The following is a 72089-nucleotide window of genomic DNA, read 5'->3' as shown; positions in this document are numbered from 1 at the left end:
TTCTGTATGCTCAAGTCCCTTACATAATATGAGGTAGTATTTGCTATCATATGGAATATAAGGCCACCAAAAGACAATGGGGACCTCTTTACTATTTTTAATGTTCATAATATATTGATAAGGATGCCTTACAGTACAGACAAATGTATTTTAATGTACACTTAAATAGCTGGACTATCTATCATGAGGTTTTGGAATTCTACACAGATCAATACTGCCTCTAGATATGTTTAATTCAGATTGGAACTATTTTGTGTGTATGACTGCCTTTGCTTGTTTTATTTTTTCAAATTATAAATAAGGCTGGAGAGATAAAGCTGTTGAGTTTGCCCAGGTGCAGTGGCTCAGGCCTGTAATACCAGCACTTTGGGAGGCCGAGGCAGGTGGATCACTTGAGGTCAGTAGTTCGAGACCAGCCTGGCCAATATAGCGAAACTCTGTCTCTACTAAAAATACAAAAATGAACTGGGCATGGTGACGCATGCTGTAATCCCAACTACTCAGGAGGCTGAGGCAGGAGAATCACTTGAACCCTGGAGGCAGAGGTTGCAGTAAACAAGATTGCACCACTGTACTCCAGCCTGGGCCACAGAGTGAGACTCCATCTAAAAAAAAAAAAAAAAAAAAAAAAAAGGAAGAAGAAGAAAGAAAAAGCAGTTGAGTTTGATTGTTTTAAGGGTTTTATTCCACTTGTTTCATCATCGGATATGCTGGTTTCAAGATAGCTTGCTCTCTGTGGAATTTTCTGCTTGTACACAACACAGTTAAATTCCCTTAATGTGTTGATTCTGATAGAAGCAAGATTTTGGTCGGTGCCTACTATTGCCTGTTCAAATCTTGTCTACCATTGATAGTATGGACAAGTATAACATATTTGGGATGCAGTATTTTGGGAAAGAGGGTAATCTATTTCATCTTTGGTAATCAGATTTTAGAGAGATAAGTTTCTCACCTGCAGTATTTAGCAGCCTGGTTCAAGCCATACAGTTTCTTGAGATGTGTCAGTTCCCCAAAGCTATAGTTGCTGACACATCAGTCTTGCGATGGTGGGTCTTTCTCAAGGTAGTTTCTATGAGCTTCAAAGTGGGCATGTATAAAACCAGTTCTCATTCTGAAAATATGTATTTGATTTAGAAAGTTACTATTGTCCTGAAGTCACAGAAGCTGCTATTGACAGAGTAGAGGGGCTTCAAGGTATCAACAGGTTTTCATGAATATTTATATCAAATCAGAAAACCTTGAGGGCTCAAAGGCCATGACCATTTCATCATGCTCTTTTACACACATAATTTCTATACTTCATGGCCCAGAATAAAGGTCAATTTGTTTTTGCATAAAAGACTCCCTTGATAATCCCCATCAGAATTCATTAACACTTCCTCTACAATTCAATCTCTCTATCCTATTTTATACTGCTACCATAATAATTATCATATTCTTACCATTATAATTATTTGGCATATTGACCTCCTTTTCCCATCCCATTAGGCATATAGTAGGGATTTACTTAACAATCAACACCCACAAATCATGACTTTCCCTCTTCTACTAGTATTGCCATCTGTTTGCAAACTGGAAAGGCCAGAATTATTGTTTATATGTAATACACACCTGAAAATTAAATTAAATGGTTGTAACATAATTGTAATGTATAAAAATGCCATTAATTCTATGGACCCATATTATGTATTTAGTAGGTGCTATTCAATAAAATGCCAACAATCTTCTGGGTACTTGATAAAATGAATCGCTCTTGCTTTTGACAATCTTTGGCTTTGAATATATACAGTAGAAATTTTCTAATCCTAGTTGGTGTTCACTCAATAATTTAGAAAGAAATAAACCTACTCTTCTGAAGTTAATATATTCAAGTATCACAGATTTCTTTATAAATCATAAGTAACATAATTAGCAAAGAGAATAAGATTAGCTATCTATATTCAGGCTATAGGCAAGAGTTAGGTTTAACCTACCACTGCCTAATGAAATATATAAGAAACAGACCAAATCCCCCCATTCCCAAATATTATATAATTGACATTTCTATAATTTTCAATACATGAGACTGACATCCTGTGGCTATATATTATGTGTAATTAAGAAACCATGCTTGCAAATGACCCTGTGCTTGCTGCCAATGAGCATGCTGCAGTGCGGGTCATCTGTGCTCTGTATGAGTAAGGAGCCCTGGTAATAAAACCGGGGGGGCGAGATTAAACAGCACATTCAAACTCGTTTTTTGACCATGTCAAACCATCAGGTAGAAAAACAGAATGGCTATAATACATCTAAAAATAGTAAACATCGAAAGTGTAAAAATGTATTAAAAGGAAATTCAATCTGTAAAAATGGAAAGTAATGCATCTGTGAAAATTAGCTATTTAATCAATAAAGTCTGGAACACTGCTATCCTAACAGCAATAAAGAACAGAAAACTCATGAAGCGTTTACAATGTTATATACGACACTACTCTGGGCTACATATAACACCACCTTCTTCAGGAAGTTCGATGTGTGTTATTGCCAAGATTTTATTAAACTATAAAGACTCTCTGGCATAAGTATGAAATGTTAGCATGTTAGATTGAAAGAGATTAACTGATTTAACTATGCTTGTAGATTGGAAACACCTGACTGTCTACTGGTTTTCTCCCCTTTGAACTAAACTAATGCTTTATAACAATTTTCATTCTGGAGTACAAATATTTAATATAAAATAGATTGCTTATCACATATATATATATAAAGATGAAGATAACTATGAAGTAAATATTTTTAAAAAACAATTTTGTTACATTCTTTTCTTTTTTATTACATTACTTACAATGATTTTCTTTGTCTATTCCTTTTAAGTCTTTTATACTTTTAAGTATATATTGTTAGACTGAAAGCTGTAGATGTGAATACCTGTATTTATACGTTTATATTGATCCATCTTATAGCGAGAGGTAAAGAAAATGAGAGGCAGTAATTTGTTCCTAATGTAATCAGATGCATCTTTTGTGGTATAACTATAGACTTTAAATGTATACTGTCGAAGCCAGAAAAAACATGAGGGATATTCCAGCACACTAATGAAACATATGGCTCATAGTTTAGTGGTATAGAAAGTAGATTTTTGTTGTTTTTATTTAATTATCTTTCCTTCACTTTGAATATCTAGTTTTTATTTCCATTTTACTGAGTGAATTTATGTAAGATTTTTCAAGTCTCTTTTTTTTTAAAAAAAGAACATAGTTTGTAAAAATAATATGAATACTAAAATATAATAAAATGCAAATTATTGGTCGGGCAGAGTGGCTTATGCCTGTAATTCCAGCACTTTAGATGGCCAAGGTGGGTGCATCACTTGAGGATAGAAGTTTGAGACCAGCCTGGCCGATACAGCAAAACCTCATCTCTACTAAAAATACAAAAATTAGACTATCATGGCATGTGTCTGTAATCCCAGCTACTCGGTTGGCTGAGGCAGAAGAATCACTTGAACCCAGGAGCCGGAGGCTGTAGTGACTAGATATCATGCCATCGCAATCCAGCCTTGGTAATAGAGTGAGAGTCTGTCTCAAAAAAGAAAAGAAAGAAAGAAAGAAAAGAAAGAAAAGAAAGAAAAGAAAGAAAGAAAGAAGGAAAGAAAGAAGGAAAGAAAGAAAGAAAGAAAGAAAGAAAGAAAGAAAGAAAGAAAGAAAGAAAGAAAGAAAAAGAAAGAAAGAAAGAAAGAGAAAGAAAGAAAGAAAGAAAGAAAGGAAGGAAGGAAGGAAGGAAGGAAGGGAAGGAAGGGAAGGAAGGGAAGGAAGGGAAGGAAGGGAAGGAAAGGAAGGAAAGAAAGGAAAGAAAGGAAAGAAAAAGAAAGAAAGAAAGAAAGAAAGAAAGAAAGAAAGAAGAAAGAAAAGAAAGAAAGAAAGAAAGAAAGAAAGAAAGAAAGAAAGAAAGAAAAAGAAAGAAAGAAAGAAGAGAGAGAGAGGAAGGAAGGAAGGAAGGAAGGAAGGAAGGAAGGAAGGAAGGAAGGAAGGAAGGAAGGAAGAAGAAGGAAGGAAGGAGAGGAAAAAAGAAAGAAAAAGAAGAAAGAAAGAAAGAAAGAAAGAAAGAAGAAAGAAAGAAAGAAAGAAAGAAGAAAGAAGAAGGAAGGAAGGAAGGAAGGAAGGAAGGAAGGAAGGAAGGAAGGAAGGAAGGAAGGAAGGAAGGAAGGAAGGAAGGAAGGGAAAAGAAAAAGTGAAGTAAACACTAATGCATGTTTATGTATGCGTGATATACATAAAATTTCCACAGGAGCAAGGACAAGATTTGATTTTCTCTTCACCATATGCTTAATCATAATGCAGGATAGGCAGTCACTACATGCTATTTAATAAAAGATTAGATGAATAAATGAATGGATGTATCTATGTCATTTTTTAAATGTTTTCCTTTTTCTTATTTTTCTTTTCAGAGTTGCCATTTTTAGCAACATCTTTCATGGAAAACCAAATTTCTGACCAATCAGGTTTTTTAAATTTTATTTTTTTCAACTTTATTGAGGCATAACTGACAAATAGAAACTATGTATTAAAAGTGTACAATGTGATGTTTTGATATAACTATCCATTGTGAAACAATAATCACAAGCAAGCTAATATATCATAATATATTCATATTCTCACATTGTTATCTGTTTCTGTGCTTATATGATGAGAATACTTAAGATCTACTCTCTTAGAAAATTTCAAGTATACAATACATTATTAACTATAGTCACTATGTTGTACGTTAGGCTTCCAGAACTTGTTCATCTTATAGTGGCAAGTTTTCACCTGTTGACAAAGTTCTACACTTTTCCCATCCACGACACCTGGTAACCATTATTCTACTCTGTTTCTATGAGTTTGACTCCTTTAGAGTTCAAATACAAGTAAGTTTATGCAGTATTTGTCTTTCTGTGTCTGGTTTATTTTACTTAACATACTGTCTTCCAAATTCATTTATATTGTTCCAAATAGGATTTCCTTTCTCTTGAGATGGAATAATATTCCATTATCTGTATGGTAACTATTCCAAGTAATTTTAAAGACGATTTGTAAAAATGTAAAGAGATTTTAATTAAAACTGCATTAAAGCTGTAAATAAATTAGATAAAATTCCCATCTTTAAAATATTACCATGAATTTTAGAAAATGACTGCCTTTCCTTTTTTTCAGATATTTAATAAATGTTTTTAATAAACACAATAAAATTTTTAAAATTATATTTATTTCTATAACTTTAATTTCTTACTCAATTATCTAATAGTTGTCATACTTTATTGGAAAATTATTGATAATTTGTGGGTATCAAGGTATTTGTTTATATGCTGATTTTTATTTTAGGTTTGTTGACCCTTAAATTTACTAAGTCAACAAAAGTAACAACTGTAATATTGATAAATTTAAATATTTAAATTTTAAAAAATATTTTATGGGCTACTACAATCATTAACATTTGTAAGACAGTGTAAAATAATTACATGATAACAAAATTTACCATCTCATTTTTATTCTGATTTTATTAAGAGAGTTTCTAGAACTTAAGTTTTAATTATCAGGTTATTTATTAAAGATTTAATATTAAAATAATATAGACTCTGACTTTTATTGCTGCTTTATAATTAATTTTATTTATAACATATTATATTTTAACCAAATTGTATTTTGGCATTGTTTAAATTTTTTTCCAAGCAGTTTTATTCACAGTGAGCTTTAACATAAAATTTTGTGTATATGATTTTTAAAATGTCAGCAGTAATAAAAGTCTGTTTTGACTAGTAGTTATTTAAAAAATTAGTTAAAAACTGATTACATGTTTTCCAGTCACACTAGACTCTGTCAGTTCCATCACTGAAAGCATGAAGATATACTCCATTTCAGGACTTCAAAATTTTGTGTCTGCTGATATGTGTTCCCCTAATGCTTCTTCAAATCCTGAATTATTTCACAATTTTTAAAATTTGATGGCTTTCTTCATTCTTAAAGATAATGTCACTCTCTAAGACAGAAATTCCACTTTGCTTGCTCCATCATTATTTTTCGTAGCATGCTGCATGATTATATATATATATAAAACAGCATATAACATAAGTCACAATATTTAAAATATATTTATTTTCTACATTTATTACTTTCGGCATGTGTTAAAGTTAACTGAAGTAAGGATTTAGATTCAACGATTGCAGTGTTTTCATACAGAAGATACTTAAAGGATGATGCATAAAAAGCTAGTATATTGTTACCATATATATCTTCAAGATATCAGAACCTTGTTGCAATTGAAGCCAGATCAATTTTGATGGGAAAATTAACTAACAGAAGTAAAAAACATATATAAAGTATATAAGTATATCCGACCTCTCATAGTCTAAGGTTAAAAATTACACAGAAGGATCTTAGCAAAAGTAAATTTTAACTGAAACCTCAGAGTTTTCCCCAAAATAAGGTCACATGTAAAGATGAGTTGATAATGCAAAATCACACCCCACAATTGAAAGACCATCATTGACAATCATAGTTAAAAAAAAAAAAAAAAAAAAAAGATCAGATTTAGATCCACAAGAAATTTATATAAAGAACATAAACCAAAAATCAAATTCTAAGGTTTCCCATTTATCTAAATGAACCCCTCCTCTCAGCCAAGGGCATTCCAGAATGAACCTGAAAACCCAGTCCAGGCTATGATAGAAGAAGGGGTTGAACATGCTTCCTTATACCTTCCAGCGTTAACATCAACCCGGACTTTAAGTCTGATTATAAACATTGATCTTAATGCATAGCATTAAGATCTATTCTCTCTGAATCCTGCTATTTGGAAGCTTCTGTTGCATAATAAAACCTTGGTCTCCACAACTCCTTATTATAATCCAGGCACTCCTTACTACTAATAATAACTCTTTCAGTCAATTGCCAGTCAGAAAAATACTTAATTCTATCTATGACCTAGAGGGCCCTCCAACCCTGCTTCAAGATGTCCTGCACTTCCAGCTCATATCAATATAACTCTTACATGTATTGTTTGATGTATTTTGTCTCCCTAAATTGTATAAAAACAAGCTGTACCTCAACCCCCTTGGGCACAAGTCATGAGGACCTCCTGAGGCTGTGTCACAGAGGCATCCTTGACATTAGCAAAATAAACTTTCTAAATTGATTGAGACCTGTCTCAGATACATTTGGGTTCATAATGATTATAAGAAAATGTATACCATGCATGGTTTAACTCCAAGAAGGAAGAGAAGGAACTATCATGAATTTAATTCAATCAGGAAGAAAACATAGTGATAGTGAAAAGGAAGTAGGAAATTTTAGTCCCACTACATCTGAAGAAATTTTCATTCAGTAAATTGTCAGTGAATTAATTTCTAAAGAATATTTTCCAGAACAAAGAAAATAAACTACCCCCAAAAGATCTCATATACAATTAAAAATAAATCAGTTGAGGTGTGTGACTATAGTAATGTAAATATCATTATCTTTTCAGTTAATGCATTCAGTAGCAATGATCTTTGTATTTCTGAGGTGGCAAGAAGATATTATTTTTATTTAAATGTAAATCAAACATACCCAAAATTTCCAACACTAAACAGATTATTCTATTTCCCTGAGTATTTATATGTTATTCATAAATGTTTAACTTTTTTTTTTCTTTTTTAGTTCTTACACATAAGAGCTGTTGGCCATAAGCAGTGGCTCGTGCTGGTAATCCCAGCACTTATTGGGTGGCCGAGGCGGGCAGATCAGTTGAGGTCAATAGTTCAAGACCAGCCTGGCCAACATGGTGAAACCACATCTCTACTAAAAATACAAAAATTAGCCAGGTGTGGTGGCACATGCCTGTGATCCCAGCTACTCAGGAGGCTGAGTCAGGAGCATCGCTTGAACCCGACAGGCGGAGGTTGCAGTGAGCTGAGATTGTGTCATTCACTTCAGTAGGGGTGACAAGAACAAGACTTTGTCTCAAAAAAAAAAAAAAAAAAACAAAAAAAAACAGGAAGAAGAAGAAGAAAGAATAAAGCTGCTATAAACTGAATTTTGTTACCCCTAATTAGCCCCCTAATGAAGCACCAATACCCAGTGTCTCAGAATGTGATTATATTTGGAGATCGGGCCTTTATAAAAGTCATCACCTTAAAATGAGGCCTTTAAGGTGAGCCTTAATCTATTCTGACTAGTATCCGTAAAAGAAGAGATCAGGTCCTAGAGAGAAACATCAGAAATCTATGAGCATAGAGGAAAGACCATCTGGAAGCCAAGGAACAAGGTCAGAAGAAGTCAAACTCGCCAATGTAGGTTGGACTTGTGGTCTCCAGAACTGTGAGAAAATAAATTTCTGTGATTTAAGCCATGCTGTCGGTGGTATTTTGTCACAACAGCTCTTGCAAACAAATACAACAATATATACTCTTGATGGATGAAAGCCTAAGGTCCACTGAACTTTACTATTTTTGGACAATATAAGAGATTTAGAACATTATTATTTGGCTACCCTTCTCCCAATAAATACGGTATTTTATAGTATATTCTATGTGTGTGCAAGTGTGCGTGTGTGTGTGTGTTGATTAATTTTATTTGTCAATTTATCTAGGCAATGGTGCCTAGTTTGTTAAAAACTTAGTCTAGATGTTGCTGTGAAGGTATTTTGTAGATGTGATTAATGTTTATAATCAGTTGACTTCAAATAATGCTGATTACTCTGCATAATGTGAAAAAGTTTTTTTCCAATCAGTTGAAGGCCTTAAGAACAGAGACTGAAATTCTTTTTTTAACACATCAATCAAACTGATGACTTTGAAGTCCATTATGCGGATCTCCTATAGGTCTTTCTAGTATATATTTTGTCCTCATTTTCAAACTTTATATTCACGTTTTCCAGCTATATTTCAATTAGATTAATAAAAATAATTTGTTATAAAATGCATAAATCTTAAGCATAAAATTCAATGACATTATCAAATGCACATGCCTATAATCTTAACACAAAAAGCCAGATTCCCAAAATGTTTCCTCATAACCTCTTCCAATAAAGTCCCACTTCACATAGATAATCAGTGATAAAGAAATTGTTATAATTTTGTAATGATATATTTGACTTACTTATTCTTGATCTTATATAAATGGATTCATAATGTCTAAACATTTTTGTGTTGTTTATTTTGTTCAATCTCCTGATTTTGGAAGTTAGTATTTTTGAGTGTATCAGTAGTTTTTTTTTTTATTAATACATAGTATCACATTATAAACATAGCACTTCTGCCTATGATTGAATCATTGATATCAGACTCATAATCTTATCATAGACCAATATAAAACATTATCTCTCATTGGACAACAGGCAGCACAAAACAATGGTCATTACACCAAGAAAAGCACACAAATTAAATCTTAGACTTGTCTGACTTTGTGACCATGATAGAAGAATACTTTTTAGACAGTGGAAGAAAGACATGCAACCAAAGAAGTGTGTAACAGTCTCACTGAACACAGGTTGCAGACATATGAATTTCCTTTTGCTTAAAGTAGTGAAAATCTGCAGGACTGAATACCATTCAGGAGAAGTTTTCTAAGTTTGTGAGGAGTTTCACAACATATCCACGGCAGAAGGCTACATGCATACGCATAAAGTGAAACTCTTGATATTCTCAAGAGAGCAGGTGCTGCAGAACTGAGAGGTGAACAGGGATACCAGAGATCAAGAGGGACAAAAAAATAAGAGTTCTGGCTCAGCAAATTAGGAAACACATCACTAAACACTGGGCATTTAAATAAGACCCCAAAGAGATCATGTATTAGGAGAAATGCATGCTAAATAGAACATTCTCTAAAACTAAAAGCTAAAATTGGGTCTTTTTAACAAGGAAAAGGCCTGAGCATGACAAAAGTAATAGAATCTATCTACAATTTAATTGCCTGTGAGAAAAAAATGTATGACTCTTAAAAAAGAGAAAATTTTAACAGTGAATAGAAAAATAATACTGACATTTCACCATATCATCCACAACACCCCACTTAAAATAAATACGACAATACTAGACTTATGAAGAAACAAAGACATGTGATCTGTAAGCAAGAAAAACAGTAATTAGAAACAGGTCACAAGATATCTTAAATGTTGGATTTATTAGATTAAGATTTTGAGATATCTTTAAAAAACATGTTCAAGAATTTCAATGAAAAGTGAACCATAATCAATAAAGAAATAGAGACTCTTGGAAGAGAAATTCAAATTAAAACAGAGAAGCAAATGGAAATTCTACTACAGATAAGTACACGAATTGAAACTTAAAATGAACTTAATGGATTTAACAGCAGATATAAAACTGCAAAAGAAACGATCAATGATAACACTGAGGTCAGATGTTTCACGGAAACATCTTACAAATAGAAAAATTGCTTTCCCTCTATATGAAATAAACAACATTGAAGAACAAAACAACATACATAAACATATGAAATTGGCAAGAATTGAGAAATCTGTACTCCTGGGTACTTGTCATATACTTGGGGAATACCTGTCAGAACAATAGCTTTTTTACAATATCCTACCCCAGGATCCATACAATATATCAACAATTTATTTGACTTGCAAGTTAATTAAAATTAAAATAGCAATTGTAGAAATAAAGAACAAGAAATCTAAAACTACTGGCCTTTAGTAAATAATAAATGTAAAAAATATTGAGGCAGGGGAATTATGTAATTTCTAAAAATCCAAGTAATCTTTAATCAAGTATTTGACATATAGCTGAAGGTCCAGAAAAAAAAAGGAAACTATATTTCCACAGGCTTGAGTATTTCTTCCAAATCCCACATCCATTTAAGTTGGCAGGGCATATCAGTGGTTTATTTGGACACATGTCCACATTTGTAAATGAGCATCTTCATTTCTGTATTTTGGCATAGGGCCATGTAAATGATTATACTGGTATATATTTAATGTAGTAGATATAAAACATGGCACAAAGTAGAAGTACCAATTTTAGAAAACCATAAAAGTCATCAGATAACTTCTCAAACGTCTTCAATGTAAGTAGCCTGCAAGCCATGAGTTGCTGGATACAGCATCTCCATTAACATGGTCATTTGAGTAACTTTCCATCCTCCTCACATGTCACGTTCATCCTATCCCTGTAGATCAAGCTTGTCTAACCCACATCCCAGGATGGCTTTGAATGTGGCCAGATACAAATTTGCCAGCATTCTTAAAACACTGATTTTTCTGCAATTTTTTAAAGCTCATTATCTATCGTTAGTGTATTTTATGTGTGGCCCAAGACAATTCTTTTTTTCCAGTATGACTCAGGGAAGTCAAAAGAATGGATACCCCTGCTGTAGATCCTGTCTCCGCAAAAGGAGTGATGCACAGCACAGACTCAGATGTGGGTTCCCTGGGGGTCTATTCTGTCACCCTCTTCACATCACTCCAGGAGATGGAGTCCTGGTGAAACATGCTAGAGAAAAGGCACACAAGCTTCTCTTACATCCTTCATGAAAGATGATGATAATTTTCTTACAGGGAATATTAAGGTATTTTTACTGTCATTTTAAACTAAAAAGGAAAGTAGAGCTAATATACATAATCAGTAAAATCGTTAAGTAGGCAAATTTTATTTCTCCAAATCCTACATCTTCTTTGATGACAAGCTTCTTTCTTTTTCTTCTGTCACTTCTCTCCCCAGACTGTCTCTGGCCACAGTTAAGTCCAATTTATTCATTCACATGGGGTTAAATCCCAACTGAGCAGTTCATACTCAGAATATTCCCTTTGCTTTCTCACTCTCATCAAAATGCACCCACATTATTAGTGGTCTATTAGCCAAAGCCCAAACTTTAAATTTCCAAGATCACAGCTGGCTAAACAATACAATTGGTGTCAATATGCCAGTGGTTAGAGGCAGAAATGGAGCTTGCAAGGGAACTTCAGAAGTAATTCAATCCTTCACGTAAAAGTGGAATCTTCTATGTAATTTCACCATCACCATCTCAGATTTTGTCAGACCCTCTTTCCAGAGATCAAAATTCACTTCATTTGGAGGTAACACACCTAATTCCAACCTTCCTCTACTGGTCTCAATCTTGGAGTGACACAAAGTCAGTTATCTTCATATCCAGATGCAAGCTTGACCCTTCGCCCAACTTGGTGCCCTAGGATGCTGACTGTCATGGATCACAAGAGATTCCCCTGTTCTAGGCTTCTAGTTGGGTTTTGAAAATGGGAGGCATCAGAGGAGATCAGACAGTAGAAGAGCGAGGTCAGGCCATGCATTCCTGCAGCGCTGCCTCGAAGGTGACTGTCAGAGCGTGGTGATGTCTCTCCATTCAGATGGGCCTCTCCCTACAGTGTTCTTTTTCTGGTTCCTTCAGGCCCAGGGGTGGTGACAACAGCCTGTTATCATTATCCTCAGAGTAGCATACCAATCCTCATTCTCCTTGGTTTGTTTTCTTTAAAACAAGCTTTTTGAGATGTTTATATAATACAATTCACCCATTCAAAGGATACAATTCAATGACTTTTAATATATTCACAAAATTGTTCAATCATCACCACCAATTTTGAACATTTTTATCACCCCAAAAAGAAACCCCATGCCCCACTGCCAATTTCTTGCCAACCTCTCATCCCCAGGTAGCCATGAATATACTTTCTGTCTCTATACATTTGGTTGTCTGGATGTCCATTTCATATAGATGGAATCATACAATAGGTGTTCTCTTGTAACTTGCTTCTTCCACATAGCATGAAGTTTCCAAGGTTCATCTACATTGTAGCATGTATCAATATATCATTTCTTTCTGTAAGATAATAAACTTTATGCTATGTGTATCTCTTTTTTCCATCAACTTTTAAGTTCCAGAGTACATGTGCACGATATGCAGGTTTATTAGGTAAACGTGTGTCATGGTGATTTGCTGCACAGATCAACCCATCACCTAGGTATTAACCCAGCATCCATTAGCTATTCTTCTTGCCATCATTTATTTTCATTGCCTAGCAATATTCAATTTCATAGATACACCACATTTTATTTATCCATCAGTTAATGGATATTTGGTTATTTCAATGTTTTGGCTATCATGAATAATTCTGCTATGAGCATTGTATATAAGTTTTTGTGTGGACACATGTTTTCATTTTGCTTGGGTGGATACCTAGGAATGGACTTGTTAGATCATATGATAACCCATGAGGTTTAACATTTTAAGGAGCTGCCCGACTGTTTTCCAAGCAGCTGTCCATTTGACATTCTCAATTGTGGTGTATGCAGGTTCTAATTTCTCCACATCATTACCAAGACTTGTTATTTTCTGTTTTTTTTTTTTTTTTTTTTTTTTTTTTTTTTTTTTTTTTACTGTAGCTATCTTAATGTGAAGTGGTATCTTATTGGCGTCTTGGTTTTCAAGCTCTGTCTATATTCTTATAACTACTTCCTTTATTAAATTCTCCTCAAATCATTCCTTTAAGACCATCATCTGTTTCTTGCCTGAGTCTGACTGACTCAAAGGTGATCCTTTTTTGTTTTTGAAGGCTGTTTTGAAATCCTCCCCAAGTTTCTCTTTTTCCAACTACACAGCTCCTCCTTATATGAACTCTCAGTTTAGATTTATCCTCTAATTCACCAGCTTTAGACACTAAATTGTCAAGGTCCTTCCAATTATTTTACACACATGTGACATTATGTGAACTGACCAGGATACACTTCACCGGGTAATTATCTCATTGGTTATGAACACTACCTTCTATTAATGATGTTAAAGGTGACACCACCTCTTGCTTGAGTAGCTACGCCTTGCTGTTGACTTATACGGAATATAAAATCAATCAGAATATTTTGACAGTTGAAAATTAAACCTGTAATTCACCAACCAATTTTTAGATTACATGTATAATTTTTTTTTATAGATTTAGGGGTACACATGCAGTTTTGCTACATGAATATATTGCATAGTGATGAAGTCTAGGATTTTCATGTACCCATTGCCCAAACAGTGTACATTGTCCCCATTAAGTAATTTCTCATTCCTCACCCCGCACCTTTCCAGGTTTCCAATGTCTATTATTCCACTCTCTATGTCTCTATGTCCATGCATACACATTATTTACCTCCCACTTATAAAGGAGAATATGTGGTAAAAAAAAAAAAAAAAAAAAAAAAAAAAAAAAAAAAAAAAAAAAAAAAAAAGAAACGATCAATGAACTTGGAGAAAGAATTTTACAAATTACATAAACTAGCAAACTAGTGATTAAAGAAGGGTAAAAATAAAAATCTGGATAGTCTTGCATAGTCTTAATACATGTAACCCATCAGGAAGCCTTACATATATCTAATTGCAATTATATAATGAGTGAGTGGAAATAACAGAAAAGTATATTGGAAGATGTGATGTTCAAAATGTTCTAAATGTGGTAAGACTAAAAATAAAGAGGTAAAGAAAACAATCATATGTCTACGCTTAGGAATCTCAAGCACATAAATCCAAACACACATACAAATACACCCACATTCATATCTGGGGAACAGACACACCAAAGAGTTCTTTAACATCATCATTAAATCAATGAAATAATAAATACTATGATCTCTAAAAATGTACCACATGATTCTAGGGAAGCTAGGTTCTAGAATCATCATATCTGAAAAAGAAATTCAGAGTTGACATGGAATGTTGTATTTTCTTACAGTCCTTCAGAGAATATTAAATTAACATCTTAAACCAATACCGAATTTAGATATTTTTTAAAAAGTTTAGTTCTTTCAAATCCTGATCTATTTCTGGTTAAATAGTTTTTAGGTTGTGATGTATTTGGATCCCTCAAAATGATCTAGAGTGTTCATGAGACTTTCAGGTTCATAAAGACTCTAATTTCAACCTCCAAATTATTTGTTTAGCTCTGCTCAGTTTCTCTGGTTCTCCAAAAGTACGTTGAACATTTTGGCAATACCAGGCTCACCTCTTTGAATTTGCCTTCTCTTCTCAATTTTATTGTCACAAATCATAATTTTCTGGGTAGCACTCTAATGCCTTCTATCACATTTTCAATATACATTTATTCTTTGTGCCTCCATGTTTACAGGACAACTCTTCATCTCCAAATGTAAGAAACAGACTCTAAACTGATTTTGTTCTTAAAAATATTTGCAAGACAATTCAATTTAATTTCAAATCTGTGAGCAAGGTTTTGTTTACAATCACTGAAGTTCTATCTTTTTGTTTCCCTGATAATTATATTTCAAAATTTTAAAATAGTTGTAAAATTTATAATCCTTTTATAATACGGAAAAAATCTGTGGAAAATGTATGGTAGATTATAATTCTAATTGTTGCGAGCAAACAATAATACTTTAGTAATTAAGAAAAATTTAATGAGTTTCTACTATATGCAAAGAGCAGAGCTACTAGTTCCAGTTATATGCTGCTTCTCATAGTATAATCATAGTTCATTGCAAACAAAAGAATGAAAGCATAAGTAATCAAAATGTCAGCTGCCTTAGAGATTAAATAGAATTTATGCTCAAAGAAAACAATTATGTACAACTGTAGTAACAATTTCTTAGGGAGTATTCCTATTATTAAATTGTCATGAAAGGGCAAATTATGCAAGTTTTTCAAATGAAAAATTGTTCACAAAATATTCAACATTCGTGTTTTTGATTCATTCCAAATTATTCATCGCTCTCTTTATAGTTTCAACTCCCTGTCAGAGCAAGTTAACAACAACAGTAATTATTATGACAACATTAACATGTAAATAGTTGTTTAAAATAATATTAACAAAACTGATTTTTATTTCACTGTCTACAAAGTATAACTGGAAAAGAGGAGAAAAATTAATGTTCATTTAGTCCTTTATTTATAACTTTTTGCTAGGCAATGATTTTATGTAACTACACCTGGTACTAAAGTGTAGAGCTTACCACCATTTTACTGATGAGGAAACATATTCAGTACATTAGAGCACGCTTTCAGAACAGTTGAAAGTTTGAAGTCCAGAGTCTTAAACTCTTGGAGATGATTCAGGAACCTATCTTCTCTTCTGCTGTGGAGTTCTTTTATACAGATCATAGCTGATACTAGTCTTTGCTCTTTAGGAAATCATTTTCCTTCCAGAAATTTACTTTGTTAATGTTTCCATTTATTATATGTAGCTTTCTTTTATTATATGAATGAGTTGATTTCCAAAAATTTTATTCAATCTAAATTTTATATTTTTTATCTTTCGATTATTTCAGAATCATTTCATTTTATTTTTTCTCTTAATATGGTAGAATATATTACTTTTTATTTTATTACTTTTTTATTTTATTATTTTATTTATTATTTTATTTTTATTACTTTTTTATTTTATTTTAAAGGGGTCACATGTTCTTTTAATCAGTGAATCATGAATGAGTTCAATTCCAAAGGTAAGAGACAAACTAGCAGATGTTTGAAAAAATATTAGAGTATACCCAAGAAAAAAGTATTTCAATAACTGGTTAGTGAATAATCTCCAACTGGTTGTAATTAATTATTCTTTTTTTAATTATACTTTAAGTTCTAGGGTGCATGTGCATCACGTGTAGGTTTGTTACATATGTATACTTGTGCCATGTTGGTGTGCTGCACCCATCAACTCGTCAGCAAGCATCAACTCGTCATTTACATCAGGTATAACTCCCAGTGCAATCCCTCCCCCCTCCCCCCTCCCCATGATAGGCCCCAATGTGTAATGTTCCCCTTCCCTAGTCCAAGTGATGTCATTGTTCAGTTCCCACCTATGAGTGAGAACATGTGGTGTTTGGTTTTCTGTTCTTGTGATAGTTTGCTAAGAATGATGGTTTCCAGCTGCATCCATGTCCCTACAAAGGACGCAAACTCATCCTTTTTTATGGCTGCATAATATTCCATGGTGTATATATGCCACATTTTCTTAATCCAGTCTGTCACAGATGGACATTTGGGTTGATTCCAAGTCTTTGCTATTGCGAGTAGTGCCGCAATAAACATACGTGTGCATGTGTCTTTATAGAAGCATGATTTATAATCCTTTGGGTATATACCCAGTATTGGGATGGCTGGGTCATATGGTACATCTAGTTCTAGATCCTTGAGGAATCGCCATACTGTTTTCCATAATGGTTGAACTAGTTTACAATCCCACCAACAGTGTAAAAGTGTTCCTATTTCTCCACATCCTCTCCAGCACCTGTTGTTTCCTGACTTTTTAATGATTGCCATTCTAACTGGTGTGAGATGGTATCTCATTGTGGTTTTGATTTGCATCTCTCTGATGGCTATTTTATTTTAATTAACTTTTAAATGGTAGGCAGGTGGCCAAGGTTAGGAAAAATAAATATAACTAGATTCCACATATTAAGCAAGGGAGAACGATGGCTTTGCCATTCAGTTGGTTTTGCAGCAGCTCTTTATAAACACCCACATTCTGCTTGATATTGAACCCTTCAAAACACCAAATCCAGGCCCACGGTATTAAAACCTCTACTGGATAATAACAGTGGTGCTTTGCCCACATCTCATATAGATCAATTCCTCTATCAAGAATCATGTATTCTAAGATGCATAACATTTACTATTTCTCTTTTCCCTCCCAAATCAAGCAGTTCAGTTGAGCCTTCTACGTGGTAAAACATATAGGTAAGCATAATTAGAAATTCCGGGTAGGCTTCACAAAATGATCCCTCATGTCTAGCTTAAAATAACAAGAGCACACACGATCGTCAAATATCTAGCTGTAATTATTGGTACGGTCTTTTTCTGCATATATGTATCATATTGAAATGGCAAGTTACCTTGTCCCCCTCCTAGGGCACGCAATGGGGTTACTTCTTCAGTGCCCCGCTGCTCAAACCTCTAGGGGAGCATACAGATGAGCAGGCTGTGGGGCTCCGACTGCACAGCAGTGTCTAGGGGTGAATGTTTACAGCTCCTGAAGCTCCAGTGGGAGTGTGTCACAGGATGCTCTTCTAGTTTTGCTCTTTTAGTTTTGCCGTCTATACTTGACTTGTGTTAAGCAGCTCAATTAGACCTTCTACTTTGTCTCAAGGACAGAGGGTTTTCTGTATCCCAGGTTCTTGCCTTGGTGTACCGAAAGAATCGGATCACACCCGGGCTTGGAGAATGATTGCAAGGATTTATTGGGTGGAGGTAGCTTTGGAAAAGTCAGAACGGGATGGAGCGGGAAGAGTTTCCCCTAAAGCCGTTCAGCAGCCTGGGCTCTCCTCTGACTGCCCCAACTAAACTCCATGTCATTCTACTTCTGATGGTCGGTGGCCTGCCAGGGTGCCCAGGCCTGTGGGTGTCTTACTTTCTATGTCCAGCTGTCGGTGTGTCACTCTCTGTGTCCAGTCATCTGTGTGTTCCTCCACTGTCGTGCTCCTCTTGATATCCAGCCGCCTGCGTGTCTGCGGCTAGGGTCTCCGGGGTTTTTATAGGCACAGAATGGGGACTTGGGAGGTCAGGGTGGTCTTGGGAAATGCAACATGTGGGTACTAAGGCAGGAGTGCCTGTACTCACGTAGGTCTGCAGGGTGGAGCCTTAGTCAGGGACCACACCCTTACCCGCTTCAGTATCATTTAAAGGGACCACATCCTTCTCTACCCAGCACTTCTGCATTAATATTTTAAAATAAAAGTGAAGGTATCCATGGCCTTGAAGTTATTCAAAAAAGCTCTAGTCAGTCGTTTAGGTAATGAATTATATGTGTCATTAGAAGTCAGCAAATATTTAAAGTATTTATGACTAAAGCATGGTGCCAAATTTTGAGGGTCTCATGGCTCAGTGGTGAGTGGAAACACATAACTAGAAAGAAGACAAAGGACCGTGATACAGAGATTCCAATTCATAAGACACTCTTTTTGTAAAAGATTTTAGCAAAGTGTCAAGATTTCTATTAGTCCATGAAGACTGATTTTAAAGTTTACTGTGGATGTAACTTGTTTAGAAAAAAAAAAAAAAAAAAAAACACGCACACAAAACAATAGAAACCTTTTTTTTTTTTTTTAAAGCAGAGCTTCATTAATCTGATTTTTCTTTTAAAAACAAAATAGAACAAAACAAAAAACCCGAAACGACATTTACAGGATTCATCACAGGTAAAAGTTTTATCTGGAGCAAGATTTTGATAGAGAATGTTTGAAAAGAACAAAAGCTTAAATCGAAAAGATGTAAAGAAGAAAAAAAAAAAACCAAATCAAACAAAACTAATATACAAAAGTTTAAAAGTTAACAAACAAACCAAAACCATCACCATCAACAATGACAAAAGCAACAAAAATCTGTTATAAGATGTAATCACTACTAATAATCCAACTATTCAAGATTCCCAGCGTTCATACCAATTCTAATTTTATCCAGTATGTTATGCAAAATCCTGCCTTTTCTTATGCAATGATGCATATTTTTATCACCCTCAATATCTGTGCTACAATTTCTCATGCATATTGCATGTTACTATAGTACAACTGTTCTGCACAGTCTGGTAACTGAGGTTTTAGAATTCCAGTTACAAAGAAAAGTCCTCTCCTTGAGAGCCAAGCTTGGAAACAATTTCCTTCTTGCAAAGCCTCAAGCCCAATTTTACTCAGAAAAATAAAAAAACCTCACTGGCTGCAGCCGTACATCAGCTACAGTAGAGTATTTTAAGACGCAGAGTACTCGTGTTCTATATGATGAAGTTGAAAGGACTTTCTGGTGAGAAACAAGAAACCCAGGCTTTTGTATTGTTGTCATAGTGGCTCGCTGTGCAAACACTTCTTTGGAACATACTTTCCTTGTCTGCATATTAAATAATTAGTGAATTGTACTGCAGAATATTTGCAGTTTAGGAATACTTACAGATAAGTAGATTGACAGATAGATGATAGATATACATATAACACACATGTTTATATACATAAACATACGTAAGATGTAGATGAAGATGGGTATAGATGTATTTTCCAGAAAAATAATTTATAGTATCACTTAAATAGCACATTTTCTTCAAACCTATGGTTAGAACACTCCTACATTTGCTACATGTGTAACTTTAGATAAATCTTGTCGATGATGGAAGCTTTAATTTTTACACAAGCTAAATAGAAACCATAAGATTACTTCCCTAATTTTGAGCAGCAAATTAACAAATACTTGGAATTTATTTAGCACAATACCTCCTTCCTACTTGTATTTCAATACATGAATGAAAACAGTGTTTTTATAAGTCTAGGCTCTATTATCATCTCTTTATTGCCAGGTAAAGTTGGAAATTAAAAAGTATTTTGAGTGTCACTTAGACCAAATAATGATTGTTCTACTGTGTTTGAATATTTGTGTTTTAACTTTACTTTCTAAGTTATTCATCATTTCAAGTCTCCACAGTAATCCCCACCTGATTCTATCTACTTTTTCTTCTTCTCAGATGTGAAGTGATTCTGAAGTACCCTCTTCTAGACACTCATATGGCCTATTTTTCATATTAAAACTTGTATTACTAGCAAAATGGACAAGTTAGATTTCCTCCCAATAATTAACAGTTACTCATGTCTTGTTGGTTTTTGAAAGACTTATTATTTTATTTTGCCTACCAAAATTATTATTTTATCCTCATCTCATTTTACCTGAGCTTCTCTGCCTGGCCTATTGACTTTCTGAGATGAACTGCTTTTCAGTGTAACCGTTGGCAGGTCTTTTGGCTTGTACATTTATGAATATGGCAGAATAGTGTATAGAAGCTTTTGGAAAAAGCTTTGAAAAGAATGTTTAGTCTGGTCATTTGTAATCCACCAATGAGAGAAATATTAGGTATAAAGCACAGAGCACTTAACATTCTATATTGTTCTGCCCAAAACATTTTCTTTGAGAAATACGTAATTCTTAAGACTGAGCAGATAAGTTTCCTTTTTGAGTATTGAATATGACCACTTATCTCCATAACAATAAAGCTAATATTTTCTCAATGACCCTTTTTTCCTTTAACGCCCCAGATCTTCGGACTTAAATTACATATCTAAAATATATGTGATACGTCTTCATTTTTAATATTGCTTTTACCTGACATTTAGCCTTTGGCCATATATGAAGGCACTATCTTCCATCGTCATTCTTTCTGTACTTCTCTCACCAACTTGAATTCTTCTGTAATGCCAATTAGAACTGCTTTCTTAATAGCACTGTGTCTCCTTGAAATGTCTGGATGACATCTCCATATTTTGCTTTGTTATACATAGATCAAATTTAGTAACCAGTTTGCATTTTTATTTTTATATCTTCTTTGATGATGTTTGTGAGAACTCTAAAGATTTGTTCGAAGTTACAAATGCAAATATCTTAAAGACAACGAGAGTGCCAGTGTTTCATTAACCGTAGGTTCATACCATACATTTTCAGATGTCCTAACTCATAAAGCTTCTCTCCCGTGTACTACATATCTTTAAAACAGTATATAATTTTTCTTTTTATAAAAATCAAACAGGTATGGAGTCTCACTATGTCACCCAAGCTGGGCTGGATCTCCTTTTTTCAAGCAATCTTTTTTCCTCAGCCTCTCAAAGTGCTGAGATTACAGGCATGAGCCACATTGCCCCAGCCTATTTTATTTTTTAAAAAAATTTGTAAATATGTACAGTATTTACTGCTTGTGTAGTCTGAGAAATGTGTTAACCATTTTTAAGCATGTTTTCTGTTTTTCTTCATAAATGACACTGTGAGTACACAGAACCTTGTTTTACAAGGGAAATGAGGCTGACATTGGTTAAGAAGTTTACTTAGCATTTCAAAGTGCCATAAAAATAGAATTAAAATTAGAACTTAGACAATATGAATCCTGAGTGCATATTATAAACCACCATGTCCAGCACCTCGTTGGTGATGCTACTATGAAATATGCAGGACTAGGAACAGAGTGAAATAAATGAAGCACTTGCCTCAGGCACAAGATGTAAGGCTGTGCCACAAATCTCAGTAATCAAGATTAAAAGATATTTTAATTGAATTTGTTCAGTAACCAATTTAAATGCAGAAATTTTCATAATAAAAATTTTGAAATCAAATTTTAAGTGAAGACTGTCAGATTACTCATTGCTCCTTTTGCCCCAAGTTCCCATGTGGCCTGACATGGAGCTATACACTCATCCCAGATTTATTCAACATTTGAATATCTGTTCATCATAGATTTTTGCATTAATTTTGAGTTTTCAAAAAGTATTACCTTGAACTATTATTTCATTATTGAGTGTTTAGAGCCACCCTAAATTAGCACTTGGGGCAAGTGTCTTACTCATTTCATCCTAGTCCTGGACTTGGGTATGAGACTATATTGTTCATTCTCTATTATACACATCAGGAAACACATTAGATTCTCCATCTTGAAAACATATGGTAGGACTATATTCCTCAGTCCACTTTAAGTCTAGCTTTCCACGTGACTTGCTTCAACCACTAAAATATAAGCAGGATTTATATGGCTTGGATTTGCATCCCCACCCAAATCTCACATTGAATTGTAATCCCCAGTGTAGTAGGAGAGGCTTGGTGGGAGGTGATTGGATCATGGGGGCAGATTTCCCCCTTGCTGTTCTCATGATAGTGAGTTCGTGCTCACGAGATCTAGTTGTTTAAAAGTCTACAGCATCTTCCCCTTCACTCTCTTCCTCCTGCTTTGCCCATGTAAGACATGCCTGTTTCCTGTTCCACCATAATTGAAAATTTCCTGAGGCTTTCCTAGCCATGCTTCCTGTACAGCCTGCAGAACCATAAGCCAATTAAACCTCTTTTCTTTATGAATTTCCAAGTTTCAAGTATTCCATTATAGCAGTGTAAGAACGGACTAATAATACAGGGTTAAATATGTGACACATGTTGAACATCTTGAAGAGTTGGTGCACAATTTGCTGCATTCTCTTTCATTCATTTTCCAGATGGTAGAGGCTTTGTCAGGTTGTTAATAGATTAGGATGAGGTCGTATAGAGCTTCAGGTCAACCTGCAATAGGCATTAAACTAGAATTAAATTGTTTTGATTTTGAATCTCTGTGATTTGGGTCTTTATAGTTACTGTAGCATAACCTAGACTATTTTCACTCATATAATCCTTCAGCAAATTCATATCTTTGCTAAATGATACTTCCTGTGACATTAATCCTGATTTCCCACTGGAAATTGCAAACTCAACAAATCTCTCATCCCCTGCCCCTGTACGTGTGATGTTTCATTACCCTGCTCAATCTTTTCTGTAGCATTCTGTAATTCTGCATATTACCAATTTATGATTCCATGTCTACAAAAAATTAATATTAGGCCTACAGACTTATTTTTTAATAATCATCAAGAGAAATTATAACCTTCGATGCAAATTGACCCTACAGCAATAACTGGAGTTGCCATTTTAGATTCACTGGTTAAAGCAAACAGAAGAGAACACAGAGCCCTGTGTCTTTGGTGCTTTGTGATCAAGAAAATCCTTGATGATATGCTTGGAACCTTGAACTACTAGATGGTTGCCAATATGGATGAGTTATTTTGAGTGTGAAAAATGTTCTTATTAATGCAATTTTAATGTCAAATGATGACTGAATATTTGGCTTTTTATCAGCATAAATTCAATTGAGGGTCTCTCTCGTGGATGTTTTTCAGGTGGTGAGGTTGCTGCAGACATATTAATTTTCTGTTATTTGCCTTGGAAAAGACTTGGAGTTTTGGAAGTTTAAGAGAGCAGAATCTCTCTTAATAAACCTATATAACTGACTTCTTGGATTAAATTTTCAGACAAAATGCATGATGTATTGAAATTATACATCTAGGTAGCAAAATTTCAGGACACCCACTTACTGCTTCTCTACCAAGAGCCAATAGTGAAAATTGTGTGTATTTTGCTATTTATTTTATTAAATTAAATTAATTACATTACCAAGTGTGTCCAGAATTGGTGGGTTCTTGGTCTTGCTGACTTCAAGAATGAAGCCGCGGACCCTTGAGGTGATTGTCACAGTTCTTAAAGATGATGGGTCCGGAGTGTGTTCCTTCTGATGTTCAGATGTGTCTGGAGTTTCTTCCTTCTGGTGGGTTCATGGTCTTGCTGACTTCAGGAGTGAAGCTGCAGACCTTCATGGTGAGTGTTACAGCTCATAAAGGCAGTGAGGACCTGAAGACTGAGTAGCATCAAGATTTATTGCAAAGAGCAAAAGAACAAAGCTTCCACAGCATGGAACGGGACCCCAGCAGGTTGCAGCTGCTGGCTTGGGTGGCCTGCTTTTACTCCCTTTTGGCCCCACTCACATCCTGCTGATTGGTCCATGTTACAGAGTACTGACTGGTGCATTTACAAACCTTTAGCTAGACACAGAGTGCTGATTGGTGCATTTACAATCCTTTAGCTAGACAGAAAAGTTCTCCAAGTCCCCACCCAACCCTGAAGCTCAGCCAACTTCACCTCTCACAACTATGTAAAATAGTAAAATACATATGTAAAAATTAATTTTTTAATTTAAAAATTTTAAAAGGGACTCAATCATAAATATCCTCAAACAATTGTTTATCAATTTGTTATTTGAGAAATGCGTGATAAATATTGAAGAAAATATAAAACCATAAGCATTCTGCACTAAGATTGCTTCAAGGATATCTTACAATTTTATTTACACTTTAATGCCAAAATGCTATGTTGTGGGTTTATGAAAGAAAAAATATAAACAACCCATATCCAGAGGTTCTTTGCAACACAAAAAATTTTGAATTCATGCACATGTATATATTTTAAAGTATAAGTTATGAGTGTACCATTTTTATGAGAGATCATTTTAACTGAACTTCTTCATTAACCTATCCACTGTGGGCTCTAATGGAATTAGATTAAAGGGTTTAGAGCATGTAAATTTTTTGAACTAGAGAATATTCTGCCAGGTCATCTACTCCTACTATCCTCACTCAAGCTTTTTTTTTTTTTTAATTTTAAGGAATATATTATCAAAATATTTAAATGACTTGAAAAAATTGCATAGAAACTTAGTGCCAAATAGACTAGAAAACATCTTCAGATTTATAAACTAGATATTGTTATTATTATTATTATTATTACTTTTTGAGATGGAGTCTCGCTCTGCTGGCCCAGCCTGGAGTGCAGTGGCCTGATCTCAGCTCATGGCAAGTGCCGCCTCCTGGGTTCACACCATTCTACAGCCTCAGCCTCCTGAGTAATTGGGACTACAGGCACCTGCCACCACACCAGGCTATTCTTTTTGTATTTTTAGTAGAGACAGTGTTTTGCGGTGTTAGCCAGGATGGTCTTGATCTCCTGACCTCGTGATCCAACCACCTAGGCCTCCCAAAGTGCTGGGATTACAGGTGTGAGCCACTGCGCCCGGTCTGATCTATTCCTTTATACAGTTTCATATCTCAAATTCTTCATCTTTTTCTGTTTTTCTTTGGAGATTCTATTACCACTTTAACATAAAAACCTTGGGACCCTTCTTACCTTTGTTAAACCAGCACCAATAGACTAGGCAGGGAACAAAGACAAGACACACACTCTTAATAACATTTTCAACAAAACCTGAAAGATCTAAATGGGAAAATCAAATATACATACAATGCTCCTGAAATCATTATTACTTTCTTATTTTTGCATTTTTTTTTTGTTTTCTCCTTTTATTCCAGGCTTAAGTTTTATGAAAAGCTGTGGTGCTATCAAAATAATTAATAAATAATAGACCATCTTTGTTAAATATTCTCCACTTTATTAAAGTAGAAATGCGTACTTCAACTTGAGGTCGGGTCAACATAAATGTAGCTCTTAAATTCAAAACCAAATAAAGACTTTTTGTTAATGCAGTGGTTAATAACACCATAACTCAAAACTTGATATCCAAAGTTACAGTAGTGACAACTGAGTGATTTCTAGTTTTTCTCTTTCCATTGAATGTTCAGAGGTAGAAAACTTCAGGCTTTATTGGATTTCTGTTGATTGATAGCTTATATTTTACAAATTTTGCCAGGATTTTTTTTATTTTCATTACTTGTGAGTATACATTAGTAGTTATTTTATGTAACAGAGAGTTTTCTTTTTTATTCGTTTTGGTTCCAGCTATAATCCTAATTTGATTCAGAAAAGAAGGAAGCCATTGCTGTAATAATAAGCTTGGTACGTAATGTTCCTTCATTTGAGACAATGTTATAGACAATATCAAGCTTCAGATGCTGTAATTCGTCTCCAGGCAACGTCTTCCCTTCAGCACAGCAGCAGTTTTCAGATTACAAAATTCTGATTTTGCTAAACTTAGTTTATCCAGAGTTAACACACTATGTATTTTCACACTCTTACTCATGTAAGTAATTATAGGTAATACAAATAAATAGTCACCAAAAGAATATTTTATTTTCTTCTTTATGTTTTAGTAAGTGGTTCATTTTCTTTCATAGTTTATACCTTGCAAGTTGAATTGAAGCACTAAATATTAAATTTCTTCACAGTAACATTTGAATTATAAGTGAATAGAAAACACAATATCAAACAATTTGCTGTAACGGCAGAAAGCAACACATGCTTTGCCTCATGGTGACAAAATTTAGGAGCTAGAAGGAAGTCTCTCCTACAAATGAAGAAATTTAGGTCCAGGTCTACGAAGTGACTTGATTTGGAATAGGTAAAGATTAAGTCTTAGATCAGGACTAGAATTTATATTTTAGCAATGAAATTCAGTGTTTAATATTTTCAAAAATAAATGGGTAACTATATGCCTATAAATACAGATTTAATGTCTATACAATGTTTCAAATAAAAGATTACTTATTCTATGACTCCTATCTCTCTTTCATGCTATAGTATGCTTTCCAAATTACTGTTTCCTTCTGATTAAGTTCATGTCTTTCAAATAATGTTTTCCCTTCATTAATTATTTGTTTAGGTGAACTTAAAAGAGTCTTTTGAATTTTAATTGTATTTAGTGATTTCTTTAAAAATTTCTGAAATTCTGAAATTGTCATTAGATCATGTATTTGTACTTTCTATTTCTCTGCTCAAATTCTCTAAATTTTAAATATTTCTTGGACATGTTAATCACACACATCTGTAGTCTCAGTCAGTAATCTGACTTTTCTCTGGGCTTTGTATCAAACCTTTTAAAAACTATTTTTATTAAATTTTTATCATCTTATGCATCAGATTACAGTGATAATGCATGACTGTTATGATTTTATGTAATTTAAGAGACAATATATTTTGCTTACGTCAGTGTTAAAGCTAGAAAATTATATTATTTCAATTATTTGAGTCAATGTTCCTGGTTCTATGTATTGCTAAATAACTATCATTAAAAGACAACTGAAACTTGTTTATTTTACCGGGGTCCATTCTCTTTTGAAAGACTTAATCTTCAATTTTTTGTTCTCCTGCCTTAGTGAAACTGCTAAATTTCTCAGGCTCTCCACCTCCACTTTAGATTTGGCAATTTTGTCTTGGAAAAAATGGATATCAAATGTTGGGCTGCCATTTCTAGTCTTTTCTTTGTTCAGTGATCATGGTCAGGGATCATAGTTAATATGGTTTGGCCCTGTATCCCCACCCAAATCTCACTTTACATTGTAATGTTCATAATCCACACATGTCAAGGATGGAGCCAGATGGAAGGAATTGAATCACTGGGGCAGTTTCCTCCATACTGGTCTCGGAATGGTGAGTGAATCTCATGAGATCTGATAGTGTTATAAGCATCAGGCATTTCCCCTGCTTGCACTAATTCTCTGTCTTGCTGTTCTGTGAAGAGGTGCCTTCCACCATGATTGTATGTTACTTAAGGCCTCCCCAGACATACGGAACTGTAAGTCAATTAAAATTATTTTCTTTATAAATTATCCAGTCTTGGGTATTTCTTCACGGCAGGATGAGAACATATTAGTATAGTAAATTGCTACCAGGAGTGGGATGCTTCTGTAAAGATACCTGAAAATGTGGAAGTGACTTTGGAACTGGGGAAAACGCAGAGACTGAAACAGTTTGGATGGCTCAGAAGAAAACAGGAAGTGCGAAAATTTGGAACTTCCTAGAGACTTATTGAATGGTCTTGAATGAAATGTTGATAGTGATATGGACAATGAAGCCCAGGCTGAGGTGGTCTCAGATTGAGATGAAAAACTTGTTGGTAACTGGAAAAAAGGTGACTCTTGCTACACATTAGCAAAGAGACTGATGGGATTTTGGCCTTGTCCTAGAGATCTATGGAACTTTAGAGCGATGATTTAAAGTATCCGGCGGAAGAAATTTCTAAGCAGCAAAGCATTCAAGATGAGACTTGGATGTTCTTTTTTTATTATAAACCTTTTATTATAATCAGTGTGCATGGATGATAAATTTTTTTTATTATTATACTTCAAGTTGTAGGGTACATGTGCATAATGTGCAAGTTTGATACATAGGTACACATGTGCCATGCTGGTTTGCTGCACCCATCAACTCATCACTTACATAAGGTATTTCCCCTAATGCTATCCCTCCCCCAGTTCTCCACGCCATGACAGACCCCAGTGTATGATGTTCCCCACCCTGTGTCCATATGTTCTCATTGTTCTACTCCCACCTATGAGTGAGAACATGTGGAGTTTGGTTTTCTGTCCTTGTGATAGTTTGCTCAGAATGATGGTTTTCAGCTTCATTCATGTCCCTCCGAAGGACATGAACTCATCCTTTTTTATGGATGCATAGTATTCCATGGTGTATATGTGTCACATGTTCTTAATCCATTCTATCATTGATGGACATTTGGGTTGGTTCCAAGTCTTTGCTATTGTGAATAGTGCCACAATAAACATACAAGTGCATGTGTCTTTATAGTAGCATGATTTATAACCCTTGGGTATATACCCAGTAACGGGATAACTGGGTCAAATGGTATTTCTAGTTTTAGATCCTTGAAGAATTGTCACACTGTCTTCTACAATAGTTGAACTAATTTACACTCCCATCAGCAGTGTATAAGTGTTTCTATTTCTCCACATCCTCTCCAGCATCTCTTGTTTCTTGACTTTTTAATGATTGTCATTCTAACTGGTGTGAGATGGTATATCATTGTAGTTTTAATTTGCATTTCTCTGATGACCAGTGATGATGAGCATTTTTTCATATGTCTGTTGTCTGCATAAATGTCTTATTCTGAGAAGTGTCTGTTCATATACTTTGCCCACTTTTTGATGGGGTTATTTGCTTTTTTTTTTCTTGTAAATTTGTTTAAGTTCTCTATAGATTCTGGACATTAGCCCTTTGTGAGACAGGTAGATTACAAAAATTTTCTCCCTTTCTGTACGTTGCCTGTTCACTCTGATGATAGTTCCTTTTGCTGTGCAGAAGCTCTTTAGTTTAATTAGATCCCATTTGTCTATTATGGCTTTTGTTACCATTGCTTTTGGTGTTTTAGTCATGAAATCTTTGCCCATGCCTATGTCCTGAATGATATTGTCTAGGTTTTCTTCTAGGATTTTTATGGTGTTAGGTCTTACATTTAAGTCTCTAAGCCAACTTGAGTTGATTTTTGTATATGGTGTAAGGAAGAGATCCAGTTTCAGCTTTGTATGTATGGCTAGCCAGTCTTCCCAGCACCATTTATTAAATAGCGAATCCTTTCCCCATTGCCTGTTTTTGTCAGGTTTGTCAAAGATCAGATGGTGGTAGATGTGTGGTGTTATTTCTAAGGCTTCTGTTCTGTTCCATCGGTCTATATGTCTGTTTTGGTACCAGTACCATGCTGTTTTGGTTACTGTAGCCTTGTAGTATAGTTTGAAGTCAGGTAGCATCATGCCTTCAGCTTTGTTCTTTTTGCTTAGGATTGTCTTGGCAATGCGGGCTCTTTTTTGGTTCCATATGAACTTTAAAGTAGTTTTTTTCCAATTCTGTGAAGAAAGTCAGGGGTAGCTTGATGGGGTAGCATTGAATCTATAAATTACCTTGGGGAGTATGGCCATTTTTACGATACTGATTCTTCCTATTCATGAGCATGGAATGTTCCTCCATTTGTTTGTGTCCTCTTTTATTTCGTTGAGCAGTGGTTTGCAGTTAACCTTGAAGAGGTCCTTCGCGTAACTCGTAAGTTGGATTCCTAGGTATTTTATTCTCTTGGTAGTAATTGTGAATGGGAGTTCACTTATGATTTGACTCTCTCTTTGTTTTTGATGTGTAGGAATGCTTGTGATTTTTGCACATTGATTTTGTATCCTGAGACTTTACTGAATTTGCTTATCAGCTTAAGGAGATTTTGGGCTGTGACAATGGGGTATTCTAAATATACAATCATGTCATCTGCAAACAGAGACAAATTGACTTCCTCTTTTCCTAACTGAATACCTTTATTTCTTTCTCCTGCCTGATTGCCCTGGCCAGAACTTCCAACACCATGTTGAATAGGAGTAGTGAGAGAGGGCAAAATCTTGTGCAAAATCTTGTGCCAGTTTTCAAAGCAAATGCTCCAGTTTTTGCCCAGTTTTGTCCAGTTTTTTGATGCTGGCTGTGGGTTTGTCATAGATAGCTCTTATTATTTTCAGATATGTTCCATCAGTACCTAGTTTATTGTGAGTTTTTAACATGAAGTGCTGCTGAATTTTGTCCCAGGCCTTTTCTGTATCTATTGAGATATTCATGTGGTTTGTGTCACTGGTTCTGTTTATGTGATAGATTACACGTATTGATTTGTGTATGTTGAACCAGCCTTGCATCCCAGGGATGAGACTGACTTAATGGTGGTGGATAAGCTTTTTGATGTGCTGCTGGATTCATTTTGCCAAGATATTATTGAGGATTTTCACATCAATGTTCATCAGGGATATTGGCCTAAAATTCTCTTTTTTTGTTGTGTCTCTACCAGGCTTTGGTATCAACATGATGATAGCCTCATAAAACGAGTTAGGGAGGGTTCCCTCTTTTTCTTTTGATTGAAATAGTTTCAGAAGAAATTGCACCAGCTCCCCTTTGTATCTCTGGTAGAATTCAGCTGTGAATCTGTCTGGCCCTGGACTTTTTTTTGGTTGGTGGGCTATAACTTGGGTATTCTTAAAAGCATTCACTTTTATGTATTCACAAAGCTATGGTTCGGAATTATAACTTATGTTAAAAAGAAAAGTGTAGCATAGAAAATTGGAGAAATTGAAGCCTGACAATAGAAAAGAAAAACTCATTTTCTTAGAAGAAATTCAAGACAGCTACAGAAATTTGTATAAGTAATGAGGTGTCAAATGTTAATTACCAAGAAAATAGGGTAAATGTCTCCAGGGCATGTCAGAGGTCTTCATGGCAGCCCTTCCCATCACAGGTCTATAGGACTAGGAGGAAAAATGGTTTCATGGGCCTGGTCTAGTGCCCTTCTGCTCTATGTAGCCTCAAGACATGGTGTCCTGTGTCCCATATGCTTCAACTCCAGCCACAGTTAAAAGAGGCCAAGATACAGATTGGGCCATGGCTTCAGAGGTTGCAAGCCCTAAGCCTTGGTGGCTTACATGTGGTTTTGGGCCTGTGGGTGCACAGAAGTCATGAATTGAGGTTGGGGAACCTCTGCCTAGATTTCAGAGGATGTATGGTAATACCTGGATGTCCATGCAGAAGTCTGTTGCAGTGGTGGAGTCATCATGAAGAACTTCTGCTAGGGCAGTGAGGAAGGAAAATGTAGGGTTGGAACACTCACACAGAGTCCCCAAAGGGGCACTGCCTAGTGTAGCTGTAAGAAGAGGACCAGCATCCTCCAGACCCCAGAATAGTGGATCCACTGAAAGCTTGAGCAGTGTGTCTGGAAAAGCCACAGACATTTAACGCCAGCCTCTGAAAGCAGCCGGGAGGGAGGCTGTAGCCTGAAAAGCCACAGTGGTGGAGCTGCCCAAGGCCGTGGGAGCTCATCTCTTGCATCAGCATTAACAGGATGTGAAATACAGAGTCAAAGAAGATCACTTTAGAAATTTAAGGTTTAATGACTGCTTTATTGGATTTCAGACTTGCATAGGGTCTGTGGTCCCTTTGTTTAGGGCAATTTCTCCCATTTGGAATGGATGTATTTACCCAATGCCTGTACCCACGTTGTAACTAGGAAGTAACTAACTTCTTTTTGATTTTACAGGCTCATAGGCAGAAGGGTCTTGCCTTGTCTCTGATGAGACTTTAGACTTGGACTTTGGGGTTAATGCTGGAATGATCTAAGACTTTGGGGACTGTTCAAGGGACATAATTGTGTTTTGAAATATGAGGACATGAGATTTGGGAGGGAACAGGCAGAATAATAAGGTTTGACTTTGTGTCCCCTCCCAAATCTCACCTTAAGTGGTAATCCCCATAATCCTCATGTGTCAAGAGTGGGACCAGTTGGAGGTAATTGAATTATGGGAGCAATTTTTCCCACACTGTTCTCATGATAAGTGAGTCTCACAAGATTTGTTGGTTTTATAAGCATCTGCCATTTCCCCTGCTTGCATTCATTCTCTCTCCTGCTGCTCTGTGAAGAGGTGACTTCCACCATGATTGAAAGTTTCCTGAGGCCTCCTCAGCCATGAGGAACTATGAATAAATTAAACTTCCTTTCTTTATAAATTAATCTTGGTGATACGGTTTGGCTCTGTATTCCCACCTAAATCTCATATTGTAGCTCCCATAAATACCATGTTTGGTGGGAGGGACCCAGTGGGAGATAATTGAATCATTTGGGCATATATTTCCTGTGCTGTTCTCATGATAGTAAATAGGTTTCACAAGATCTGATAGTTTAAAAAATGGGATTTTCCCTGCATGAGGTCTCTCTGTTTGCCTGCCACCATCCATGTAAGATGTGACTTGCTCGTCCTAGACTTTCATCATAATTGTGAAGCCTCCCCAGCCATGTGGAACTGTAAGTCCATTAAACTTCTTTTTCTTTCCAGTCTCAATCATGCCTTTATCAACAGCATAAAAACAGACTAATACACTTTGGTATTTCTTCATAGCAGCATGATAATGGACTAATACATTAGTATTTCCATTTCTCGCTGACTTTTCAAACTTCTGATGCTTTTAAGAAGATTTTTTAAGAAGTGTTCACTCCAGGAAAGGTGCAGTGGCTCATGCCTGTAATCCCAGCACTCTGGGAGGCCAAGAAAGGTGGATGACCTGAGATCAGGAGTTTGAGACCAGCCTGGAAACATGGTGAAACCCCATCTACTAAAAATACAAAATTAGCCAGGTGTGGGGGTACACACATGTAGTCCAGCTACTCAGGAGGCTGAGACAGGAGAATCACTTGAACCCGGGAGGCACAGGTTGCACCACTGCACTCCAGCCTGGGTGAGACAGAGTGAGATTCCATCTCAAAAAAAAAAAAAAAAAAAAAAGAAAGAAAGAAAGAAAAGAAAAGAAAAAAGAAATATTTACTCCAGAGTTCCTAAGTTCCTTTGAAAAGTTTATTCTGAACAAGATGGCCCGCAATTACAAAGGGAAACCTCATATTTAATTGTTTTATAGCTCCAATGTGAGTAGAGATTACAATGAAGGCTAAGATTAAACCCCTAAACTTATTTCAACCTTTAAAATATTTGAGCTCTCAGCATAAGAAGTTATCATCTTATATTTGTTTAATTGAACTACATCTCAACCTTCTGTAGGGATATTCAATTAGGTATAGACTTTATAGTATCCACTGTAAGTCAGATCATGTTTGGATGTAAACATTCAACTATCATTCTCAGTAAAACAGAATCGTTTGCATCTAAAAAACAAACAAAAAAGTATACAATTGATTGTGGATTATAGGTTTGCACATAAAACCAGATAATTTTTGGAATCCCAAAGAAATGTTAATCCATACAGATGATTAGTGACCAATTGAGAATGTCAAAGATAGTGAAAGAAGTTTTATACTTTAGTAAAACTATTTCTTGCAACCCTAAAAATGAAATATATTTTGGTATAAAAATTGCATCACTTAAAAAAACACACGCATGCATGCAAATCCATATACTTAGTGTATACACTGACCTCGCTACATGTGAAATAGACACAATTACTCCAGTGTGACGCAAATGGCACTAAATACATTCCAAAATAAAATATCTCCCTCCCTGAATTATTTAAAAATCTGAAATTGCCCTTCTTAAGATTCTCATATTTTAATTCTGTTGTCCCATTATGTTACCCAGAAGGTGTAAGCCTTTGGAAGTTAACATTATTGAAGAAATACTTACCTAATCAGCAACATAGTATTCATTTTTTTATGTGGTAGTAACATTGATAGTGCCTACCATTTGTCAAATGCCTGCTTTGTCCCCCAGTGAATACATATTGTGCCAGGGACTTAATGCATAAACTCACAAATATATGAATCTGTGTATGTGTGTGTGTGTTCCTTTTTCTGAGATTATAGCCTTTCTAGTTTGCACTTGCCCTTTGCTATTTCTCACGTGTGTGTGTTTGTGTGTGTGTGTACACACATATATTTGGCTATGTAGGTATGAATATGTATAAAATGTGTATATATACACTATCACTCAAAAAGAACATACACACACACATATATATGTATGTGTGTGTGTGTGTGTGTATATATATATATATATATATATATATAGAGAGAGAGAGAGAGAGAGAGAGAGAGAGAGAGAAACCCACACAGCAATTCTAAATTTGTAGTTACTATTTTCTAGATTTCATAAAGGAAGAACAAGAGGCTTAAAATGTTAAGGAACTTATGTACTGTAACCCAATTAAGAAATAGCAGACCTCAATTGCACATCTATGTTTTACAGGTGTGTGGGACAGGGTCTTCAGATAGAAGTATCTGCGAGTTATGATATGCTTATCTTCAATTTCTAGTTAAATTAAATCGAAAATCAAATAACTATAGGCCAGGCATGGCGGCTCACACCCGTAATTCCAGCACTTTGGGAGGCTGAGGCAGGTAGATCACCTGAGGTCGGGAGGCTGAGACCACCTGGTCAACACGGCGAAACCGCGGCTCTACTAAAAGCACAAAAATAAGCCGAGCCTGGTGACAAGGGCCTGTAATCCCAGCTACTCAGGAGGCTGAGGCAGGAGAATTGCTTGAAACCAGGAGGTTGAGGTTGCAGTGAGCCGAGATCACGCCCCTGCACTCTACTGCCACTATAATAATTATAATTAACAATAATAATAATATTATTATTATCTGATCATCTATATTACAATCTCATGCCAATTTCTGACATTCTCTTAACCAATTGCTTAAGCATTTTTCTTTATTTATAGCTGAGTTGCATTATGTTGTACTACATTACTTGAGTCAATGGGAAAAGAAAATCAGGGTAGTATGTCCTAATTAATTACATAATAAATATGACTGAACATATTTGAAATGTTTGAGTTATTATTAGGTAAAAGGTTGTAAAAATATGCCAAATTTAATAAACCTTTATGTATTAGTCAATTGTATATTAATATTAGGACAAGACATTAATTTCAGAAATTTTCAGAAATTTGTTGTGTACACGAAATTAATTCAGGGTCAACAAGAGTTATTGTATTATAAGATGTATTGATATATTACTCTTGCTTTAGAAACCGTGGGATGGGAATAGTTAAGTTTTTATGAAGTCACAACATTGAGGGCTTAATACACTCAGGCAGATGGAGAATCTATTAAGTTGGAAATTGTGAGGTCATATGCATTATCATGAGAGATCTGAAGACAATTCAGTTATCAGTTAGAAAGGTGGAGAAAGATATGATTATGTACATTTACCACTTTCTTGTTTTTTCTGAAAGTTTTATCTGAGCAACAGACTCCTCCATAATATGATAATTACCCAAAGACAGAGTAAATTCAAAATTCTACTCATCTTAAGGGTAGTTTGTCTTATAAAACATAATCTTTTAGGAAAACACATCTTAAAATTTTAAACGATTTTCTTTTTTAAAAAAAGTAATAGAGTTGACTTCTAAACATATGGTAGTCTAAAAAGAAAATATGAATACATATTCATGTAAATAGAGAAAGGCAAATATCAGAACAAAATATACATGTCTGTATAAAATGCACCCTTTTCAGTGCATCTCAAATTACTCTACATTTAAAATACTGAACTCTAACGAAGTACCAAAGAGGTCACTTTGCAAGTCATTTTACATTTACGGCATATAGAAATAAAATTTTAGTGTTTGAAATATATCATCTTCTAACCCTCTTTTTAACTGCCCTCTAAGTGGCAATCTTTTCATCATTTTAAGTAGGCATTCAGTATGATATATAAAAGTTCACATGTTATTGATCAGGACGAGTGAAACTAGCTTTTATTTATTTTATTTGAGAAATGAATATTAAACTTTTCTATCAGTTTAATGAAGAGGCTTATTTCTTTTTTTTAGAGCCATTCAAATAAGGATTTTCTTTATGGAGATTTGTGCTTCTAAAGAACCAGATGAACTTCAAGTATCAACCAACGAGTATAAGAATTCTGACACTGGAGTCATGATATGATTGACTTTGCATGAAAACTGCCAGATATATAGGTGGCAGATGCAGTGAAGCTGAGAAAATTGGAGCAGAGGGTCTTTTGCTAGTTGGGTGACTTGCATTTAATTCACTTGCTGAAACAAGAAATAAGCATCAGGATACATTTATATATCCCAAAAATATTTATTTAATAGATATTAAATTCAATAAACGTCATCCATTTCTGAAGCAACACACAAAAATGTCTATAAACACATAAGGAAAAAATATAAGATTAGAATTTAATTAACCCCATAAAATTGGGGTGAAATAGAGCTGACAGGGTTGCATCATCATTGAAAGAGACGTCAATGGGTACAATGTTACAATTAGGAAGAATAAATGTCACTGTTCTATAACACTGTAGGGTGACCATAGCCAATAACAAATGTGGTGTGTATTTCAAGAGAGCCAAAAGAAAAAGTTCTGAATGTTGTCACCTCAAAGATATGATAAATGCTTAAAGTGATATGTATGGTAATTGCCCCAGTTTGATCATTCTACTGTGTATACATGCATTAAAACATCACAATGTACCCATAAATATGTACAATTATTAAATATTGTGTCAATTATAAATTAAAAATTAAGTAGAGAAAGAGAAGAAGAGGGTAAGTTTCAACTTGTCAACTTCTGAAAAAAAAACAAACAAGGCATCTGTACTTTTGACAGGGATCTCATTAAATCTGTTAGATAAGTTTGGGAAGTATTAATATCTTTATAATAGTAAATTTTCCAATGCACGAATATAGGATCCCTTTCTATGTGCATAAATATTTTTAATTTTGTTCATTGATGTTTCATAGTTCAGTGTATAAGACTTTTGCTTATTTTTCTTAAATTTATTTGTAACTATTTTAAACTTTTTGATGGTATTGTACATAAAGTAGTATTATTAATTTCATTTTTGGATTGTTACTTGTGATATATTTGTATGTGTGTGGGTATATGTGTACATTATGTATAATATGATATATATTATATCATATTATATTTTACATATTATATATAACATATATTATAAAACATACACATACACAAGTAATAATCCAAATACATAATACCTAATACATACAAATTATATAATAAAATGTAAAATGTATAGTTATATACAAAGTTATGTAATATCAAATATTATATAATACTTTTAGATAATTTATTAGATATCATCTAATATATACCTATTATATAACATTAAATAATATTTTTAGACAATTTCTTGCACTGAGATTGAAACTAAAAAATTTATAAGAATCTATTTGAATACCAATTTATTCTTTATATATAGTAAAACCTTTGATCCTATGTAGCTCATTCTCTCTGTTCCTTTGTGCCTTTATTTCTATAAAAATATTATTCTGTGGTGTATGCTTATCAACATAGATGTATAATTATTGCTTCATGAAGTGTGTTTATGATATAGAAGAAGAAACTACTGTATTATAAACAAAATTTATTTATACTGTCGTTCTCATAACCTATGTAGTTACCTTTACCAGTGCTGTTTATATTTTTATGTGATTTGATTTACTGTCTAGTTAACTTTCATGTTAACCTGAAAGACTTCCTTTCATAGTTATAGGGCAAGTCTGCTGGTGAAGAATTTTCTGATTTTGTTTATCTGGGGGAATTAATTTTTTTTTTTTTGAAATACTATTGCTGGAGATAGAATTCTTGTTTGATTGTATTTTTTCTTTTAGGGCTTAGAATATGTCATTCGGCATCCTCCAAACTCCACAGTTTCTGATGAGAATCAGTTGTTAATCTCATTGACAAATTGTAGTGCATGATGTGACGCTACTTTATTCTTTCTTTCAAGGTTCTTTTAACAAGTCTGATAATGATGGGACTAATGTGACTCTCTTTGAATAAATTCTACTTGAAGTTTGGCGAGCTTCTTGAACCTACATATTAACATATTTTCATTATCTTTGGGAATTTTTTTTATCCAGTATTCTTTTATATATTTTCTCTGATACATTCTCTCTTCTTTTATGACTTTGATGTTTGCATGTTAGTATGTGTGATGGTCTTCCACGGGACTCTGAAGCTCTGCTCATTTTTCTTCATTCATTTTGCTTTCTGTTGCTCAGACTGTATCGTCTCAATGTACTTATTTTTAAACTTTGTAACTGTTTTTCCATCATCTCAAATGCTGTTTTCAGTCTAATAATTTTTTTCATTTGAGCTATTGTCTTTGTTAACTTCAGAATTTCTATTTTCTTCATTTTCATGATTTTCTTTTAATAGTCTCTATTTTATGAGACAATATTCTGCTAATTTCCTTTAGTTCTAGAGGCATTACTTCTTATAACGTATATTCAAATATATTCAAAACAGCTGGTTTAATGTCTTTGTGTAATAAGTTTAATGCCTGGGCTTCCATAAGGATGGTTTCTATTGACTGCTTTTTTTCCTGTGTATGGACTGAACTTTCTTATTTTTTTGCATATTTCATAACATTTCGTTGAAAACTTTACATTTTAACTAATATATGTAGCCACTCTGAAATTCAAATTGCCCTGCTTTTCTGGGTTTATTGTTACTGCTGTTATTGTTTTTTTTTTTCTTGAAATTAGTTTAGTGATTTTCATGATCTCATTCTATAATGTTGTCACTTGTGTGTGCCCACTTAAGTCTCTACTCAGATTTCTTGATGGTGAACTAATGACAAATAGATATTTAAATTTAATTGGTTACTTAAATTCCTAGAATTAATAGGTCTTCCATCCTTTGTTGAGGAGCTCTGTGTGCATGTTATGGTGCATCTTCAACTCCCAGTCCTTTACGTGTTGGCTTAATCTTCATTTCCTGGTTATGCAGAGCCTCAAGGTCTTCTAGAGTTGAGATCTTACAGTCTTTTAAGGTCTCTCCTAGACACACATACAATCCTGGACACACACACACAGCCTTATGCTTATGTGTGCTACTCAGAAATTTTTCAAAGCTTCACAAATTCAAAGAATATATGAGATATTTTCAGAGTCCTTATGAACAGAACATTCCCAAGATTTTTCTTTAACTTTTATTTAAGAATCAGGGGTACATGTACAGGTTTGTTATATAGGTAAATTGTGTGTCACTGGGGTTTGGTGTACAGATTATTTCATCACCCAGGTGATAAACACTGTACCCAACAGGCTATTTTTCTATCCTCTCCCTCTTCCCACCCTTCACCCTAAAGTAGGCCCCAGTGTCTGTTGTTCCTTCTTTGTATCCATGTGCATTCAATGTTTAGCTCCCACTAATAAGTGAGAATATGTGGTATCTGGTTTTCTGTTCCTGTGTTAGTTCACTTAGTATAATGACCTCCAGCTGCATCCATGTTTCTGCAAAGGACATAATCTCTTTCTTTTTAATGACTGCATAATATTCCATGGTATATATGTCCCACGTTTTCCCATTAATGGGCGTTTAGGTTGATTCCATGACTTTGCTATTGTGAATAGTGCTGCAATAAACATACACACGCATGTGCCTTTATAGTGGAATAATTTAAATTCTTTGGAATATATACCTAATAATGGGCTTGCTGTTTCAAATGGTAGTTCTGTTTTTAGTTTGTTGAAAAATCACCAAGCTGCTTTCCACAGTGACTGAACTAATTGACATTCCTTCCAGCAGTATATAACTGTTCCATTTACTCTGCAACTTAGCCAGAATCTGTTATTTTTTTTTTCTTTTTCAATAATAGCCATTCTGACTAGTGTGAATGGCATCTCACTGTGGTTTTTATTTGCATTTCTATAACGATTAGTGATGTTGAGGATTTTTTCACATGCTTGTTCAATGCGTGTATGTACTCTTTAGAAAAGTGTCTGTTCATGTCCTTTGTCCACTTTTTTAATGGGGTTGTTTGGTTTTTGCTTGTTAACTTAAGTTTCTTATAGATTCTGGATATTAGACCTTCGTCGGATGCATATTTTCTCTAAGACTTTCATTTATACTTTTTGATAGCTTGTTGTTTCAGACAACTGTTTCTGCTGCCTCGATAGCTGTGATGTTCAACAATTGCTGTCAATTGTTTTTGATAAATTACCCCCAGGGAAAAGATATTTAGACTGGGCAAGCTCTGACTCAGTTCAAGTGAAGAGCAGCCATGCAAGTTTCATTTTCCAAAGAAGTTTTGTTTACTATACATTTTTTTTTGAGACGGAGTCTTGATCTGTTACCCAGGCTGGAGGGCAGTGGAGGTTCTTAGCTCACTGCCACCTCTGCCTCCCGGGTTCAAGCAATTCTCCTGCCTCAGCCTCCCAAGTACCTGGGATTACAGGCACATGCCACCACATCCAGCTAATTTTGTATTTTTAGTAGAGATGATATTTCAACATGTTGGCCAGGCTGGTCTTGAATTCCTGACCTCAAGTGATCTGCCCGCTTCCCAAAGTCTTGGAGATTACAAGTGTGAGCCACCATGCCTGGCATCAAAGAAATTTTAGACAGGTCAAATTATGCCAACTATTTCAGAATGGGAATTTGGAATATCTCCTGTCACTGTTATTACCGTGCTTTTGGTTTTCGGCATAGAGCTGAGGGGAGAAGATGTGAATAAGGCATGTTAAAAAACAAAGCTCACTGTTTCTATCCCAGGTCCAATTTTTCCAGAGTAAACATTACCTGAATTGTTGCAAGCCTTTCGTTAATTCCCACAGTTCAATGAAAGTTAATTTAGACAAACCATTCTGAGGATTTTTGTTTGTTTGTTTGTTTGTTTGTTTTTGAGACAGAGTTTCACCTTGTCTCCCAGGCTGGAGTGCAGTGGCGTGATATCGGCTCATTGCAACCTCCACCTCCCGGGTTCAAGCAATTCTTGTGCCTCAGCCGCCTGAGTAGCTGGGATTACAGGCGTGTACCACCACTCCCAGCTATTTTAAGGACTTTTAAATTTTGTTTTACAGAGGGAAGATTTTCAGAGATAATCTCCTATTCCCATTTTTAGAGTGTGTTTTAGAAATAGCTCTTAGAGAAAATTTATGGTCTAAAATGCATTTAGCAAAAAGAATATAAATTAAGTTTCCTCCAAAATATTAAAACAAGTATAGCAAATCAAATTTAAATTTTAAAAAGGACAACAGAGAGAAAAATGTAATTTAGTAAGCAAAAGGAATGATAGTTCACTCTCATTTAAATTGCATAGTAATAGAAAAAATGAAAATAAATAAATTCAAGCTGTGAAGGCTGAATTATTTGTTAGTATATTATACCAAGTACTTGCTCTGGCCTGATAACAATGTTCTTCTTTGCCAGCAACACACATACACACACACAGGCATCCATGTACACAGATATAGCACTCACCCTATATTATTTGCTGGTAGAAAGTAAAAAATTCTTTTCAACTGAAAGTTAGAGAAATGCTAATCTCAGTGTATGACTCTTGTGTAATGATTTGCTTGTCAGTTTGTGTGAGTATGTGTGTGTTTGTGTTATTTTGTCATTAGCCAAAAATCTACAAGTGATTTGATAATGGTCAAAATGATTAAAGCCTAAGTTCAGTTGTCTGTCAGCATAATTTCTAATTGCATTCAGTTTTGATATTAAATCCTTAATATATTTAATAACATTTAGAACACAATTACTAATTTACATTAAGGTATGGCCTCAATAGAGCTTTTCTGTGGGTCTCTTATTAAAAAAAAATCTCCAAATATCAGAGAAGTTATGATTTAATAATATTATAGTTTGGTACCATTATTTGAATTATAACTACTCCTGGACTTGTCAACACTATAAAATTATGTTTAATAGTTTGCTTTCATGATAGCTAAAGTAAAGGGAGGAGTATTTTAGTATCTTCAATACATTTGGTTTCATATCTCCTTACTTCTGTACCCTCTATGTCTGAACACCAACCAAATAACTTATTTATGATTCACATTATTTCAACATCAACAAAGTGTAAGTTGGAAAACCGCTCTATGTGTAAGTCAATTTCATTTGATGAAGGGTTATATGAAATAAAGTGAACTCCTCTGGATTAGAGAAGGCAAACAAGGGTTTTAAGTCTAAGAAATGTGGATTCATGTAACTGTTGTTTGCCTTCTCTAATACACTAGCTCATTGTCTACATAATAATGATTGTGTTGCTTACTTTCTTGTTATTAAAAGACTAGAAAAAGCTATCTCTTTTTAAACGAATCTAAGTCTATGTCTGGCATATAGTAGGTGTTAAAAGGAATTTGTTTGACATTGGCTGTTTTGTAGCTTGGCTTTTCCCTATTGATGAGCTGTTGAGTATGAACTGTAGAAAGGAATTCATGTTCTAGTTCTCACTTCAATCCTAATGTTTGACCTAAATATTTAGCCTGCATTTTTCACTTCTCCCTCCTTCTCATGAATATTTAATTAGTGTTAATTTTTTCTAAATTTTGCAACTAATTTTTTTCTTTGAATTTTAACATTGTATTTTATGTCCTTTATATGCCATCACTGCTAGTTAAGTTTGGCATACATCAGCATTCAAGTAAATCTAATAACCCCATCCCTATTAAGTATTACTAACCTAATTTTACAGGTGTGAAATCTGAAGCAGAGAGGTTTAGTAATTTGTCCAAGAGTAAGTAATGGAGGTTGGCCAGGCAATTTTAATCGACGTGCTCTACAATCCTACAAAAATATAAACAATTAAAAAATATATATATGTTTTGTCAGAGATAAATGCTAGAGGATAAAAATAATAAATATGAAATGGAGATGATAAATTTAGTTGTTGGGGATTGTGTATAACTATAAGCCATGAAGCCAGGCAAGCTCTCATCATGCAGTATAAGTGACGTTTGGTAAAAGCCTAACACAGAGGCAGCAGGTATGTGAAGAAAGTTTTCCAGCAGATGCGAAGACCCTCTGCAGACCTAAAAATTCTAGAAAAGAAAGCAAGGCAGACTCAGTGAAGCGGGGGTAGTTCTGGGGTGACAGCATATGTTCAAGCTTAATATAGTCAAAATAGAAATCTTGATCATGGCATTAAAACATCCTCAACTCATGGACTTGATGCTCCCTCCATTCGCCCTGGGCTGCAGTCAATACACTTGGATTTATTTTTGACTCCCTTCCCCTCACAACTAACAATCAGTGCATCAGGAAGTCATGTTACCTTCAAATTATACCCAGAAACTCCCACATCTCTCTTTCTCCACTGCTACTCTGCCTACCTCTGAGCAGTTCAGTGCTCATCACTCAAAACACAGTGGTCCCGTGAGGGAGATTTGTGACTTCGCTTCTCAGAACAGCAATGGCCCTTCATTGCTTTCATAGATAGATTCCTGCATTTGTTCTTATTGTTACTGTTGTGTTCTAGTCATTGATCATTTGGTTACTCTTTAGCCTGTGGCACCAAGTGAATATATTAAATCTGATAAAGAATTATATATGTGACCATGCTGTAAAATTTTCAGTCATTTACTTTAAATTCACTAATTAACTCTCCAACTGAGTGCAACCTGCTATGCAATAGAGCATGTGTGATGATTGCAAATTTACAAGTCAATTTGGCCAGGCTGTAGTATCCACTTATTTAATCAAATGATAATCTAGGTGTTGCACTGAAGATATTTTGTAAATGTGGTTTACTTCTACAATCAGTTAATTGCCCCTGATAATTAGGGCTGGCCTTATCCAATCAGTTGAAGGCTTGAATAGCAAAACAGATTTCTGGAAGGAGAAGAAATTCTGCCTCAGGACTTCTAAATCAAAGAATTCTGCATCAAGTCCTGCCTGATTTCCAGCCTGCCAGCCTGCCCCACAAATTTCAGACTTGCCACCACCACAGTAATATGAGTCAGTTCCTTTTAAAACGCCTCTTATTTCACTACTTCTTGTTCTCTAGACCACCTGAGTGACATGCTAATATATTTATTTCATTGTTTTACTTACTTTATCTTGAAGTTTCTTCCCATTACAGTCTATAGGACTTTCTGTGTTCTTATCCTTTTGTATGTGTTTGCCAATTTATTTTGATATTTTTAATGATATTACATAAACTAATTTTAATTATTTTTTCTGAATATTATTTAGTTTTGTTTCTGGATAAGTGAGCCTGAGATTCCCTATTCTAACAGTGAGTTTCTGAAGATATCTGGTAAATTTTAGAGAGATATTCATTGTCCTGTGTTGTCCATATTTCATGTTGCATGTGTTCAGCAACTGACAATTCCATCTCAAAAAGGAAACACGCAAGATATGTGAGACCCCATACAGAGCCAAGTGTATGTGCCACCACACTAGTATTTTTGTGATTTTCTTTTTTTTTGAGGCAGGGTCTCACTCTTTTGCTCAGGTTGGAGTGCAGTGGTGGGATCACAGCTCACTGCAGACTCCATCTCCCAGGCTCAAGGGATCCTCTGCCTCAGCTTCCCAAGTAGCTGGACCACAGGTGATTGCTACCATGCTTGGTAATTCTTTTATTTTTTCTAGAGATGAGGTCTCACCGTGTTGCCCAGGCTGATCTGTAACTCCCGACCTCAAACAATCCTCCCTTTTTGTCCTCCCAAAGCATTAGGATTGCAGGTGTGAGCCACAGTGCCTGGCCAACACTAGTCTTTCAAAGAGGTCCTACTTGGAATATCCATTTTCTTATTATGTCCTGTCTTGTAAAATATTCTTTTCTCAGAGAGCTAGATTTTAGTGACACCAACACCCATTTATGTCTAATGCTTATGGAATGCCTAGAAATTCTGTTGTTTTTTCTGCAAGGAAGTGTAATCCAAGAAGAACAAAACAGACATTAGAATTTGTTATATTGCAAGTAACGGAAAGCCTCATTCCAATTGGATTCAATAATAAAGATGATTTAATGACCACAAAATTAAAAACACAAGGCTAAATTAATGTAAGCGTTTATCTGCCAATTAAATTGTCATTAAGAATCTCTCTCTCTCTCTTTCTCTCTCTCTCTCCCTCCTCCTTCCCTTTTCCTGTTTCTCAGCTTCATCTTGCAGATATAAGATGGTTTCTAAAGTTGTAAAGAATACATGTTTCTTTATCCAGTTGAAAGACAGTCCTTGTTCCAGCATTCCAGTGACTTGTAGATTGTTGTAGTCCCAGTAGAGATAATTAGCATTAATGGTAATGGCTTGGGTTACTTATTCCTATTCCAGTTACTGTTGGCAGAGATATGAAATGTACTGTCTAGCTTAGCACGAGTCAGATATTCTTGCTAGATCCAGTTGATAAGACCCAGTTTTCCCAAAATCAATGACAGGGACAGGAATGAATGTTGGGAAGACAAAAACAACAATAACAAAGCACCTTTACACTGAAAAATACAATAACAAAACAAGACAGAAATCACACAAACATAATTGAGATAAAAAGTTATTTCAAGGATCAAATAAACCATAAAATAACAGAGAAATGGGAGTTCATTCAAAACTGTAGAAATGAAAGATTCAAATACCAACTGGAATCTCTGAATTTCTTTTCATCTTCTCTCCATTTTCTCTTCTCTTAGTTCTGACTAGAATTTTCCACATAGCATAATTCTCAGCTCCTCAAAACTCAGAACTTTAAAAATAAAACTTGACTAGATATTCATGTGAGAGAGCTATGGAAAACCTAAGACCAGAACTCATTCATTCATCTTATAACTGCTGCCCTCTCTGTTCCAATCAAGTGAGGCCATGGGAATTGGAACATTAAAAAAAACACCTTTGAAAGGAAATTAATAGTCAGACACGAAACAAGCTAGTACTTAATTAAAAGAGACATTGCTGCGCAGAAAATCCAAAATGTGTCCTCTCTAACTGGATTTTCATTGTAGTTTACCTGAACATCTTTATTCTAAAAAAAAAAAAAACTATCTATAATCTCTCCAGTTTTATCCATGTCCTACTTTTATTTTCCGTTCTAGACTTAAATACTAATATTAGATCACATTAAGACTCGGCAGTGCTTATCATCTTCCATTTTTTCTTTCATAGCGTAAGCACTTTAAATATATTTCACTAAGTAAGTTGCACTGTTCACTTTAACTAACCGACTATATTTTATTTATTTCCCAGTATGGCAGCAATTATGTCTTATTCATATATATTCACAATGCCTTTTAAGAATAAATAAATACTTTAACTTTGTGATTCTTTTTTAGCTTAACTATGATACTTTGTCAAATTCTATGTGTTTGTCACAGTTATAATACCTACTCTTCTCTATAGATCCCAAATATCCTACTTTTTATATGCAAATTATAAATGTGCAACAATGTATTTTTAAAATGTAAATATATTTTCCTGCACTCTTTGTTGATCTATTGTTTGATCTAAATACAGTCAAAGTCTTCTAGAGATTCTATTTTTTCTTTTCTCGTGATTCATTCTGTCAGTTTGCTCTCTATGCTCCTGAACTTCTCAGCACATTTCTTACTTTGGGAAAAGTGAATGACTATAAATATATTCTTTAAGGTTTATTGAAGTTAATTAACATATAACATTTTGGCACATAGCTGCTATTTGATTTTCTCTTTCTCTACTTTAAGAAACTTCTCCCATTTTTTCCTACTTTTTTCCTTCCCCAATGTTTTCATTTATGACTGAGAGATGTACTCTTTATATTTTTTATGAATATTCAGGGAGAAAAAAAGTCAGTGTATATCACTTTTTAAAATCATCAATTATTTTTTGCTTTTTATTTTTAGAGCTGCCTTTCTGTCTTCCTAGGTTCTGCTTGGCTGATACTCTTTCAGTTTTTGGTCTGTGTGTTTGAATTGCTATTATATCACCTGGAGGTTTTCCCTTCTCTCCAGTGAGGCTCATTCGTTTCTTTCAACAATTCTGTAAGGTAGACAAGGTAGGTATTACTATCAAGTGAATTCTGAAATACTTGTTGGAAATGTTGAGGTACTGAAAGTTCATGTAGAGTGAGCAGATGAAATACTACAAGTATGTTTTCAAGCATTATTTTAAAGTGATGCTGAATTGTTCTAGTGTGCTTGGTAGCTGACACTGTAACTATTCTGGTAGCTGACAACCAAACAAGCTTACTTCAGAGAAAAGACTGAGTAGCCTGTGAGTGTAAGATTTCAAATCCAGTTCATTTCAAATTTCAAACACATGCTCTTTTTAGTACATGACACTGTTTTCTGCAGTTAGATGCTCTTGGCAGACATCGAAATAAACGTATCTTGACACACACTAATTATAATTTGATACAAGAGGGGTTGCAGCAGCAGGGAATCATGGTTCATTAAAATCCCAAATCACCCAGAATATCTTATAAACACTGCCAGAACATTTTTGTTAATTCTACCATGCCTGGTGAAAATGAGTAATTATTAGGCTCTATCTTGTTCAATCCTTCACACAATTTTCACTTTTATTAAATTTTCAAAGACATACTCAAGTTAACAACATTATCTTGAGTGCTATATTTGTGTGCATTTATGTGTTTGAATATGCCTAAACTTGGGGAAAATGTCTGTAAGGTCAATTTCTCTGATATCTGTATTTAATGTCAAAGTCTTTTGATAATGATAAACGCTTTTCTTTGTGGATGATACATGAACTGGTAGCTTGCTAAGACTCAGGAGCAGGATTATATTTATGTTTAATTAATACTATCTCATCTTTAATATTTCTCCACCTCTTACATTTTATTTTACGTGCTGCGTCATTGATTTCTAGTTATTTATGAAAATGCTGTGTCATATTTTTGACATTGAATTTAAGTGCTCCAATACACACTTTTAAATTTTTATGGACATAATTTGAGATATACATATGAGTCTGTAAACAACAGGTAAGCTCTATTGGTGTTAAGTCTCTCTCCAGGAATCTGACTACTTGGCATATAGAGAAGAATGTACAGATGAAAGTGCACAGAACTGCACAAACTCAGAGACCTAAACTGACAGAAGACAATAAGAAGTAGTCACAAGACAATGAAAGGCTTGAGCAAGGACTAGCAATGTTAAAGATGAAGCTATTCACTCTGAAAAGACTGAACAAAAGCTGGGAATCAAAGCTGTGGAATCAAAGGGAAAGTGATTAAGGTGTTATGGAACAGACGTAGAGAAACAAGGACATCTACTTTTTGAGAGACAGGTTAAGCATGAGAGGAGTGGCGTAAGCCAATTGCAGATCCAATCTCTCAGAGTTAGAGCCTTCCAGACTCAAGGGTCCTATTCAACTTCGTTATGAAGAGATCTTCAATAACCCGACACTGAGATGACCTGAGCCCCCTTTCTCTCTATCAGTCTTCATGAGCTCAAATAACAAAACAAAATGCTGAATAAATGTATTTTCAGGAAAGAAATGGAATCTTCTTTGTTAAATGATGTTTCAACATCTAAAACGATGAAGATTGCGTTGCTTAAAGAAATAAATCCAAAATGTCATGATGAAAATTGATCATTTACACTATCTGAAATGTTTCGAGGAATTTTGGTTTTGTTTCTAATATTTGTGCAATATTAGTATGAAGTATCAATGCTGAAGTGAACTACCCATAAAATGTAGACTCACGGTGTTATACCTTACTGCATTTATTAATATGAATACACTAAAGGAAAAATCAAATTCCTAGCTGAATATACACAGTCACAAGACTTTCTACTTTTTAAACAAAGAACGCAAGAAAAATAATGCTGTCTGACTGCTATGGTTTGAATGATGGTGCCTGCTCTAAAATTTGTGTTGAAAGTTAAAGCAACATTATTAAACAGTATGGCTTTGGGTAGGTGATTAAGTCACGAGGGCTTCACCTTCATGAACGTTATTAGCACCTTTCTAAAAAGATTATAGTTGAAGGGAGCATTCTCTGGACCTTCCATTCCTTTTGCCAAAAGACTGTGAGAGCACAGTCGTTTTCCCTTCTAGAAGATGAAGGTGCAAGGCACCCTCTTAGGAACAGAGATCCACTGAACTAGACATCAATCCTGCTGGTGACTTGCTCTTGAACTCCCTAGGTTCTAAAAGTGAGAAAATTATCTAAAAATTTCTAATATTTATAAATTATCTAGTCTGTGGCATATAGTCATAACAGCACAAACAGACTAAGAATGATAAAATATTTACACTTCTGTAAATGTTCGCTAAGATATGATCAAATTAATACAACTAGCACCTGATTTCTGAGGTCATTATTCTTCAAACTCTAAAATGGGTAAAAACATTTTCACATACAAACAAGTTTCACAAATGAGTGTAATGTCATCAGTAAAATTTTATTTTTAAAAAGAAATATATTGTTTTCCATAATGGTTGAACTAGTTTACAATCCCACCAACTGGATTAAGAAAATGTGGCACATATACACTATGGAATACTATGCAGCCATAAAAAAGGATGAGTTTGCGTCCTTTGTAGGGACATGGATGCAGCTGGAAACCATCATTCTTAGCAAACTGTCACAAGAAGAGAAAACCAAACACCGCATGTTCTCACTCATAGGTGGGAACTGAACAATGAGATCACTTGGACTCGGGAAGCGGAACATCACACACCGGGGCCTATCATGGGGAGGGGGGAGGGGGGAGGGATTGCATTGGGGAGTTATACTTGATATAAATGATGAATTGATGGGTGCTGACGAGTTGATGGGTGCAGCACACCAACATGGCACAAATATACATATGTAACAAACCTGCACATTATGCACATGTACCCTAGAACTTAAAGTATAGTAATAAAAAAAAAGAAATATATTAACATGAATTGAATTTGATTATCACATGTAATTCATCAGAAGAATATTAGGACATCTTATATATATGACTTACACATTTTTAACTTAAATCATTGCTTTCCAAATTAGTAACTAAAACACATTACTAAATTTAACCCTTCCATGTCAAGGAATAAATGCTTATAATCCTATAATAGGGCTAATATACACATTTAAATATGTATTGCAACCAGCATAAATATGAATTAATTCCCATTGATATATGGTCAGTTAAAATAAAACAATATGCAAATAGATGGTTTTTAAGTGGAAGAAATTAACTTTGCATTCTACCTTTATAAATGAGAAACAAAACTATTGATATTATTTTACTCTTCCCAGCTATTAGAATATTTATTGATATAGTATTTCTTTGTTTCGATGAAGAGTAAACAGTTTACTAAATTGATGCTACTAATGGTACCCTGAACATTATCCTTTTATAGGTAAATTGAGAAGTCACTGATACTAGAAATATAAGCTATGACATAAGCCAGTTATTGACTGTTCTCAATGGCTTTATGTTTATCTTTGCATATTGTTTTTCATGTTCAGCAAGGTGGTTATTATTTCTAAAAGATTTCTGTAATATATAAACACATAAACACACTTTCCAGTTTTATGAGGAAAGCATTTTGCTCTGAGTTGGGCACATTTGCTTTATCACTTTATTCAAATGGAAAATCCTAAGTTACTTCATTATAATCTTTACAATTGTTATGTAAACAATGTTATTAACATTCTGTATCTTCTATGAACTGTTTCTCATATTTGCTTCAAAGTCTCATTGTTTTTGTTCCATAGTTATACAATTTTTGTTGTTATCATTGTTTTATTGCTATGTATAAGAATTGCATTACTCCTCTATGGATCATTCAACAATCCTTGTTGAATGTGCATTGTTTAAACCTGTGGTACCCAATTTTTAGCATGCATCAGAATCACTATGAAAGCTTCTAATAATACAGATTACCATTCCTGTTTCTGGAGTTTCAGATTCAGTAGTGGCCTGAGAAGATGAATTTCTACAGTATCAAGCTCCTGCTGCTGCTATAGATGCTACACAGTGAGAATCACTACTATAAAGCTATTTGCTTTTTCTTCTTTTCCATATCATTTGATTTACAACTTACAGGTGGGTACCTGTAATCCCAGCTACTAGGGAGGCTGAGGCAGGAGAATCGCTTGAACCCAGGAGGCGGAGGTTGTAGTGAGCCAAGATTGTGCCACTGCACTCTAGCCTGGGCAACAACAGCGAAGCTCCGTCTCAAAAACCAAAAAAAAAAAAAAAAAGAAAGAAAAGAAAAAAAAAAGTTTAAGACATAGTTCTAGTTACTGAGATTGCTTCTAATCTATAAAGTTGTTTTTGCAAGCAGGTGATTTAAGGTAATCTGAAATGGTATTATAAATATATTTACTAGTAATTCTTAACAATCTAAATTGAGTACCTTATCAAAATTTCTCTTTAGTTGTGCACTTTAAATATTCTTGCTTGATAAGTATAGAAATGTCACCACTACTAGTATAAATTTTGATAATTTATAGCAGTAATATTTTGATTAATGTAATTCAGATGTGAAATGAGTTTAACCACACTTACTTGTCATACTCATTTTCATTTAAAAAGTGCTCAAAGAAGCTCAGAAGCAAAAGTATGTTCAAATCACAATTGTTTCACATTCTTATCTTTGTCCAGTTATAAAAGCAGGAATAAAAATGTACATCAAAGTATATGGCCAAGGTTTTACTCCAAATAATTTCAATATATGCATCCTGTGCTATTCCCTAACTGGAACACTTGATATGAATTCTTGTGGTCATTGGTCTTCAAATATTAGCAATACTTTGTAACTTCTCCCAAGTATAAATTCTCCACTGACTTTATTTCTTCCACATATTACCTAGCTAGCTTTGCTAAAGAGGTTAAAATGTTAAAATGTGCTTTATGAAGGTAAATGTGGAATTTACCTTTCTTTACCTACTATAAAATTATCTCAGTTGAAACTGGTTGTCATAAATCAATGGAACATCAGCTCAGGTGTTAAAGCTTTCTAATAGAGGAAATGCTGCTCATATTTTTGTGATACCATTGAGTATCTTTTTCCTGTTTTCAAGAGGCAGATCTCCCTATATCATTATTTAACACAAATTGTGTGTGTGTCTGTGTGTGTGTGTGCGCGTGCACTTTTGAGTGGGACATTTTATATGTTGAATCTTAAATAAATTCAATACTCATTGCCTTATTCAATTAAAACAGCTGTTAAGTGAATTTTTAAAAGGTTGTTGCTATGCCAATATCAGTTCTGGCATTTATAACTCAGTGCTAATTTTATCACACCAGTGTTATCAAATTTAAAAAGACATTGTTCTACCATCCATTTCCCCATTTATTAGATGAACATTCAATACTCACCCTGTGACAAGCACTACAGTGAGGTATGCTTGGATGACCAGTGTTTTTTTCTGGGATAAGCTCTAGGTTTTTGGACATATCTGTATTATTTCCTGTTTTATAAAAAAATAATAACCACAAAATTGCTGAGTCTTTATTAGGAGAAATCTTCTGAGGTCTTTATTCATCTGGATGAAACTGTATCACTTAAAATAATTTTAGAAAGTCTTGCTGGGAATGTTTTAGAGTTGTGTCGCTGTATTCTAGATAATATAAAAATAAAAATAAGCTTCTACCCTTTTGAATTCATAGTCAGCATTTGTTCTTATGAGGATATCCTTTCTCCCCATTCCCACCACCAAAGAGCAGTGCACCTGTTTAATGGTAAAGGCTTCTTAACACAGTTTATCAGCTAATTTAATCAGGTTGGATACTGCCCAAGGAAACGCACCAAACTCTCCTGCCCTGGAATTCCGATTTAGAAAACTGCTGAAAAACAGATAATGATCACCCCAATTATAAGTTTAAAAGTACCTAATTGTGGGATGAAACATATCAGGGGAGCTATAGAAGACAGCTGGTCTTGTTTATGAAAAGAAAGAAGGGGATAGAACAGCTGTCCATGAAAAACGATGTAGCTCCTTGGGGAAAGGTGGGACTCCTAGATACTGATATCTTGATTCCAAACACCTCCTCTTGACTTGAGACAGTATAACAATTCATGTTCCCTAAAATTAAAACATTCTTGACTATAAAAATGAATTTGTTTCCCGAAAATAGCTGCAAATAATGTGCAAAAGTCTATTGAATTCAAATGTGAGTAAACTGTTGATGATTCATCAAATTACAAGTTAAGGGATCTTTTATTTACCTCTAGGCACAATATCATAAATATTGCTGTCATTCAGCAATGAAGGGGACAATGTTAGACTATAGTATTTTAGCGATTCGTTTTGTCAATTGTTAAGCAGAAAGAGGAGTTGCAACCTATTTGGAGAAATGGTTTCATTATGAAAATATCCTCAAATTTCTCTGAGAGTGACTGTAGCTCATTCTGATGGGTAAATGTTTGAATGATTTTAAACCACACAAAGTTTGTCCTTGGTCTGATGGTCTTCTTCTATAGACAGCCACAAAGGACTTTGGTCTTATCAATTTTCAGCTGTTAATGATGGGTAACCGAAAACATAAGGGCAAACATATTATGCTCTGGAATGTAAAGATAAAGTTACATTTTGAGTCAAGCTACATTCACCAAGGAGTTTTTCATGGGAAGAAATGTTTATAATCTTTTTTAAAAGAATATATTAAAAGTTGCTGAGTTTCCACAACCTGTTCCTGACAGCTACTTCAGTGTAAGTAATACATCATGGGGGTGATGGCAATCTGATGATGTATTGGAACTATATATCATTGAGGTGACGGTGCTTTAATGACGGATGAGTAATACATCTTCAGGTAAAGCTCTCAAATTTAGGCCTGCCTGGAAAATAGAGTTTCTGGAAGAAGAAAACATCTTATCAACTTTATAAAAGAATGCCTATAATAAAACATAGCTTGCTAAATTGGAGGGACGTAAGCTTGAATGCAAAAATGAGACATCATAATTTCCTATTTTAAATGTACATACTCCTTTTTTTCTTATTTAACATGTTTCCTGCAGGTTAAAACACCCTCCACATTAAAAAAGGTTTCCATTTATTTTCGTCTCTTCATACTTCATTTACCCATCACTTCGATATTTATCATTGTGTATTCCTTTCTTACTTTTTTCTTGGAACTGGAAAACATTTCTTTTCAGAAAAGTGACTTTCTTCCTAAAAATAAGAATTTCCTATCTCTGTACAGGTGGGAATATTATTTGACAAATACTTTTTGCTTTTTCAGTCTTTAATGAACCATTAAAAATCACATTTTCTTGGGGTTGTGTTTCCTTTAAAAGTTTAATTTTTCATCTTTACACAGATATGAAAGCAGTGATTCTTTGCTATTCATCAAATGCATGAAGAGGAAAATTTAAAAACAAACTAAACCAACAAATAAGCAAAATTGCATAAAATAGGTACATTTTACTACATTTGTAAAGTATTGATGTTTAGGATTATTTTTAGTACTTAAAAATTTAGTACTTAAAAATTATGTACATGCACATACATTCATCTCTATGTGCATTTATGTATGTGTACATGTGTAATATACACACATGCACATGTAATGCACACATGCACATATACCTACTGTTACCGAATATATTGTTGGAGAAGACTTCAGCAATATACTGCATTTTTATGTTTTTCTTTTTTTATTTACTTTTTCCAATTTAAAATGAAATCTATTCAAACAAAACTAAGTTTGAGGATAGCTGTACAGGAAGCACAGAATACAAGGCCATTCCTTTGGTCGGTGTTACAAAGCAGCAAAATCAGAGGGTTGTTTATATGGGCAAAAACAGAGAAACTGAATAGCATCATAGTGTTTCTAAGCAAGACTAGCATTCAGTGTTCCCCTTAGCTTACTCATTCTGATCTAAATTTTTGAATGATTTTAAACCAAACAAAACTGGTCATTGGTCTAATGGTCTTCTTCTGTAGACAGACTCATAGGACTTTGAAGTTTCACTGAAAAATCAACTTTCAAAAAGAAGATTAACAGGAGAAAAGACATACAACCTTACTTAACATGTATCTACTGCATATTTAAAATAGATTATTATCTTCTACCCGCATTAAAAAGCAAAAGCATATTAACATTAGATAATTTTAAAATACTTAAACTGTCAGTATCTATGAAAGTACAGATTTAATCTCAAAATTTAAGGGAAAAGACTACTAAAATGATACATTTCAAATATGTAAATTATAGTCATATTAGCATAAATCCCCAACAATCTTGAACAGGACTTGGTGAAGTTGATGACAAGTATTTCTTTACCAAAATATTATAATCAGACTGGCTATAGAAAGTAAAATATAAGGTGATGATGTGTGCCATGTGCCTAACTCTGGATGCAACATGTTGGAAATGTCCTCTGTCTCACATTGGGAATCTTATCTCAGATTTGCCTCTGTGTCCATTTATATAGGAGTTTCTCCAAAATGAAAACTATGACCTGGCTAGTCTGCTGTTATAAGATAAATCCATAACCTGAGTCTGGGATTAGAAAATTGATTTCTTTGACTTTTTTCTTTACTCTAAATTTGATCTAGGAATTATATTTTTCTCTCCTTGTTTACTGAATTGCTCCTAAAAAGGAGAGAAGCTAGCCAAAGGAAATATGCAAACTGAAGCAAGTGTTAGCTATAGTGCCTTAAAATAAAAGAGCAGAAGATTTACATTGCCTATGACTGAATTTTGATGAAATAATGCAAAAATTAGAGATATGATCCTTCATGGAAGTGAACAGCTGGGATAGGACATTATGACAGGACACTTCAGATGTTTGAATTTCAAATTGAACTTGCAATACATTTACAGATATATCCATTTCTCTACAGGATATTGTGGAAAATAAATGAAAAAGAGGGTTTGGCAGATTTTAGGCTCTCAGTAAATAGTAACTATAGATTATAATTCAACAAATAGAAAAACCTTTGAACAGACATTCTAGATTTTTTTTAAAAATGGTATTTTCAATAAATTGAAAAAAAATACCAAGAGGAAATAACTATTGTCGAGTTTGACTAAAACAATAATAAACCAAAGAAATTTAATAAACTTAGAAACTCAAAATTAAAATCTTATTTCTTCAATTTAGGATCATACTTGCTCTACTGAATCAGGCCCTTGGTCTATCAATTTTAATATTGTAAAAGGCAGCCATTTTTTGAGGGTGAGTATATTTGTCTTTCATTATATGCCAAAAATGTGAGAAGATATTTAAGTAAGCATTTGTCTGGCTTCAAGATACAATAACTGTTGAAACACAGGTTCAAGCAAGCACAGTTGTTGATATGGTTTGGCTCTGCGTTCCCACCCAAATCTCATCTCCAGTTGTAATCCCCATATGTTGAGGGAGGAACCTGGTGGGAGGCGTTTGGATCATGAGAGCAGTTTCCCCATGCTATTCTCCCGGTTGTTTGGTAAGTGCTTCACATTTACCCTGGGCTCTCTGTCTCTCCTGCCGCCCTGTAAGACATGCCCTGCTTCACCTTCACCTTCTGCCATGATTGTAAGTTTCCTGAAGCCTACCCAGCCATGCAGAACTGTGAGTCCATGAAATCTCTTTTGTTTATAAATTACCCAGTCTCAGGTATTATCTTTATAGCAGTGTGAGAACAGGCCAATACAATAATGCTATATGATGGACTAAAATTAGAAACTCAAACAGCGAGCCCTCACACAATGGCTCACACCTGTAATTTCAGCATCTGGGAGGCCCAGGCAGAAGGATCACTTGAAGTCAGGACTTCCAGACCAGTCTGGGCAACTAAATGAACCCTAACTCTACAAAAAATAAAATAAAATTAGCAAGGCATTATGGCATGTGCTTGTAGTCCCAGATCCTCAGGAGGCTGAGGTGAGAGGGTCACTTGAGCCCAAGAGTTCAAGATTACAGTGCGCTATCAGCATGCCACCATGCACTCCAGCCTGGGCAACAGAGCAAGACCCCATCACTAAAATTAAGAAATAAAAATAAAGAGGAAAAGAGAAAGAAACAAGAAACTGACAGAGTGTGAAAAATTGGCCAAGAGTGGTAGCTCACACCTGTAATCCCAGCACTTTGAGAGGCCAAGGTGGGTGGATCACTTGAGGTCAGAAATTTGAGACCAGCCTGGTCAATGCGGCAAAACCCCATCTCTATTAAAAATACAAAAATTAGCCTGGTGTGGTGCATGCCTGTAATCCCAGCTACTAAGGGGGCTGAGGCAGGAGAATTGCTTGTACCCAGGAAGCAGAGGTTGCAGTGAGCAGACATTGCTCCACTGCACTTCAGTCTGGGCAACAGAGTGAGATTCCATCTCAAAAAAACAAAAAATTTTGTAAAAAGGTGAAAACTTGTCACTTTGTATTGGTAGGGCTGCATGTTTTCCGCTTATTGTTTTCTATATTAACAGATTTCATTGCACCTCTGAACATCTGGTGAATGACCAGTCAAAATACCTAACTTTCTTTTTTTTTTTTTTTTTTATTATATTTTAAGTTCTAGGGTACATGTGCATAACGTGCAGGTTTGTTACATATGTAAACTTATGCCATGTTGGTGTGCTGCACCCATCAACTCGTCAGCACCCATCAATTCATCATTTATATCAGGTATAACTCCCCAATGCACTCCCTCCCTCCTTCCCCCTCCCCATAATAGGCCCCAGTGCGTGATGTTCCCCTTCCCGAGTCCAAGTGATCTCATTGTTCAGTTCCCACCTATAAGTGAGAACATGCGGTGTTTGGTTTTCTCTTCTTGTGATAGTTTGCTAAGAATGATGGTTTCCAGCTGCATCCATGTCCCTACAAAGGACGCAAACTCATCCTTTTTTATGGCTGCATAGTATTCCATGGTGTATATGTGCCACATTTTCTTAATCCAGTCTGTCACAGATGGACATTTGGGTTGATTCCAAGTCCTTGCCACTGTGAATAGTGCCGCAATAAACATACGTGTGCATGTGTCTTTGTAGTAGAATAATTTATAATCCTTTGGGTATATACCCAGTAGTGGGATGGCTGGGTCATATGGTACATCTAGTTCTAGATCCTTGAGGAATTGCCATACTGTTTTCCATAATGGTTGAACTAGTTTACAATCCCACCAACAGTGTAAAAGTGTTCCTATTTCTCCACATCCTCTCCAACACCTGTTGTTTCCTGACTTCTTAATGATTGCCATTCTAACTGGTGTGAGATGGTATCTCATTGTGGTTTTGATTTGCATTTCTCTGATGGCGAGTGATGATGAGCATTTTTTCATGTGTCTGTTGGCTGTATGAATATCTTCTTTTGAGAAATGTCTGTTCATATCCTTTGCCCACTTTTTGATGGGGTTGTTTGTTTTTTTCTCGTATATTTGTTTGAGTTCTTTGTAGATTCTGGATATTAGCCCTTTGTCAGATGAGTAGGTTGCAAAAATTTTCTCCCATTCTGTAGGTTGCCTGTTCACTCTGATGGTAGTTTCTTTTGCTGTGCAAAAGCTCTTTAGTTTAATTAGATCCCATTTGTCAATTTTGGCTTTTGCTGCCGTTGCTTTTGGTGTTTTAGACATGAAGTCCTTGCCCATGCCTATGTCCTGAATGGTACTACCTAGATTTTCTTCTAGGGTTTTTATGGTATTAGGTCTAACATTTAAGTCTCTAATCCATCTTGAATTAATCTTCGTATAAGGGGTAAGGAAAGGATCGAGTTTCAGCTTTCTACTTATGGCTAGCCAGTTGTCCCAGCACCATTTATTAAATAGGGAATCCTTTCCCCATTTCTTGTTTCTCTCAGGTTTGTCAAAGATCAGATGGCTGTAGATGTGTGGTATTATTTCTGAGGACTCTGTTCTGTTCCATTGGTCTATATCTCTGTTTTGGTACCAGTACCATGCTGTTTTGGTTACTGTAGCTAACTTTCAATGAGACCTGCAGAGAGAAAATAGTGTCTTTATCCTTCAATTCAAAATTCCTTAAATGAGAATTTGCTTGATTCAGCTTGAATCTAGTATAAACACTTTGCCCCATCCAATATTTCCTATGTACTGAGATTGTACAGACACAGTTATCAGAGTCAATCCCTTAAATTGAGGAATGGTGTTCATAGGTTGGTTAACTTACCAATTGTTTTTACTATAAGTAAGAGTACACATTTTCCTTATGTTGGAGTCTCTCTTCGTAGTGTTTGAAAATTTGTCTGAACTGTTTGAGTGATCCAAGAAACACAGTTTTAAGGTGCACTAACACTTAGAGAGGTCATGTAATCTAAGCTATGATCAAATTAATTGAAAATAAAAATCAAAGAAAAATTGATTTTAAATGGTCAGGATTATAGCATATACAAGAAACACCCAGCCTGTTCCCAGCACGGTGGCTCACGCCTATAATCCCAGCACTTTGGGAGGCCAAGGCAGGCAGATCAGGAGGTCAAGAGACTGAAACCATCCTGGCCAAAATGGTGAAACCCTGTCTCTACTAAAAATACAAAAATTACCTGGGTGTGGTGGCGAGTACCTGTAGTCCCAGCTACTCGGGAAGCTGAGACAGGAGAATTGCTTGAACACCAGAGGCGGAGGTTGCAAGCAGAGGTTGCAGTGAGCCAAGACAGTGCCACTGCACTCTAGTCTGAGGACAGAGTGAGACTCCATCTCTAAATAAATAAATAAATAAATAAATAAATAAATAAATAAATAGAAACACCCAACCAGGCGAGGTGGCTCATGCCTGTAATCCCAACACTTTGGGAGGCAAAGCAGGTGGATCACGAGGTCAGGAGTTCAAGACTAGCCTGGCCAAGATGAGGAAATCCCATCTCTACTAAAAATACAAAAATTAGCCGAGCATGGTGGCACATGCCCATAATCCCAGCTACTCGGGAGACTGAGACAGGGAATCGCTTAAGCTCCGGAAGCAGAGGCGGAGGTTGCAGTGAGCTGAGATTGCGCCGTTGCACTTTAGCCTGGGCAACAGAGCAAGATTCCGTCTCAAAAAAAAAAAAAAAAAGGAAACACCCTACATCAGTGGTCCTCAACCATTTTGGCACCAGTGACTGGTTTCAGAGAAGACAATTTTTTATGAGCCATGTCAAGGGATGGTGTTGGGATGATTCAAATGCATTACATTTATTGTGCGCTTTATTTCTATTATTATTACATTGCAATATATAATGAAACAGTTATAAAACTAACCATAATGTAGAATCAGTGGGAGCCCTGAGCTTGTTTTTCTGCAACTAGATGGGGGTGATGGGGCACAGTGACACCCAAAGTATGTTGCTTATGTCCCTCCTATGCTGTAATCTTGTTTTAGTTGCTTTCACTGAAGAAAACCCTGCTTCACAAAGACAGGATGTTGATAATGGAAGTAGGTTTTTCAGTGCTTTTGTTGCAATCTCAGGATATTCTGCCTTTAATCCAGAACATATGGAGAGTTGAAGTTGTCTCAAACATACTTTTAGGACCACTGTCATTTGTGATCTGAAGCAGCTGATCCTCTCCTAGTAGAGACAAAATTGATTCACCTGGCTTATTTACAAATAAATAGCAGATCCATTTCTTCCCAGTTTGAGAGTCTTTTGTATTTGGGAAGTAAGGCCCAACCTCTTTTGAAAGCTGAGATTGGTGATCATGCACCAACTGGGAGAAAGAAGACCCTGGCTCAGTCTCTTTCAAGATCTCTGCTAATGTTTGAAACATGTCAGAAATCCCAGTGTTTATTCGTTCCCCCATAATACCAGCTTGGCTTTGAAAGCAGCCACTTTATCTGCCCACTTGAACCCAGTCGTTGCTCGTCATGACAGCCACACTGTGCATATACCACCACAAAATGACCAATTCAGTTTTCCTGATATGTAATCATTCAAAGACTCTAATCGTTCTGCATCTGTGATGTTGGTTGGCAACAAAAGTGCACATAACATATACTCATGCACATCTTGCTATAAAATCTATCACATGAAAACAAGCATTGTTGCCTTGTTGTCAACATCGGTAGATTTGTCAACCTGGATTGCATGCCATGGTGACTCATTAATCCTCTCTAACAACTGTATGTCAATATCCTCTACTATTTCATCAGTTCATTTAATTATGTTGCTAGCTGATAGAGGAACACATGCCACCTTCTGAACTACAGTCTCTCTTAAAAGTTCATGACAAATGTTCTTAATAGCAAGCAAGATAAACTCTTCAGCAAAGGTAAAGGGCTTCTTAGATTTAGCAATGCAGGTAGCTGCTAAGAATTTTTGCTCTCAGTACAGACACATTTGATGAAGTGGTGGCCTTCAGTAACTGCTTCTGTTCTTCGTGGTTACGTTTTATTCATTAAAAAAAGTCCAAAGGCTTGTCTTTTGACACAGGACGTCTCCATGTGGCAAAACAGTTTTGAAGGTTTCATGACTTCATTGGATAGCCAGTCGCCACATAGTATACAAAGTGTGCCTGTAGGATGTAAATCACCTGTTGCAATGAACCCATACTTTAAGTAGGACTTGGTAGGTAGGCATACGCTTCTAAATACAGCTTTATTTTTCGTGGTCATGTTAGAGTCTTCTGTTGTTGCATCATTGGGTTTTTCTCCCTTTTCAAATAAACTCCCCAGTGATGTTTGTTTTTCACTTGTTCTGGCTAGGGTTAGCTTGGGAGCTTAAAAAAGATAAAAACTGTGACTAGTATTTCTCACAGTGTGGGAAAGTGGCACAGGTGGAAGTGGTAGATAAAATAATGGGCAGACCACACACTGACTAAAATAAGTGTTGGATTCTTATGTAAAGTATGCCACCAGCTGCAACTTGTCACTTGTCACTCACTGATAGGGTTTTGATATGAGTCTGCAAGAATTGATGTATTATGGTCTCTGTGCAGTTGATTTATTATGGTCTCTGTGCAGTTAAACCTCTCTGCTAATGTTAACCTGTATTTGCAGCTGCGTCCCAGCGCTAGCATCGCCACGTCAGTACCATCTCAAATCATCAGGCATCATTAGATTCTCATAAGTAGCACACAACCTAGATCCCGCACATGCGCAGTTAACAATAGGGTTCCAGTTCCTATGAAAATCTAATGCCACTGCTGATTTGACAGTAGGTGAAGCTCAGGCAGTAACATGAGCGTCAGGGAACAGCTGTAAATGCAGACGAAGCTTCACTCCACTCACCTGCCACTTGCCTCCTGCTGTGTGGTCCAGAGCCTAACGGGCCAGGGTCTAGTATTAGTCCACAGCCCAGGGCTTGGAGACCCCTACCTTACATCAGATATGACCATCTTCTACAGCAATTATAGCCAGATGAAGTTATGAAGCATGGGTTCTTCAAATTATAAATAAAAACTTTTGTAAAAATAAATATTCCTGTGTCTAAATGCAGAACAATTAAGAAAGAAAAGGTACCATTTATCAAGAGGGAGAAAAAAAAGTAACAATAAATATTTCAGTACCCTATCTGCAGAATGCACTGCTCTGTAGGAATCACCAGAAAAGGAAAACCAAATCCTGAAAGAGCAGCTCGTTGGTGTAAGTTTAATTTAAATAATTTAATAATTTAACTCTAAGAGGCACATAAAACTGAGACATGAGGCCAAGAGACAAAATTGTGTGCATGTATCCATACACTCTAATTCTTTGGTCCTTGATTTCATTTAGTCTCTGGTGGCCTTTTAGCTTTGCCTTCACATTTTTAAGAAGAACAAAAATGTGTAATACATATGCATTTGCTGCTGCAGAATGCAATTCAAACTGTTTAAAGAAAAATTATTCAGGACACTTGTTAAAATAGCAATGCAGACTTTATTCTGGACTATCAGAATAAGTATAGGGACTACTGCAATGAAGTTTTGCAGTGGGTGAGAGAAATTGGGCTCAATTCCAAACACAAAAACAAAAGGTGTGAGTTTATAGCCAAGAAGCTGGGCAAGGGTAAGTGGATGAAAAATTACTAGTTGGAAACTTCAGAGGGAAGGCAGAACTTTGGTTTCACTTACCTAGTAGGATTCTTGCTGAAGGCCAACCAGCATGATCAGATATTAAGTGCTGGGGATGCTGGCTAAACCAGCTTTATAGGATTCTTGCGAAAACTGGGCTCTTGGAGGACATGCCCAAGGATGGGGCCTATATTGAAACTCAGAGGGGACTGTCTAAGGTTTGGTCCAAAAGAGTATCTTTGTCAAAATCTATCTAACTTGAGAGAGAACATTAAAATAACACAGCTCTGTAAGATGAAAAATTAGCTGGGAGCGGTGGCTCACGCCTGTAATCCCAACACTTTGGCTGAAGCAGGCGGGTCGTGAGGTCAGGAGATCAAGACCATCTTAGTTAACACGGTGAAAACCTGTCTCTACTAAAAACATGAAAAAAAAAATTAGAGGGGCCTGGTGGCAGGCGTCTGTAGTCCCAGCTACTTGGGAAGCTGAGGCAGGAGAATGGCGTGAACCCAGGAGGCGTAGCTTGCAGTGAGCTGAGATCGCATTACTGCACTTCAGCCTGGGTGACAGTGCAAGACTCCGTCTCAAAAAAAAAAAAAAAAAAAAAAAAAAAAGAAAGAAAGAAAAATTAATGAAAAGTATCTTTGGGTATTTGTAATAAAGATTTAACTGCTATTAAATATAAGCAAGATTGAATTGTTCAGCCACTGTGAAATAAAGACAGTAATTTATTTTTCGATTGACTGATGTTTTCTGAAAATTTCAGGATGCCTTACAAATTATTGTGCATTTAATATGGTACATGCACATGTAAAATTAAAGATTATGCATTATTACATAAATGGAAAAATGTTTCATACCAAAGTTTTTCATCATTTAGCAATAGAAAATGTAACGCAATTTATAATGCTCTTAACAATTAAAATTTTAAACTAACAATGAGAACTTTTTTATATTAAAATTTATTAAGAAGAGAGATAACTTGTAACAAATTATGTATTATTAGGGGTCAAAAAGTACACTATGGAAGGAAAATGTATTTTGTCTCACCATCAAATTATTCAACTTGCCTTAAGTTAATGAATAGTGAATGTATTATTTATTTTTTAGTTCTTGTTTGCTAGTAAATGTTTAATTAATTTGTTTAATGTTGTAATAGGCTGGGTAATGGCCTTATAAAGATATACACATCTTAATTCTGGCAACCTATGAATGTTACATGGAAAAGACTTTATAGACGTTATATCAAAGATCTTGGTATAGGGATATTATTCTCGATTATACAGTGGGCTCAAAATACAATTACAGGTGTCTTTACGAGGCAGAGAAAGACTTCACAGATAACAATAGAAGACAATGTGATCAGTAAAACAGATATTGGAATTTTGCAGCAACAAAACAAGATGCTGGCAGCCAGTAGAAGCCAGGAGAGGCAAGGGATGAACGCTTCCCAGAGCCTTCGGATGGATTGTGAACTCTGCTGGCAATTTTATACTTGTCAACCCTGTGATACTGTATTTGGTCTTCTGAACTTTTTTATATATGCAGCATACTTTGCAAAAGAGCATAGTTCATTAACCTGCTCACAAACTCCTTATCTCATCGCAGACTCACAAGAAGTAGTCCATGGATGCAGTCTAGGAGCACATCTTAAAGCTCATCTGCTACCTTGTGAGGTGTTTCTAGTTTATTCTCATCACTTGACATTTCTTTATCTACCAAAAAGAAAGATGTGTCATTTAAAAACCACAACTTTAAAAGCTCACTTTCTCCTTAAAACTTGAATTTCGGTAGCAACCATTTTATATGTTTATCATAATTTTTAAAGAAACTTTCATTTAATCTTAGGCGCTCTCAAACCTGGTTGAAATAACACTTCCACTCAACATCACTGAATTTTGGGAAGAGTCAACTTGGAAACACTATATTTAATTACTTTTAGAAATAAATGTCTTGCTTAATATAATAAAGATATCTAAACTAAGCTAATATTCATAGATACATACATTTTATCTCACATTATCCAAGGAATGTAGTAAGTAGGTGTATAACTCTGAGCTACACTATTAATATTAAACATTACATATATATAGGAAGAAGCTTCCTATTATTGGATTGATGAATAGTAGCTAGCTGTAAATAAGAAAAGTCAATGAGTGTTGTCTTCTGTATAGATAATATGACTTAAAAAGAAGTGTGGTGCATTTACTTTGAAAGGATGTTTTGCATTTACATTTTAAAAATGTGATGTATTTACTGTCAAATATGACATTTTCTTTACCAAATGTTTATTTGAAATTTATTTGGATAAAAATGACTTCTATATGGCTATAAATGTTTGTATGAAGTATAGGAGGAATCAGTGACCTTGAGGTAAATGGATTTAAAGATTATTTATTCAGGGTTAATTATAATTTAAATAGTCTCTTATAACTCTTAAAACAACCACTGTGATTTTTCTTTTTTGTAAGCTACCAATGGGATTATCATTTCTTTAAATGAACCAATTTAACAGTTGCCAGGCATTTATTCAAGGATTTCAGATCATATTTTCACTCTATTTACAAGTACTTTTGTTTATTCAAAGGGATCTGCTACAGGTCTTTATTATTTGTGAAAAACAATATTTTAAAAGATCTAACTTGTTTTTTTTTTTCTTAGCTAATTCATCCCAGACACTATGATTACATGCACAAAACAATTTCATTATTCACATGAACATAACTAGATTTTAGGCAAATAATCAAATCTGTAATATAGATTGCCACAATCATCTATTTGCAGGAATGACTAAAAAAGTTAACTTTATAAATTCTACCATAGTATGACTTTAAATATAAAAACAATTTCAGCAATTTTAACTAAATAATATAGGCCCCAGAAGTTACACATGCCTAGGTACATGCATAGCTATAAACAGGCAAATCTAGGACTACAGAGCTAATTTTCTACCTTTAAAATTTTTTTTATTTTATATATCACAATGTCACAAAAAGTTAACTCTTTTGTATGCTCAAGAGCCCTAGATATTATTCAGTCAAATAATGGCCAATATTGTTTTTTGAAAAATTTTCCTCTCAGGCAAGTTATCCAGATTTTATATAAAGAACAAAGACTTTTCATATACATTTAAATTTTTATTCCTTCTACGTAAATCAGCAGACTGTGTAGTATACAAATTTGTAGCATTTCTTTTTATAACCAGGATAAATGTAAGACTGGCTCATGAAAATAAAACGCAGTTAAATTTCATTTATTTTTCTAGGTGATGCACAGGGATCTAAATATAAGCTTGGGTATTCCTTCCAACCGCTCTTAATTAAACCATTCATGCAAATGTTATCATCTGTAGGATAAGTATTATAGCTCTCTGTATTTAGCTTCTCCCTTCTCCTCACTCCTTTCCTTCATGTGGTCATCAATATTTCTTTAATGTCTATCATATACCTGGTGTTATAAGCAGATCCCAGTGATATCCTAACAAATAATCTAGACTAAACACACCTTCACTTTTTGCAATGTATTTATAGATTGGATTATTTTAGGAAAGACACACCTGTAATATTACTCAGAACTATCAAACTATTCATAAAGAAATTTTTACATTTTCATTAGATGTCTGCAGGAAAAGCAGTGTAAATATTTAGTGTTAAGGTTAGAAATTTATTGTGGTGATAGTATCACAAAGAAAACAATGTCTTAACTTCAGAAATATATAAAATTTGATTCTCCAAACTAGGTGTTGTACCTGATATTCAAGTCTTTAATACTTAAAAGTACTTAGAACTATTAAATATAAATAAGAGACTTTGTCTCTGTTTACTAATAAAGGTTGACCTTTTCCTTCTAAATTATTAAGGGAAGTGTATTAACTTGTATAACGTACATTATTTCACTCTACAAAATAAAAATGACATTAAAAATTATCACTTTTTGGTTGCCAGAAGGTTAAAGTAACTGTCTGGCTAGAACATTATATGTGTGTGTGTGTTTGTGTGTATGTGTTTGTGTGTTTGTGTAAATAAATGACCATATAATGGATAGCTTAGGAAATGTACGTCACTGACTTGCATTAATTGAAGAAAAGATTTGTTGGAATAAACGACATGACAAAAATGTAGGTTTATGATTTCCGAACAGAATAAATAAAAGGCTGTATGAAGAATATTAAAAGTACAGTCATATGCTGCTTAACTACAAGTATACATTCTGATAATTGCATCATTAGGCAATTTTGTTGGGCAAACATCATAGAGTGTACTTACACAAACCTAGATGCTATAGCCCACTACACTCCTACACTCCTATGCTATATGGTATAACCTATTGGTCCTAGACTGCAAACTAGTACATCATATCACTGTCCTGAATACTGTAGGCAATTGTAATATCAGGGTAAGTATATGTGTATCTAAACATTTCTAAACAGAGAAAGAATACAGTAAGAAGACAGTATAGAACATAAAAATGATGCCATTGCTGTTAGTGTTTTAGTCATGAAGTCTTTGCCCATGCCTATGTCCTGAATGGTATTGCCTAGGTTTTCGTAAGCCAAAATTAACAAATGGAATCTCATTAAACTGAAGAGCTCCTGCACAGCAAAAGAAACTATCATCAGAGTGACCATGAAACCTGTAGAATAAGAGAAATTTTTGCAATCCATCCATCTGACAAAGGACTAACATCCAGAATCTACAAAGAACTTAAACAAATTTACAAGAAAAAAAATAACCCCATCAAAAATGGGCAAAGGATATGAACAGACACTTCTCAAAAGAAGATGTTTATGTGGGCAACAAACATGAAAAAAGCTCATCATCACTGGTCATTAGAGAAATGCAAATCAAATCCTCAATGAGATACCATCTCACACCATTTAGAATGGTGATCATTAAAAAGTCAGGAAACAGCAGATGCTGGAGAGGGTGTGGAGAAATAGGAACACTTTTCCACTGTTGGTGGGAGTGTAAATTAGTTCAACCATTGTGGAAGACAGTGTGGTGATATCTCAAGGATCTAAAACTAGAAATATCATTTTACCCAGCAATCACATTACTGGGTATATACTCAAAGCATTATAAATCATTCTACTATAAAGACACATGCACATATATGTTTATTGCAGTGCTATTAACAATACCAAAGACTTGGAACCAACCCAAAGCCCATCAATGATAGACTGGATAAAGAAAATATGGCTCATATACACCATGGAATACTATACAGCCATAAAAAGGATGAGTTTATGCCTTTTGAAGGGACATGGATGAAGTTGGTAATCATCATTCTCAGCAAACTAACACAGGAACAGAAAATCAAAAACCATATGTTCTCACTCATAAGTGGGAGTTGAACAATGAGAACACATGGACACAGAGAGGGGAACGTGACACACTGCGGCCTGTCAGGTGGCGGTGGGCAAGGGGAGGGATAGCATTAGGAGAAATACCTAATGTAGATGGCGGGTTGATGGGTGCAGCAATCCACCATTTTGTGCAGAATGTGCACAAAATGCAGAATGTAACAAACCTGCATATTCTGCACATGTATACCAGAACTTAAAGTATAATTAAAAAAAAAAAAAAAAAGAAAGAAAGAAAGAAAGAAATGCAGTTGACAAATCAAGGAGAGATCGGAGCCAGTCTTCTCTATGAGGAAACTCATTAGTTGGACTTTTTCCACTCCACGAAAATGCAAGCAGGGCTGCAGAGTTCCGGGAGCTTCCATCTCCAACCATAAAGAATAGGGAACCTGCTGTGAAGGCACAGTGTAGACATGTAACAGCTACTTGGTTTTGTTCTAAAACCCCAGGGGTTTTCCCACTCAATGGGAAAGCTCCCCTCATGTTTTCCAACCACCAGGTCCAATCTCTTCGTGAAGAGCCATGACCAAGAGAACAGGATTGCTTGGCTGGAAGGGATCTTAGAAATCTCAAAGTGGTTGAGAGTTTGCTCTTTGGTGTCGATCTTCCTAGTTTCCAGTTCCATTTTTGCAACTGGGTGTAAGTCTTTGAACAAGTGATTTGGCTTCTCCAAACCTCACTTTCCACATGTGTAAAAGAGGAATTATAATATATACAGTGGATTTTGTGAGGATTAAGTGAGAGGATTAGATGCTTGTAACTTGGTACCTTTTAAATACAGGATAAAGTACTTGCCTATTATTTTGTTTAATTCCTTCATTTTATGAATACAGAGAAGATAATAACAACAAATCTCAGTAATGCCTGGCTTAGCTTTTTACTTTATAAAAGAAAAACATAAAAAGATATACCTGTATTGGACATTTACTATAAATGGAGGTTCCAGCTTGCAGGACTGGAAGTTGATCTGGGTAAGTCAGTGAGTGAGTGGTGAATGAATGTGAAGGCCTAAGACAATACTGCACTTTACTATAGACTTTGTAAACACTGTAATCTAGGCTATACTGAATTTATTTTAATTTTTTCCTTCCCCAAAAATGCATTATCTGTAGCTTACTATAACTTTTTTACTTTATAAACTTCTTAATTGTTTTTAACATTTTGACTCGTGTAATAGCATAGCTTAATACACAAACACACTGTACATCTGTACAAATATATATTTTTAGTATCCTTACTCTTTAAACTTTTTCTGTGTTTAGTTTTTTTTGAACATTTAAACTTTTTTGTGAAAAGTTAAAACACAGACACACGCACATTACCTTAAGTCTTCACAGGGTTTAAATCATCAATATGACTGTCTTTGACTTCCACATTTTTGGTCACAAGAAGGTCTTCAGGGGCAATAGCATGCATGGAGCTGTCACATCCAGTGATAACAATGCCTTCTTCTGGAATACCTCCTGAGGGACCTGCCTGACAGTGAGCTTTTCTTTATTGGTGGGAGTACACTCTAAAATAATGATGGAAACCATAGTAAATAAATAAATAAAGCAGTAATACAGTCATTTATTATCATTATCAACTATCATGTATTGTACATAATTGTATTATTTATACTTTAATACAACTGATAGCACAGTAGGTTTGTTTATATCATCATCGTTGCAAACACACGATTAATGCCTTGTGCTACATTACCATGGCTACAGATAGCATCATTAGGTAACAGGGATCTTTTAGCTCCATTATAATCTTATAGGACCAAGGTTGTTGACTGAAACGTTGTTATTCAGTGCATGAATTTACTTAAAGAAATTGCCTTGTTCAAACAGGGTCTGGAGTGGACCTCAAGCAATCCCCAACAGACCTACAGCTGAGGGTCCTGACTATTAGCAGGAAAACTATCAAACAAGAAGAACACCTATACCAAAACCCCATCAGTACGTCACCATCATCAAAGACCAGAGGCAGATAAAACCACAAAGATGGGGAAGAAGCAGGGCAGAAAAGCTTGAAATTCAAGAAATAAGAGGACATCTCCCCCTGCAAAGGAGCGCAGCTCATCGCCAGCAACCGATCAAAGCTGGTCAGAGAATGACATTGACGAAATGAGAGAAGAAGGCTTCAGTCCATCAAACTTCTCAGAGCTAAAGGAGGAATTACGTACCCAGCGCAAAGAAACTAAAAATCTTGAAAAAAGAGTGGAAGAATTGATAGCTAGAATAATTAATGCAGAGAAGGTCATAAATGAAATGTCAGAGATGAAAACCATGACACGAGAAATACGTGACAAATCCACAAGCTTCAGTAACCGACTCGATCAACTGGAAGAAAGAGTATCAGCGATTGAAGATCAAATGAATGAAATGAAGCGAGAAGAGAAACCAAAAGAAAAAAGAAGAAAAAGAAATGAATAAAGCCTGCAAGAAGTATGGGATTATATAAAAATACCAAATCTATATCTGATTGGGGTGCCTGAAAGTGAGGGGGAAAATGGAAACAAGTTAGAAAACACTCTTCAGGATATCATCCAGGAGAACCTCCCCAACCTAGTAGGGCAGGCCAACATTCAAATTCAGGAAATACAGAGAACACCACAAAGATACTCCTCGAGAAGAGCAACTCCAAGACACATAATTGCCAGATTCACCAAAGTTGAAATGAAGGAAAAAATCTTAAGGGCAGCCAGAGAGAAAGGTCGATTACCCACAAAGGGAAGCCCATCAGACTAACAGCAGACCTCTTGGCAGAAACTCTATGAGCCAGAAGAGAGTGGGGGCCAATATTCAACGTTCTTAAAGAAAAGAATTTTAAACCCAGAATTTCATATCCAGCCAAACTAAGTTTCATAAGTGAAGGAGAAATAAAATCCTTTACAGATAAGCAAATGCTTAGAGATTTTGTCACCACCAGGCCTGCCTTACAAGAGACCCTGAAGGAAGCATTAAGCATGGAAAGGAACAACCAGTACCAGCCATTGCAAAAACATGCCAAAATGTAAAGACCATCGAGGCTAGGAAGAAACTGCATCAACTAATGAGCAAAATAACCAGTTAATATCATAATGGCAGGATCAAGTTCACACATAACAATATTAACCTTAAAAGTTAATGGACTAAATGCTCCAATTAAAAGACACAGACTGGCAAACTGGATAAAGAGTCAAGACCCATCAGTCTGCTGTGTTCAGGAGACCCATCTCACATGCAGAGACATACATAGGCTCAAAATAAAGGGTTGGAGGAAGATCTACCAAGCAAATGGTGAACAAAAAAAAAGCAGGGGTTGCAATCCTAGTCTCTGATAAAATAGACTTTAAACCATCAAAGATCAAAAGAGACAAAGAAGGCCATTACATAATGGTAAAGGGATCAATTCAACAAGAAAAACGAACTATCCTAAATATATATGCACCCAATACAGGAGCACCCGAATTCATAAAGCAAGTCCTTAGAGACTTACAAAGAGACTTAGACTCCCATACAATAATAATGGGAGACTTCAACACTCCACTGTCAACATTAGACAGATCAATGAGACAGAAAGTTAACAAGGATATCCAGAAATTGAACTCATCTCTGCACCAAGCAGACCTAATAGACATCTATAGAAGTCTCCACCCCAAATCAACAGAATATACATTCTTCTCAGCACCACATCACACTTATTCCAAAATTGACCACATAATTGGAAGTAAAGCACACCTCGGCAAA

The sequence above is a fragment of the Rhinopithecus roxellana genome, chromosome 3, assembly GCF_007565055.1.
Source record: "Rhinopithecus roxellana isolate Shanxi Qingling chromosome 3, ASM756505v1, whole genome shotgun sequence".
In the NCBI taxonomy this organism is placed as follows: domain Eukaryota; kingdom Metazoa; phylum Chordata; class Mammalia; order Primates; family Cercopithecidae; genus Rhinopithecus; species Rhinopithecus roxellana.
Note: the sequence above shows the minus strand (reverse complement) of the source record.